The following is a 60948-nucleotide window of genomic DNA, read 5'->3' on the forward strand; positions in this document are numbered from 1 at the left end:
TAAGAAAGTCGTAATAACGAGATAAAAAGTCGTAATAACGAGATAAAAAGTCGTTATTACGAGATAAAAAGTCGTAATAACGAGATAAAAAGTCGTTATTACGACTTAATTTTTTTTCTTCATTTTCTAATTTTACCCTTGTAGGCTTTCGTAAATATTAGATGAAATATCAAATAAAATTTGGACTTAATTGAGATTAAAATTTCCACTTCTTATCTGTCGCACCATAGGCACATCGCCCGCCTTATCCCCCCATCTTCTTTGACATTACTTTTAATTCTCTCTCGTATTAAACTCATTTTCATTGCTAGTATTCCTTTCATCATTTTAGCTACACATACTATTTAAACACTGTAAATGATTTAATTTCCATTGAAAATTGTGTCATCTTTCGAAGCACAGGAGTTATCCTCCTTACCCTAGCATGAGGTTTAAGTTTTTTTTATATATACATGTTCATTTAAGGTATTCCGAACCTCGGGTACTGAAAATCAGGCATTGCAGAATTGAAAAATACCAACAACAAAAAAAATCTCTGAATTTTCAAAGTTAAAAATCATCTTTAAAAATAATTATATTACATATGGAAAATTTTTAAGTTTTTTTTTTTTCAGGAAAAGCGAACAAAAAAAAAACTATGCATTTTCTAATTGAAAATTGATGAATGAAACATATGGAGATAACGAGAAAACACGGAACTCCAAGAAATCAGAGGTTGGATCAGGTGCTAAAGAGGAGTCAACATCCCCTGCCGACCGGTCACACCCGCCGTGTGCTTCTTGTCATCATTAAGAAGTAACGGAAAAATCCGTCGTCAATTCGGTGTATAAATAATGGACTAACAATTCGTATGAAAAACGTCAGTCAGCATTTGACTCAATGATAAATTGTATTTGCTGACAAAGTCATTGTATCGACAATAGAACTTACGAAATGATGACTTTAAACGAGACTGCTGATATTCTTGTTTCATCAACATGTTTGTCAATAATTTACCTCGTTTTAAAATTTGTTCATACGTAGAGCATGCTCTTGCGTATCGAATCAGCTGAGAGATATAAACTCCGTATGCAAAAGATGAAGGTACTAGTATTGCTGCCTAAGAATAAGGGAAGTTGACGATTGAAATTTTAAAGTCATCACGTTTATCATATTAAAATATATTTATGATAAAAAGAAATTAAACTATTGATATTTTGACATTTGTAGAAAAAGGAATGATTTTTATGCCTATGATGTACATCTACTATGTTTTATTTTTTTTTCAATTATTTTATAAATGAATGCATCGTATATAAAGTGTTTAATTCCTATCACGAAAAATCACTTCTGATTTCATATCATGAACATTGACATTAAAGGCTAGATAAAATGAAATTCAATTTCTTGAAATGTTTATAACTCTTAAAATACGTTTATAGGGGTACAAATATCAACATTTAAAAGATCTTTTCTTAGTTTTCAAAGGTCTTTGAATCACACCGAGGTGCATATATAATGAAACTTGTTGCATGAAAAAATTTAAGTGAAAAACTTCATTTTGAGACTTTTTCAATTGAATAATGAATTTAAGAGTTATCTTTCCTTGCTGAGGATCGGACATTCTTAAAACACTATTTATATTGAATAGTTTACGTCTGAAACATTTATTATATGGTTAACAAGCCTCAAAACAGAACCTGGAAATAAATCAACACAAACTATTTGACAACTGTAAGCATGATTCATTCACTGCTATGCAAACGGTACTTTTTAACTTTACCCGAAGTTCGTTGCATTAATTTTATTGTTTAATTAATGTCAAACACAGACATTCCATACTGCTTAGCTCCCACGAGGCTAAATTTGACTGCGGTTGAGATTATCTCGCCAAAATATTGACATGTGTTTTTAATAAATCGACGCGTAAATAGTTGCAATGGATTTTGTTTTTAAAACAATTGCAAAAAGGCAATATAATATCGATATATAGTGATAAGAGGTATTTAGTAATCGATAGACTTTTCACTAAAAATCTTTTCAAAAATAATCATATTTGCAAGAAAATCTATTATGAAGTAAATTACCGGCGTGAGTAACGAAATCGATTACGTGTAACAGGACCAATAGTTCTGACTTAAGCTAATGGAACTCGGACTTTGGTCTTCCTGTCTTTTTGCCGGTGTAATTAATTAAAGGAAGTGAATTCAAGGACACTGTGACATAATTTTGGAACGTTTTGGAGATGAAAAGTGCTTTATTAGGAATATTTCCTAGTCTGGTACCCTGTCATTGGTTAACGGGCGCAAGCGCCCTAAAAAAAACCAACTTGTAATTCCTAGCGGCAGCGACTGGAATCAAGGGCAGAGAACCAGTGCTAGAATATTTCCCATAATCAGACATTTATGGTGATGTAATTTCTGTATCGGCAGGTTTTTTTCTCAAGTGCCAAACATTACACAAAGTTGATTTAAGGATTCACTGTCTAGTTAGTATAGTATGCCAGGGCATCAACGATAGTGGGAAACAAAGAAGAAAAGTAATGTAAGGAAATAGAAGAAAAAAATCTTAAACAACTACCCGACCTTTTTCTCGAAATTTTAAAAATATTTTAACGCCCTTTATTTTGTTCCATTTCTTTTTTTTCTCCTCTACATATGACCCCATTTTTCAATTTACTTCCCATCAGACCCAAATACAGCTGCAAAAATAGAGCGTAAGAATTGGCTTGATTTTCTCTGATTGTGGGCATACAATGTGCATTATAGACATCAGGCTCTTTTAAGGACAGATGATACAAACAAACGTTTGTTTAAAATTTTGAAAATAATTATACTTTGGTCATGTTTTAATGAAAAAGATGAATAAGTTTCTCCGTGTATAGTTTTTCATGTTTTATTCAAAACTGCATAAAAATGGAATTTAAAGTGAAAAATATTTGTATAGAATAGTAAGAATGGTTTCAGAAGGGTAGAATTTTGAACATCACAGAAGGTTTACAATTTCTTTATATTCTAGAAAATTCTTATTTGCAATGAAATTCGGTGAAAAAATATATACCAATCCAGGCATCCATTTTTTGTTTGTATCATGCGTCCTTAAATGGCATTCAAGCTCTGCGTCACGGCATCTGCAAAATCAGAGCGTGTAAGAGAAAGTTCTTTTGCTCTACTTGTAAGCATACAGTACATACATGTATTCCCTACTTTACACCCTCTTCTGAAGCTTTGCATAGGCGTTGGAAGCAAAATGAAGGTTGGGGGGGGGGGGGGGGGGCAAAACCAAGGAAAAAAGGTAAGCCCCAATTTTCATTGCCTATATTATGTCTATCCCCCCCCCCCCCCGGTTCCGACGCCTATGCTCCGAATGCTTCATAGCAGCTACAATAGCAGAACATGTAAATCCTGACTTCCTAAATGATTTTATATTTGTAGCAGAAACTGTGTTATGTTTTTTCCACACTAAGACTTAAAATGATTAGAGATTACAGCCATGGTATACCTCTCTAAAGATTAACGTGTGGTATAAGTCCTCTGAAGATTGCTGTGTTTACCTTCTCGTTCTGCCTGGTAATTACACAGTAGATTATAAATTCATTGTGTTCAGTTCGTGTGTATAGAAAGTCTGAATTAATATCTCAATCCACTTACAGGGGCATTCAATGTTTAACTCTGGCCTGTCTGTAATCAGCTTAAGTCAATTCTTATTTATGTACATGTATGTAGAGCAGAGAGAGAGAGAGAGGGGGGGGGCTCGACCGCTGCTTTGCTCCATGTATATGGCTAAATATGATGAATTGAATTTGTAAATTAAAATAGTGTCTGTAATTTACCGATCAGGATAGGCGTGGATGGACATTATTCTTACCTCTTGTCCATGTTGTCACCTCCATGCATCTTGAAGTCAATTTTATCAACTTCCTTTTTTTGTCAGAACATTTTAATTGGAATATTGGGGATGATCGAGTGGGTATGACCCCCCTCCCCGTCACAAAAAATCCGAGATTCGCCTTAATGGGTGTTCGTGGTGTTATTAGTCTAAAAGTAGCTTTACTAGCAGATTCTTGGCCGAATGAAACGTTAAGAATGGTTGAATTTACTAAAAACTGTATAAAATATTCTGTATTTTTAACCTATGAGGGCAGATCCCTTTAACTGCATAGACTACCACAAAATTAGAACTCTTAAATTGCGTGTTATAGTATAGAAGGGCCTTAATTTTTATGTTTAGTTCTTTTTCCCCAAAAATTCATGCATGCAGTAATTAATGAGTCATATACACTATACACTGTTTTAATAAAATACATGTAGAAGATGGTTACTTCATACAACATACATGGTAAATTGCTACTGAGCGCCTGTCTTTCCCATCTCGGTCGCCAGTCCTTCCTTAATATCGAGGGCTTATTACTTTGATTAACTATCTCAAAAGCCCGTTATCCCTTCTTCCTGCAGATTTTTAATTAAGTTTATGCCATTCAAATTTCCCCCATCAAAGGTAATCAAGTAATAGGTGATAAATTAATTAGCTATAAATCTAGGTTGAAGTAGACGTGCAATCACGTCGATGAAAGGACAACACGTCGACCTTCTTTTTTTCTTCTCGGACTTGTATTCGGGGTAAATTTTTATGCTAGAGAAATACAAGTTTCCTCAAAATGATTAAAATCTCTCTCTCTCTCTCTCTCTCTCTCTCTCTCTCTCTCTCTCTCTCTCTCGGTATTGTGAATTTCTCGGTTGAAAAGTAAATCTAACACATTTTGTGACACTTTAAATTTTTAATAAGTGTTAGTGAATGGATGAACCAAACCGCACGACAAAAAACTAACATGAAATAGATATATTGATCTGTCTGGTTTTATAGGCATTAGGCCATTCCAAGTTTTTTCTCTGTTTAGCGTCCACCCATCTTTCAAAAACCTACCTAGATTCGCAAAAAGCACACAAGCCAAAACATAAAACACAGGCTTAAAAGTGATAAAAATGACGTCCTTCAAATGATTTGATCTAACTAAACTGCTTTAATAGAAGAAATATCTATTCTTAAGCAAAAACAAGGGATTAAATGCTTAAAATACACCCAATATAACTTACTGTATAGAATTATTTGGAGAAATTGACAAAATTTAAAAATTTCGATTAAATTAATCAATTTCAGGACTCCTGAAGTTGTGTGTTTTTTTCTTATATGGGGTGTCAAAAACCAAGGCGCATGCGGACGCTAAACATAGAAAAAAAACTTGGAATGGCCCAAGGGTGTCCCATTTTAAAACATCGGGCCTATTATCATCACGGAATTATGTAAAAGAGAATACGTATACAGAATTAAACCTCAGCTTATTAAATTTTAATCAAATATATATTGAAAATCTCGTCTTTTGCCCCGCCTGAATCTTGAGAGCTATTCTTTGTGATCTTCTGAAGGACCGTGGCACCGTATACTTTAAAGGGAAATCCATACACACGACCCATTGCACAGGTTTAAAAATCCAAATACACAATCAATGAATAGGTAATGTATTCAGACTGACAAAGTTTGTTCAAACATCAACCATTACGTCTTTTACAAACCGTATTGAAGATTTTACCCGTGTTACCAAAACACGGTCTCCTCCTTAGGGAGCAGATATCAAGTATATCAATACATGTACAATGTCATTCTGTTGGTCTTACATATCCAAAAACAATTGTTTTATACCCCCCCGCTTGAAAAGCGGGGGGGGGGGGGGGGGGTATATAGTGATGGGGATGTCTGTCCGTCCGTACGTGCGTCCGTCTGTTACGCTTTGGGGTATCCATGCATCTCTTATCCGCAACTCCTCTTTTACTTCTTTTGATAAATTTTAATGATACTTTCATAGACTCGTGCCATTGTGAACCTCCTATTTAATTTTTGATCTGTTCTCCCATCAGAGCAAAACATGGACTTTGCCATTATAACCATATATATATGGGATGCGGGGTGGGGATGGTATCATTTAGTGAGCTCATCGCTTACAGTACTTATAGTTTTTTTTTTACTGTTCGAAGAGAAATGGATGTTTAGCGTGCAGTTTTCATTTTAAATATATGGCCTAGCTTTGAAAATGATATATCAATATCTGCGCTTTTTGAATATAGGAAATACATGTAATGTAGCCTTGTAATGAAAGTAATAATTTCGGAATGTAAATTTCTAGCCTTAACAACCCCCGCTGTCCATTAAATAAACTCCAAAAAACTTCAGTTTATACATACAGTGGCGGTTTATTTGTTTTCTCTAGATATCGATGACCCACTTTGGATTTAGATATTGACAGTCAACATCAAACTCAATTTTATGAAATAGGTAAGGTCTCGCAGCGAATCTCCCTGCGTTCATTGCAAAGCCGACAAAAATCAATCAAATTTTCTTAGTTTTACTTTTCTTTTTATGGTGGTTTAAAGTCAACATTGTCGTTAAAATTTAGATTCAGTCAACACACACGAAGTTTAACATGTTTAAGAGTTTAAATGGACAGTTTTTCTGCTATTGGATTTTAGATCAAGGATCACAGCTCTGTCCCAACGCACTTCGAAAAATTGTGTCCGAGTGCGTTAACTCTGGGAGCAAGTTAATGCATTTTGTACAAAAAAAAAAAAAATAAATAAATAAAAAAAAAAAAAAATTCAAAGTGCGTTCCCTGCATTAATTGCTTGTCTAACGTGTTCTTTTTTCATGCAACAAATTCCTTTTGTTTTTTAGCAAAAAAAGTTGAAAAACTGCTCGAAAATGCCAACATTTTATTTCGAAGTTTTCAATGGAGAGGAAAAAACAACTGTCCGAATGTTTAAAACAGGCATGTATAAGGTCAGTATTTATGGGGGCCGACTATAGTTTTATTGTGTGAAAACTACAATAGCAAAACTCTTCATTTTTATACCATATATAACTTACAATAACTTCAGTGTACATGCAAAGTTTGGGGGAAATCTACCGTCCAGGTATTTTTGAGGGACCGTCTCAAAATACAGGTATATTTACTGTAGGATTATATAGGAAAATGCCAATTTTTAGCACTTTAAAGCTAATTATACAAATACTACAATAGACATTTTGTTCAAACTATAATATTTGATAAGTAATACTACATTATACAATATATGTAAGAAACACAAAATTCTACCGTCTTGTTACCAGAGGGGGCATCTCAAAATGCAAAAAAATAGCAAATTTTACTATTTTTATAGAGTATTACAAAATATGACGCACACAATGGATTCACATGAAAACATAATAAAAATATTGGAGATATTCTCAAATTTCTATTTTTAAATTTCAAGAGCGTATGTTTATCACTTTTTCTTTAATAATATTTTTATTACCCCTTTCTTTAAGAGCTACAGATTATCATTATGTCAAAATCACACTGCAACGACGGTAACCTACCTATCAATTGCAAAATCGGTTAAAAAATCAGTAATATCAAATTGTAATTACATTCTTATACCTAAAATTTCTTAATTTTGTTTAATTTAAATAATTAAGCGAAAAAAAGTTGCATTAAAACCGTGAATACGCTTCATTTTACTATGCTGCGCGAAATATTGCGCAATGGAAACTACAGCCGGCCCCCTTATATATACACATGCGTCTTTTCTAAAATTGCATGGATACCAGTGCCGAGCTGAAAGGATTTGAATGCCTTTTCATGAAGATAGTGTTGCCTTTGATAATTTTTAAATCTACAGTTTAATGAGCAAGTTGTAGTTTAAATCAGTTAAAGATTCTTAGTATTTAAAGCTGACATGAATTCTTAAAAACGCAACATTTTCATCAATGTACGACTTGTTTCATACCAACTATAGCCGTATTCCGCCATATTTCTTTCAGATACATTGTCTCATTGTAACGATATATACCCCAATGCGCTCGTTACACTTGAATGGTTTTTTGGCTTGGGTATCGACTTGTGCACATCTCCGATGGTAAAGCATATATAAGAACACATGAGGTGATCAAGACATTTCAAAACCAAAATAAACAACATAATAAGCATATTTCTGAATGATTATTGATTTGAATCAAAAGAAAAAAATGCAAGTTTGGAAGAGAAATTTAGATGCATGAGTACGTATTTTTACAGTGCGCCAATTTATGCAGAATAAACTTGAAATAAAAAGCAGCATAATTCGCAAACACTTTTTTGAAATTATTACCATTTGAATGGAACAAAAAAACCAACGTCTTTGATTTGCAGGTCCTATGCAATTGATGCATATCAAGAAAACGCGTCGAACGCTGTAAACGTACCCATACCTGGTAATAAGGTTTCTGCATCGGTTCGAAGATGTGCACAAGTCAAGTGATATACACCCTGAATTCCATTTATTGAAATATGCATCACAAAAAAGAAATAAACTCCATAAAAAGCTCAATAGTAAACACACTGTCATTACTCCGTACAGACTAGCACTTCAAAACACTTAGTCCGTGCTGATCAGATTTTGGTCAGGGAAAATATCACAAGTGGAAAGAGAAGTTATTTGGTATTTGCGCGGCTGAAAGGGGGGGGGGGTGTATCTAAAGTATATTTATAACTGCTTCATAATGCGTAACTGAAAATTGTCTCTCAATAGTTGTAATAAACATTCTATATAGTCTGCAGTTGTTTTGCATCGCAAAATTCCTTTTTCAATTATAACTGATTACTTTAGTACTAATCTCAAATCTAAACCGAGTAGTTTGATATACGGTAATTATTTATTTCAAGAAATAAAGGCATTTAACCAGAATACAAAATTTCATTTGTACATCTGTAGGTTCTTTAACACACAGAAAGAAAGACCATCCCCTGTTTATATTGACATTTAGGCATTTTGTATTTTTAGGGGGGGGGGGGGATAATTGACATGACCGTTACCTAAACATTCTTGGAAGACATACATTTCTGCTAAATCCATTTTGGAGATGTTTTACTGTCTCACTCCGACCACAAAGTAAGTACATTTTGGGGTATGTGACTGTTTTATAATTATGTAGTATAGGAAGTGTTTCATTTCGAGATTTCATTATCCCTGTCTGACAGTCTAGCTTTTTCAAAAATAAAAATAATTCCTGTAGGAATATTTGGGAGATAAATTTTAAAAACTAAGGTAGGGATACTTGAAAGCTGGTTCAATACGGATAATTTTTATTTAGTTTTTTATTTATTGAACCATTAAAATCTCTCTCTCTCTCTCTCTCTCTCTCTCTCTCTCCTGTAACCATTCGTTAGCGCAAAATTAGGTTTAAAATTCTACGCACTTTGTGCTCTACCATTTATTAACCCTAACGACAGATCAAGGATTTTTTTTTCAGGCAGGGATGTCGATTGTCAAAACTTGTTCAAAAATTGAAATGATAATTTACTTTTGACAAAGGCAGAAATTGAAAGGGGGAAAAAGTGAAATCTACATCATAAGAATGGGAACATTGTGAACTTTCTCAATTATCTTCTCAGGCAAGGAATCTGGACAAAAAGTATTTAGACAAGAGGAATAAGTTTAAAAGTTAATTTTAGTAAGAATGTGGCATTCTCATCGGCAGTTCGTTTTCCGTTCCTATATGCATCGACTATTTTTAATCATTAAAATTTTATGTCAAGAAATATAATTCACATTCAATTATAGAGGCGGATCCAGCCAGTTTAGAAAAGCGGGGGTGGGTGTGTTTCAGGTCGGTGCCCCCACCACTCATTAGCATAGAATTAAACCACGGCCACTTCAAGTCCTTATTACTTTATGAGAAAGGGGGCCTCCAAAAGCAGTTGAAAAGCAAAAAAGAAATAAATCAAAACCAAAACCAAAAAAAAAATAAAGCAACAACAACACCAACAAAACCTATTTACCACCCTTAAAATCATTTTTGGGAAGGGATAGATCATGGGGGTGGGGTGTTCCTGTAACTTTTCTGTTCGGTACATTAATGCATATTTTCCGGTAACAAAAAATGTGAAGAGAGCTTTCAAATCAGAATATTATTTAAAACTGCAGCAAAAGCTAGATTATCCTCAGAAAAAGTGAGCCCCCAGGCCTCCATCTGCATACTATGGGAGCATTTTAAACCTTTCTCGATTTAAAATATTTTATGCATATTTCTAGAAGTTCATTACTTCTGGAGAAGGTCCTAAAATGGTATAGCTAAAGTTCGCTGGAATCTTCCTTGCATATTACTTGTGGGTATCCAGAGTCCTTAGGCGGGGTTGTGAAGGTACACAGAGGAAAGCAAATCTGCATACATCTACAGATCTACCGAGCAGAAAGGACAGAATTTTTTTATTACTTCAAATTATTCGACGCATAAATATCTATATTACAGAAAAAATTCTATCTGTGTGTGTACGAAAATAAAGGGGGGGTTCCAACCCCCCAGAACTTGCCCCATCTGGAGCCACTAATTAATTCTATTTTGATCATTCATGTACCACAGAATCAAACTCGTTTATTGTGTAAAAAATTATAAATAACTTTAAATCAAGTTGTATTAGGTCTATATTTTAAAAAATAAAGCCAATACACAGTATGTATTTGAAAATAATTGATCGTAATGATTATCCGATCCTTTTCAGATGTTTGTTTGATTTATTTATTTGAGGAGACTGTTATGCATTTTCCCCACCACCCCCACCCACCCCCTCCTTTCACAAGAAAAATCTCGTCAAAAGACGAAAGATTTAATGATGCATGCTATAAAATAGATTTGATGTAGTTAAGCTGTTTATAAATTTTGACTTATTTTGTTCATATTTATATATACAGACAGTAGTAAATTTATATTTTTTTTGAGAGAGAAAAAAATATTTGCATTTTTTTTTTCAATCAACCAAAATACCAGTGAGATTTCCACCTTTGAAATTTCCCCTGACCAAATAAACTGATCGTCGTGGACCACGTGTGTCCAAGTGCTATGTGGTGACTTTTTTTACTGTAGAGTTAGCAATGGATTACATGACTTCTGAGATGAATATTTCAATAAAAGTAAAATAGGACATTTCTTTCGACATGTGCACATCCCTGTAACGATAGCAGTATTCAGGTAAATGTTTTATCACTGCGTTCGATGCGTATTCTCGACCTGCAGGCGTGGATATTCAAACGGTTTTTGCTGACATGTATACATGAATGTATTCCGTGTTTTTTTTTCTCCTATTTTGCAAATGCACATGCATTCAAAAATAATTTACTTCTCTGCATAGTTCAAGTTTTGTTGGATTTTTACTTTTAAAACATGTAATTGGTCAGTTTATGGATTTATGACTACTATGCTATCGGAGATGTGTACATGTCGACAGTCAAGCTAGAAAATCACTCGAGTGAAACAAATCAGCGAGGCTTTATATAACAGGTACAGGTGGCCCAAATTTTTCGATTTAATATGGCGGAATCGAAGAAATATGGCGGACAAGGGCGTACAGGAACGTAGTAAGTCGTACAAAGATGAAAACTGATGCCTTTTTAAGAGTTCATGTCAGCTTTAACGTAGACTGAGGTGCAATGTAACAAATGAATACTGTGTTTGCATTGGGTATATATTTTCCCCATTCAGGAGAGCAACAATCATTTCTGATCATTAAAACTTTGTTGTTTTGGAACTTAATTTCTTGTAGCAGATACCCTTTGTTGAAAATGAACTACATAAACTCAATATTTTTTTATCTAAAAACTTAAAAGGATATTTTCTTTCCAAAGTCCAGAAAACATTTTTGAATAAATGTTTTTCAAAAGGATAGATTTTAATTTGAATGTATGTTGAATTTTAATATTAAATGTTTGATTCCGGAAAATAAAAAATCTCCAAAACCTCATATCAGTATTAATATTAAAATTGTAATATCATTTTTATATCAACACGTACTGGCCATCATTGTGAATTATTGAAATCTGACTACATGACTATGCCAGGGAAAGATAAATGAATGTGATAACACCAAAAACTGTCATAACAGACAGTGCACATGATGAGTGATTTATGAATCATGTCATTATTGTGGTCGACATTTGATAAGGAGGGTAAGTGCAAACTGGTCAGTTCCACGAAGCTCCACAACATCACAAAAAAGGAAACACAAAGTCATTTTACAATTGTATCAAAATTTCATATGTTGAGTATAATATTGGTTAAAAACTGGACTATATAAACAATAAAGCGTGATTTCAATATTATATAACATATACAAGATACAAGACAGGAATGCATCTGATTTTTTAAATGGGAGACGGTCCCTTACAGTGACACCCTTCACCTTGTCGGTGTGTTTCTCCGTGCCTACCCCAGTCTTATATCCGGTATAAGCGTTTTTTTTTTATTGGGAGACGGTCCCTTACAGTGACACCCTTCACCTTGTCGGTGTGTTTCTCCGTGCCTACCCCAGTCTTATATCCGGCATAAGCGTTTTTTTTTTATTGGGAGACGGTCCCTTACATTGACATTTTTCACCTTGTCGGTGTTTCTCTCCGTGCCTACCCCAGTCTTATATCCGGTATAAGCGTTAAATACACGATCTCCCTGTGTGTCTTGTCAGCTTGTTAGATAGGGGTGATAAGGATTCGGGATTATCAATGTACCCTCTATAAGAACACTGTAGGAGGGGAAGTGGTCTATCAGTTTATCGATCTTAGAGGGGACTTCTTATCTGTCAGGCCTAGCAGTGTCACATACATCGCTTATTGTAAAATAAATAAAAAATATATCTTAAATTTGACATCGTTAATAATTTGAGATCGTTTCATGCTGGGTATGCATAATCAATCAAAATTAATTGCTTATTGACATATAAACCAAAAAATCTCGGATATATTTGAGTAACGCTGTAAAATTATTTAACGCAAGTTTTTTCTGCCATAACACAATGTAATTCAGCGATGAAAGGATCAACTGTATCCCCATTTTCCTTTTCCTTCCAGTACTCAGTATATCGATTATACCTTCAACAAAAATAATTTATAACGATCTATCCTCCTTTCTATATCTACCCTAGCCGCTTGGTAAGAATTCAGGTTGATAATGAAAAAAAATCTAACGATGCGGAGAAGAGAGAGAGAATGAAATCGATTGATACATCGTGTTATGGATTCTTTGAAGAAAGACCAAATCAATGAAATCTACACGATATCAGACTTTTGAAGGACATCATTTGATCCCACTTAAATTAAACCATCACATACTATTCTATAAGGGATAAATACGGAAATATATATCCAAAGTTCTATTGTGATAAAAAAAAAGATCTGCAATTAATTGTCACTGTCTGCATGCATATGATATTTGAAGATTATCATTAAATCCATTATAATGAGACTACCTATATCATATTCCTCTGTGGTATATCTCTGTATCTTGCGTCAACTTCGATGAAAAGCTTATATGAGTTCCTCAGGTAGATTCTCATTTCGCGCATCAATGAAAATCTCTATTTATTATCGATTGCAATAGAATGTACCTTACCAAAATAACCCACAAACAAATCAGAAGTCTACGGTTAATAACTTATTCATGAAGTTTCTTATTAGTCCTAATGTACCGGGTATAATTTATTCATTGTTCCACCTGTCCTTAAAATGTACCCATGGTAAGATGGAGGGGAACGAATGTCGACATATCAACACTGTTGTCTGTTCCTGTCGGTATGCAGTAGTATTTAGGACGCATACAATTCATGCATTGAGTTGTACGGAATGTGCATCGACAATAAACCAATGTCTGTACTTATCGAATTTAAATTACAATCCTTCCATACATATTGAGTAATCTTGGCAGGGGATTCGTTTAAAAACCTAGTTATCGAACGCACTAACCGGATTAAATAAAAAGAAAGAAGAAAACACAATTTTATAGATATCTTAATCAGCATTATTTAGTACATTATACAACTCACGAGGAAAATTTCATGACATCAGCCACATCAGTTTTTTCCTCCTAATGACCACAGAAAACACCTGTCTTGTCATTAGCAGGTGATCACAGGTAAGAGAGGAGGAAGGTAGAAATAAATACAGACATTAGCTGGAATATATTCGTGTTAATTACATTTCAACGCAGTCAAATATCACCTGATAACATATGGTTGTAAGTTATATATATATTATTATGTTTATTCACCAATATGTGTTTGTTACTCGTTATACGAGTTCATCGGAAAAAAGTCAAGTTGTCAAATGATTTAATAACTCAGAATAAACTCATAAAAAGTGATTTTCAGCATCTTTTTTTTTAATTTACAAATAATCTTTTCAAGAGGTACAAAATATTTTGAAGCCGAAACTCATCCATACAAATATATATACACAAGCATTCATATTAAAAATACATTCAATATAATTATACTTAAATAATTTATATTAAACTCTTGCCAATTTGGACGGATGGCACTGATAAAGGGCCCGGAAAAGTAAAAAAGGTGGTTCACTTTTTCCAGTCAAACACTCCACTGTCACAATCATAACACTTTCATCAAACTCTCAATCACACGGGATAAAACGGGTAACAAAATATGCATACAGAGTTATGAGCTAACAGTTTGAGCAATAGCTAAATGCAGGTGCAAAAACAGGTAAGTACTGTTTGTAAAGAAAACACAATAACGTTCTATAAGTGTTAAACAAACGATCACGTTTAGCAGACAACAGTTCATTAATACTTCCACAGTTTTGCATATAAGGTATTTCACAACAAGGCCAATAAAACATTATTTAAATGTCACCATAAATAAATGACTTTAAAAATTCTCTGGAAAAAAGTCAATACTGTTCAAAGAGGATGTCTATTATTTTCCTTTTACAATACTGAAGAATCGGTGGTCATTGTAATAATAGTAAATTAATACTTTGAATTTACAGAGTTTAAACATTTCACAATATATTATGACGTTCCTGAGTTTTATACACTGACGGAGGGGTTATCTGGAATTCCAGTGCGCGTGTAGAAAGTGTCCGCTACAATGCGGGTACGACCGTATGGAGGCTTTTTAATTTCTTCTTTCTTTATCACATCTCCAAGTCTCCATCCGTATTCCCAAGAACTCAGTAAAGGAAAAGCGAATTTCTCCTCCGGGCCCTTCCTATTTCTCTCACACAGATACTGATATCTACCCTTGCCCTCCTTCGTAAAACCATCGTATAACTTTTCCCGGGTGCCAGCGGAGGGGGGTCGCATCTCTGCAACCAGCTGCTGGAGCTTTCCTTCTGCTTTGGACATATCAGGGAAAGCATTAAAGTCCGATTTCACTTTGTTGAATTTCGGAGGGGTATAATCCTCTGGAAGCTTTTTGAAAATGTCCTCTGCGGGTTTTGGAGCATTTTGAATTTTCCTTCTCGCAACTTCGGACTGTTTGGAAGTGGCAAGTTGTCCATTGGAATCTTTTAGTTTGTAAAACCACTGCAAACGCGTGTCTCGTTCTTTATTGTATGATTCCTCTAAAAATTTCTGAATCTGCGTGTTTGCCGGATAATTCCGAGCCATTCTCAGCAGTCAGTCAATTATCTTTGAGTGAAAATTATCGAGTAGTATCAATAAATACCTGCCTTACGATAGTCCGCTATTACTTGACGGGACACCGCACGAGCTTATTGACATTTCCCATAGCAACTCGTGTCGTCACGATCTCACGAGATTTTACGAGACGAAACCATTTCCGATCAAAACAAAAATGGCGCCCAACTGTCCAGAAGAAGTCGACGTTTTTACAGTGCCCCATTCTCGAATGAAGGAGCTTGTACACAAGTATTTGGCCATGGTAAATTGGAATTCCTTCAAATATCAATATACTTTTCATTTCATACTTACAATTTATGCTGTTGATGCAACTATGACTATTTTTAGAATGAAAATTTAACAGCTCATAATTTATAGCCTAACTTTAAATGGCTTAAATGAAAAAAAATATCTACTGACACAATAAATATATCAATTGACACTCAAAGATTTGTTGCTGATATATTGTGCTTTATGTTGTCAAATGCTTTAACTTATTTTAAAGCTTTAGTTGATTTGTTTTGTTACTGTTAGTCCGGCTCGTGACTAAGAAGTAAATTTTCCGGGTTTATTTTAAAGTTGTGTAAGTAAATCTACTGGAAATTGCATTTAAATATATCAGAAAGCAGAGGAACTTTGCAAAGTTGCAGGAAAGACAATTTCGTTTTAATGTTTCTCAATTTTTTGATTGAATGTATGCCAAGGGGACATTTTTTTCATGAAATATACAGTTGTGTGCCAAAAGTGAAGATAATTTTATTTTTTCTTTATATATTTCATTGAAAACAATATTTTGTAAAATCGCTGGTATGACAACATTTCTTGACAGATTTTATCAAAACTTTCTTGATAATCCAAGAAATTGCCGTAGTTAAAAAAAGCAATAGTTTTTATCTGATAAGCATTGATAATTTAAAAATATTGTAATTTAAGTGTGACATGATTCTTTAAGTCATATACTCACAATGAATTATATAATCAACATAGATCTTGAAGTTTAGAACTGATGTTTAGTGATGAACTATATTTTACTACATATTAAACGTGTAATGATCTTTTGAAAAAAAGATAACTACACATTTTCTAGTTTAAGTACTGAAATAAATAATCAAATTGGACAAAAATTGACCATTTACCTATGATTTTACAAAATGTTGTTTTCAATGAAATATATAGAGAAAAAATAAAATTATCTTCACTTTTGGCACGCCACTGTATATGTTTTAAATATGGACTTGCAAGAAACACTACTTATTAATAATATTTTAAATGATAATATTGACCAATGACATGTTTAATTTGGTTTTGTAATAGTTCATATCCAACAAATACCATTGGAAAAAAATAAAATAATATAAAAAAATAAAATAATTTTCCGACCTACCTACCCTATTTTTTTCAGGCTGGTAGCAGGAGACAAGACTATTATTTTTCTGGCCTTACCATGTTCATCTTCTTTGGAAAAATTGATTCATGACATGGACAGTTGTTAATTTTATTCTATTGTTAATAGGGGGAGGGGAGAATCAGAAAAGAAGGCGTCATGAGTTTCCAGCTTTACTAGAGGGATACGCTTGTACTTTACGATCATTGAGAATATGATGCTTTAAAATATTATGTTGTATGTTTACAGATGACGGACACAAATTTCGCAGATGTCCATCACATGACAAACCTCCTAGAAAATCTCGTCAATGCCTTTCATGAGTTCAGAGCCCACGAACAAATTGAAAATAAATACATTATGAAAAAACTCAAAGCAAAACTAAATGCGCTTTCGATTCGGAGCTCAGCTGTGTGTAACTGTCACTCGGACAATAAACTGACGGAGATGTTGATGCTGCTGCAGGACGGGTACCACTGTCGTGAGAAGGGGGAGGTGGACCGACAGAACTATGGGAAAAAGCTACGCTCAGCGCTGGAGGATTTCACTCAGAAGTTCATCCCACACATGGAGGAAGAAGAAGAGGTTTGTGTCAATTTTATCATATCTTTTTTTAATCAAATTTAGAAGCAAATACTATACAGGGAAATTTTCGCCCCAGTTTTATTTTCGCCCCTTTTGCCCTTCTCACAAGTGGGCGAATTTAAAAGGGGGCGAATTAAAAAAACACAGTATAATTTCTTGAACAGAACTGTGACTGGGCGAATTTAAAACGGGGTAAAATTGTTAGCAAGTGTAAAAGGGCGAAAATAACCCTGTATACAGTACTGTGTAACACTACAGTAACAGGTTATTTGTGTTTTAAATCATAACTTATTTATTGTTGAATTTTCATACTCTTGTGCACAAGAGTAAACTGAATTTTTTTGTCGAAAAATCCTGATGAGATTTACCATAAAAAATAGTAAAAATTCAAAATATCTTGTACATTTCATATTAATAAATGTGAGTGATAGGTCTATTCAGATATTATGGTTGTACTTGTGTATTTTAAGTTACTATAATCAAATGTTCCTTTTGCAGATTTTTCAACCAATGCTGATGAAGTATTTTTCGTTTGAAGAGTTAAGGTCCCTGAAATCTAAAGTGATTAGAAAACATCAACAAACCATAGAGGATGAATATGTCGAAAATGAAGAATGTGTTTGTAAGAACAATTTTCATCAACATGATCAAAATGGTTCAAAAAATATTCTTATTATGTAATCTTGATCTAAGGAATGATTGGTTATTACAAACAGAACAAAAATGGGCTTTGATTTAAAAAGGCAAAAAAAAAAAAAAAAAAAAAAAAATTGAGCCAATCATTGAAAAATTAAGAAAAATATTTGATTGATGTATTCTGATTTCAATAACCCTGTAAGAATTGTGAAAATGCTCTATATTGTATTTTAATAAAGTTTAAGATTATTTAATAACACAATCAATGCCTTAATTCCAGCCTCGTCTTCTGATGAAGAGGAAAAATGTATGAGATCAGAATCCCATCGTGAGCCCAGTGGGACTGAGTGTTTACCTGATGAAGTCCTAATGGCTGTCTTCTCCTACCTGAATCCCAGGGAGTTATGTGTCTCAGCCCAGGTGTCAAAAAGATGGAACAGCCTGGCTATGGATGGGTCTAACTGGAGAATCCTTAGGCCTGTCCAGTGGTTCAAGGGTAAGGTAGCAGGAGGAAATAGTAATCCAATAGAAACAAGAGTATACATGTGTATATATTTCCAACTAACTTTCCAATTAAATATTAAGGTTAATTTGGTTTTTTTTTAATGGAGAGCTAGTTCACAGTACCACTAGTTGACATGGTCAGAGATAATATCAATATATTTCTTGTAGGACTTTGGTCTCGCCAGGAGAAGATGGACATTGAGTTGGAAGAGAGGGACGTCGAGACGGCCGAGTTCTATCCAGTCGATGTCAAATACGACGAGGATGCTGATGTAGATGAGTCAGAGGAAAGTGATGATTTGGATGAGATGTCTCCTGAATGGATGCTGGTAAATAACAAAATAATAAGCCAGCATTGTCAGTCTGTCAGAACCACTGGGTGTACATATCAGCAATAGAAGGGCAATATACATTAATTATATGATAAGAATTCTTGCTTTGTGAAGGGTTATTAATGTAACTTTTCTACACTTTTGTGTCTAGTTCACTACATCTTGCATTAAGATATCTTTTTATGTGATTTATTGGTTTCTTGCTTATTCACAGTGTCCTGTTTAATTGTATAGTTACTGAATTGTATATACATAAATGAGATAATAATAAAAGAGGACTTTGAATCAGGTACAGAAGGAGTCCAGGATGCTGACTTGTATGGTGAAGCACCTTTTCCCCAGGGTGGGGGCCAGTGTGGTGGAGTTACACCTGGGCTACAGTAGGGGATTAACTAATGGAGTGGTATGTCTTAGAAATCTAATTAAAGGGACATGGACACAGTTTCAGCTAAAATTTTTCAAAATTCATTTTTCCATTTTTTTTTATGTTTACAAATACTTAACTAAGGTATTTTTAATAATCATCAAAACACAAGACAGATTTAGAGGTCCAAATCTTTGTTATGGAAACAAGGCTCGTGCCATAAATTTGTTTACATTGGTTAAAAATTTAATACTGTAAAACGAGAAAATTTGGCGCATACGTATTTTAGCGCAAACGCAAGAGGGAATGCCTTGGCGCAAATAAATTTTAGCGCTTTCACTCGTCGTTGAAAGTTATAAATGTATTGTTTTTATTTATCCACTCCCGTATTTGACTTTTTGGTTAATCAAGCATGGAAACACAATAGCACTCCCGTATATAAGTAAACATTTGTCAACTTTACCGTGGTGTTTCAATCACATGAACGTGGCACAATGTTAATATTTATTTAAAATTTATTTTATTTTTATTTTAAATAAAAGAAATGGAATATTTACACATTTTATCCATATTAAAACAATGCATGCATCGACAGGTAATAACTTGGATAAACGGTAATCATAATCAGGTTTTTTCTGCAAGCTCAATATCCATGTTTGATTGCATTGTTTACCTCGAGACAATAGATGGTTGACATGCCGAGAAGCCAAACTTTGAAGGTGCTAATGACAAGAATCGGGTAACAATTACCGGGGTAACAATAGTTTAATTAAATTATAATTTGGCAGAGCTTTCTCGATCGATCCTACCATGTGCAGTGCTAGTGTGTATAAAAAATCCAACGACCCTTCGACATTACGTAATCGCGCGTTCCTGTTTACATGTTCTTAATATGTAAAAGCTTTGAACACACACAAATAATAATTTTTAGAAATCCGTTAGCGCACAGTAAATTTTAGCGTACATGGGCTCTTGCGCCAAAGGCGCTAAAATAAGTAGTGTGCCAAATATTCTCGTTTTACAGTATATGTTTGTTCAAAACAGATTTTTTTAAAAAAGAAGTTAATTCTAGATACGATTAGACAGTTTGTAGTGATTTGCTGAATCCTATTCTGTTATAGTTATGATATTATTTATATTTAAACAAAAACAAAGCACAAGCCTTGTTTACATTATGAACGAATTTTAAGTTCTGTATCTACTTTGTAAATCAACAAATAATGTTCAAATTTTTGCTGATCATTTGAATTGCTTTAATTAGGAAACATTAAAATTGGTTTTTAAAACATCAGTTGAAACTTTTTTCATGTCCATTTTAATATAAAGCTAGTCGGGGTCTAACTAACATGCAGTAAGTTTTACAGTTTACAAGTAATTTCAGAAAGTGGGAATTTCACAGAAGATTTAACTACATATTTCTATGATTTTTTTTTTGAATAAAAGTGATCTTCTGACACTGTGTGAAAGGGTGCCTTTGACTACTGGTATATTGATTCAATATCAAATACATAGGAGTTATGTCCCTTTGAATGCTCTGAATTTTATTGTGGAACTATAAGAACTTATTGATTATTAACAGCTGTACAGAATGCTGAGCTGCTGTAACAATCTGGAAGTTTTAGACCTTACCCAGACCAGAGTGTCAGACATAGGATTTAAGAGGTCAGTATACAGATTAATCAGTCACCTTTATTACTTCACCTGATCTCATCTTTGAGCTTTTCTAATTAAAGTCTGTCTGTCATTGGTCTGGTGTAATTTTTGTATTCACTGAGTGAATTTCAACCAAAATGGCTACAAAAAAGTTTTGTTCAAGTGAAGGACAGACCCTATTTTCAAGAGATAATATTAAAAATAAGTTTGAATTCACTTTAAATTTCTCCTCCGAAAAACCACTGAACTAAAAAGACACAAGACACATATGGGTGTCTTGATGAACAATGAAATATATAAATGTCTTGATGAACAATATATGAAAGTGTAATAAATGTATAATTGTCTTCATGAAAACTCACTATATAAATTTCTTCTTGAAAACCGTTAGTGACACATATGAAAGTCTTCAGAAACATTGAAATATATAAATTTCTTCTTGAAAACTGAAATATATAAATTTCTTCGTGAACCTCTAAGCCAAAATTTATAATTTTAACTTCTTCCATGAGTCAAAGTAATGAAAATCATTTGAACTTTAGAAGATAATGGTTACAATACAGGTGTGGTTTATGTACGTATTGGTAAGACTAGGTGACTCAGGTGAGTGTTGTGGCCCATGGTCCTATTATTGTTATTGTTTGGAGGTTATTTAATAGAGGGAACAGATGTTGTATTTACAAAATGTGAATTAATAAAACACTTTATCGTTTCCAGTTTGGGCAAGAACAGGAATGGCAGAAAACTGAAGCATATAAATCTCTCAGGCTGTGTAAACATTACTGATGTGACGATACAGAAAATATCCTCAGCACTGGGATGTATCAAAGACACCAGATCGGAAAAAGTTAGTGATAATTCGAATACCTGTACTGTCAGAGGAAGGACCTGCTGTCATGAAAGAGAGGCTCACGGAAGACAACAGGAGGAGTCGGGAAATGGACTCGATTTTGATTCAGTGGATGTAGCATTGCGTAATGCTTGTGATTTTGTGGAAAGTGAGGCTATGGCTAGACATTTGATTGATTTTCTGGAGGGAGAGACTATGTTTTCTTCCTTCATGCACCAATCCTTTCTGCCACCCTTACTAAGGGATCAACAACAAAGGACATTGGAATTGAATAATTTCCTAAAAGACAGTTCGGGCTTGGGCACCAAGAAAGAAACTTATCTTGCAAGGAATGATTGGAATTCCTCGTCATATCCTACAAATATTTTCTCAGACAATTTCTCCTGGAGGATGAACCCCTCTGTAGAGAGGGATCTAGGGAGTTCCCCTCGAAGGACTAATTCCTCCCCCGAGAGGATTCGCGGGAATTCCCCGTACAGGACTAGCACCTCCATGGGGGGTAATGGTGGGGCTTGTTATGTCTGTGATAATAGTGACAATGACACTCCCCAGAGGGCGCTGCGGTTCCTCTCTCTGTCCGGCTGCTCTTTGGTGACAGATGAAGGAATCAGGTATTGGAAGAGCTGAAACTTGAAATTATCTTTATAGGGTTATGCTGAATATGTTCTTTCGATTCTGATTTCTCTCATATTGTACAAATATACTGCAATAAGTTAAGCAAAGTTACACAAACATGCAGTTATTATCAATATCATAAACTATATTTATTAACAAAGTCACATCATACTTGCCAACCTCCAGCATGTAAAAATCTGGTCATGACCAGATTTGGAAAGTAAAAAATCTGGTCATAACGCGTAACGACATTCACGACATATTTACCATGATTAAATTTTATACATATATACCAAGTATTTGTGTATTGAGAATTAATTTATTGAAAAAGGATTTAATTTTCTATGACAAAAAATTCATACATAGAGAATCTAATTTGCTTTAATTTACATGTTAAAAATGAAAATTGAAGGTTTCATATTTCAGTATTGACCTGAAGTAAATGTGCATTTTTTTTAAAAAAGCCTTTCAGTTTCTGCTAAATATGAAAGCATACCCATTTCAAAGTTGTTTTTCCTTTCTCTTAATTAATTAACTACTGCAACATGTCTTAAATTTGAAGTTAGGCCTACACTGTCTTTGATCACTTTATTTTATCTAGAATGAAAGTTTTTTCCCCCAAGATTCCTTGATATGTACATAAATATCGTTTCTCTTGTTCTTGGTTCAATCAGAGACATGTGTTTGGTTCAATTTGTTCCTGTTGGCCCTGATAACGATCTAGTTCTATCGGAGGCCATTTTAATTGACTTCTAACATTGATTTGTAAAAACAACACCCAGTTAATTGTTTACACCTGCACTGATAATTAATCCAACGGCATTGTTTACGTAGATCTATGCTTGGGTTGTAGCTGGAAGTAAAAGTGCAACCTAATTTACGAACCAAATCCGGAAATCGGGAGATTTTCGGGTTGTTCGGCAAAAATCGGGTGATAAGCGTGACCCGCCGGCTCATAAAAAATAATCGGGTTACGGGTTGAAAAATCGGGTGTGACCCGACGAAATCGGGTGAGTTGGCAACTATGGTCACAATATGGGAATTTTAGGAAAAATAAAGTTATTTTTGGGACAGGGGTCTTTTACCATGTTGACTGAACCTGTATGCAACATAGAACGATGCCTGAGTTTTGTGTAGGGAAGTTTCAAGATATTTTAATTAGTTTACATTGCTAGTAAATATTGGTTGGGGTTATTCAACTGAATCAAAATTTTTTTTTACTGTGACCTTTCTGACTTTTTTTCTTCACTTAGACTCTATAATTTTTGTTAAAGTAAGTTACAGAAATAAAAAACCTTTCAGTTACTTTATTTTTATCAAACCTTGCTGATAGTGATACATATAATTTGTGAGAGAGCTATTCAACATCTTTTTTTTTTTTGCCTTTTCGTTGATTGACCTTACTGTTCTTAAATTTCAAAGAAATATTTATCTAAAAATATACATGTATTTTATCAAATTTTATAATCTTATATAATTTATGAAAGCTATTGAATTAAATCAAAATTTTTTTTTACCTTGACATTACTTTGACTTCACTTTTTCTCAATTATTGGTGAGAATTCATCAACTGTGTTCAGTTGTTTTTACCTCGACTTTCCCAATGACTTTACTATTCATTCTATGTAAGAATTAGTTTTAAAGACACTATTTGGACAATATGTTTTTATCAAACTTCATACACCAGTTAACAATTGATTTTAAAATTCAAAAAAATTATGAAGATTTTACAGTTGGCAGGGACACTGAGGGCTGAATGAGACTTACTGGAGAAACAGCTATTTTGATTTATTACATGTATCAGAATTTTTTTCAAAACAAAATGTATATCCTTTTATTGAGTTTTGAATTTTTGATAAGACATACATGTACATCCAGGTATGATAATGGGAATTATTGATCTGTTTTTGTGACCAATGTCCGTAATTAGGGCCCCGCAAGGATTTGCGGGTGCCCTATAGTAATCACTATGTCTGTCCGTCTGTCACTCTTCCGTCCACAAATTTTCTGTTTTTTTCTAATAACTTTTTTTATGGTTGCCCAATCAAGTTCAAATTTGGTATGGTAGTTCACTAGGCAGAAATACATATTTTGATGCTAAGTTTGGTTCTCTTGTCTTCTGGTTTGGAGCTGGGGTGGTGAGGATTCCTTAACCATGCATAAGAATGAATTCTTTTTATTGCCCAATAACAAATACATGGTAGTTCAGTAGGCAGAAATGCATATTTTGGAGCTAAGTTTGTTTCTCTATTAGAGCTGGGGTGGTGGGGTAGATTCCTTAACTTTATATAAGAATGCATTCAATTGGCAAAGAGAGATTTGAAGATGTTCCCATTGTAAACTGAATGCTGCTATGAGTCCCATAGCTTTCCCTGAAGAAAATCCAGAGCATTATCTTTATTGTCACATTGAGATGAATTGCCACCTCTGTCTGCAAATGAAGTTTGTTTTGAAGTTAGGTCAATTTGGAATGCTATGAACACTCTGAAATGTGGAATTAATTATAAATTTTCATAATTTATTTTTGTTTAATAGTTATGATTTCATTGTCTAAACACAAAAAATAGATTAAAGAAGATTTTTTGATTTATTTTTTTTCACTTTATGTTAATTCAAGAATATTATTAATTTTTAAGGTAGTTGTATAAAAACACCATTCTATCATTAATACTGAAAAAGTTCTTATTGTAACTTTAGAAGAAAATGATGAGAGAGGTACAATTAATCCCTTGGGATTAATTATCTAGCCTGCTGCAGAAAATTTAGTAGGCTTTTCTTTATCTGTCACTTTAAGATTAATGAAAACCTTTGTCTGCAAAAATAAGGTCTAGCCTTCATGATATTGGCATTCATTGAAGGCTGGATTTAATATAACACAAGCTTCATAATTGTTTAAATATACATTCAATGTTAAGTCGTTCTTTACTGCCTAATGTAAATACAAAGAATTATTTTCAGGTTTTTGAATGTTCAGAATTATCTTGAAATTTAAGAATACATTTGCTGTTGCTTATTCTTCGTACATTTTTTAATCATTCCATAAGCTGCACCCTTTTAATTCTACCCCATGGCGGGGCCCTTGCTGACTGGTCAGTTTTCTAGTTCTTTTTATTATAACACATTCATATTGTCAGGTATTACACAGTCATATAATTATTTGTTAAACGTCGTGTAGACATTCCTACCCAGTGATTTGTTAAACTTTCTGTACAAGAAGTCACAGCAGAGGATGTGTCACCGATTACTGCTTTAATGAATATTAAATTAGGTCACCATAAACTACTTTAACACCCATACAAGACTAAAACAAATTGTAGGAAAATAAGATTCTTATTCTGTGAATGTATTCAGAATTTTATACTTATCATTGTTTTGATTTAGAGATGAATTATATGTTATCAGTCTTGTATATTTTCTGTAGAGTTATATATTTTGGCCTGGATTATGAATGCTCACACAACCCACTGCATAATAATATAAACTCTGCTAATAGACATAAGAAAGTGGTATTTTTTATGAGCAATTTAAAACTTTTTTTTTCCAAACTGCAGGAAATCAGATGAAATCAAAATCAGGTTATATTACTTTGGGTTCTGTCCGTATCAGTGAAAGAATGCTTTAATTTAATCTGGAAACTTCAGCCCAATAAAATTTGTCAGGGACAAAGATTTGAATGTCCTTATATACAAGAAGTTTTGAATCGGATGTGATGGTAAAAAGTTGCAAGTAATGCCCCCTTTCAAATTATACTGTGTATTTAAAGTGCACCGTGCCTTTCATAGTGTGTTTCACTTCAGGTTTTGGGGGAGTAGGGGATATGTGAGCTTGCTCACTTTTTCTTCTAGTATGATTTAGTTTTTCAGTATCAAACCACACATTAAAAACACTGAATTTATACTGTAAATTAAAATTTTTTATCATGTACCGGTACTTAGTAGTAAATATACCGATTCCGCGAGATATGATACGAGTGACGTCACAATACCCTGAATTTATACTGTAAAATAAAATTTCATATCAAAAGAGATTGAAAAACATTAATTTTATTATAATTGAACAGTTCCTTGGCCAGGGATGGTGGGCTTCCTGAGTTGGAGTACCTGGATTTATCCGGCTGTATGCAGGTAACTGGAGCTGGACTGTCAGAGCTGGTCAGCACCTGTCCACAGCTGGACCATGCCCAGCTGTTCTACTGTGATAATATCCCGGATGATCCGTACGCCTCAACAGCCAGCGGATGTCAGAACCTGGAGATATCCACCAGGAGGTGCTGCCGGTCTGGATATTAACAGGTAAATAAAATTCCATTTATCCAGGTTAACAGAATTCTACAGGTAACTCTTGATGGCTCGAACTTCGATCTCTCGAAGTTCTTGATCGCTCGAAGTGAGTCTCTGGTCGATTTTTTCCCCTATATAACTAAGCAAATTTACTCTTGATTTCTCGAACTCTTGATCTCTCGAAACCCTTGATCCCTCGAAGTCAAAATGCAGTCCCGCTATGCATATTCTATTGAAATTTACCCTTGATACCTCGAAGTGGCTATGTGTATAGTAGTTACATAATTAGCCACTTTACCTGGACATTTAATGGCCCCAGGCAGAAGACGCGGGTCTCGTGAAACGGGATGTTTATTAAGGTGACACTTATACTGCAAGGTGATAATTGATTTATAATTAATCTTATGTTGCCTATATGCTATTAAAATAATTATCATCGACTGTATTACGATAATTTAGAAATGCAGTGTCACTGAGAAATTGTAATTGCAGATAACAAGATGAAAGACTTATTAAATTTAGTTTTTATTTCGAGTCAGTGTCAAAGTTAATTAATGAAATATGAAAATCCAGAAACAGCCTCGGTGTCAATATGATGACTATTGTTGGACAAATCTTACAGAACTTTGTTCAATGCACGTGTTTGGAAAAATCTCAATGCTATGTACCGCGCGGCGCTGTAAATTGTCGTTTTCATATAACGAATGCGTATTATGATGTCCGTATTATAAAGAATAAAAAAATGATGATGTGCATTTTTAGCTTTACTCAGATTAATAGATATTCATATAAAATACGAATTCATATCGCTGTTTTATAAAAACCACGTGTGAAAAGTAAGTACTGCATGAAAATCATTACATCCGGTAAGACTAATTTTAAAACCTGCCAAACAAACCCGGAAAATTCCGGACTCCTGAAAACTCGACCTCTTGATCTCTCGAAGTTTTTCCTCGGTCCCGCGGACTTCGAGGTATCGAGAGTTACCTGTATATATTTAGGTAAGCAGAACTTTATTTATCTAGGACATGTAGGCTATGTAGGACATATAATCTGGAGTACTGTCAATCAGAGGATGCTGTTTTTAAGCATATTTATGTGCTGACCCAGAAATCCTGAGTTCTAAATATTCTTTTTTATGCCATAACAAATATTAGGTTCTGACAAATTCCACTGCCCTGGGCTAATGAATTTTATACGCAGATAAGTGTGTTTTTGAAGGCAGTTTTCCATGGAGAAGAGACTTAAATTATTTTGTTGTAAGAGTTATCTTCCTTTCCTTATCAAAGTTTGTATGTGAACCAGTTTAATTGTGCCATCCTTTATTTTAATTCATAACGATTCTATCCAAAAGTTTTATGCCTTTTTTTTGGCCATGGAGAAATGAAGAAAGATTAAACAGTTACAAGGGCAGTTAAAAATTTAAAATAGATGGACTCCTTACACAGAAAAAATATTCAACAGCATAAACAGACAAAAAGTCATACATAATATAAAAGATTCTGTACATACATGGTCTAAATTTCATATCAAAATATGGAAAATTTATATGAGATAAGATATCATGAAGTCACAGTGTAGTAAAATATTTTGTTTGACATCACAGGTAAATAAAAAATGTGAGCTTCCATTTTCTAAACATTTTCTCTTGATATTGACACTACATAGTTTGCATTATATTATCTACTCAGCATAAACATTCATATTATATCATATCTGGTCCAGTTGAAGACTTTAGCAAGAGATGTTTGTAAAACATTTAAGGCTATCTAAATTTAATTCTCTGGTTCTCAGGCCAATATTCTCCAAAACAAATGCAGGAGGGAGGCAATTTATTTATCATTTTATTGGCAATAAAGTAGATGAGGGAGGTATTTTTTTTAATTTTAATTTTCGAATTTTCTTTAAAATAAAGATAATTTTTTTAAATCACAGATATACTTTCCATGTCTGATCAAAAGGTTTGCTTTATCCATCGCTTATCAGCATGTGAATCGTAGGCAATGTCTTCGAATGTATTTTCAAACGAAGTAGCCAAAATCTCTTTGAAAATGGCTACTGGAAGTGATATTTGAATACTAAACTACGAAAAAATAAAGACGGAACTTTTTTTTCCGGATTGGTCTCCGCAATACCAACTTTTTATTTTATTAAAAATACAATAAAATTGGCAATGTGGCTACCTCAAAACGGATGCGCGCGGGCCTGAGAACCAGAATTTCAATTTTATGTAGCCTAATATGCCCCCTAACCCAAATAGGAATTTTTCTAAGTCCAAAGGACATAACTCTGTATAAAAATGGCTAGATTGTACCCAATACAGAACTAGACCTAAATGTTTTTTATGAGAAATCTGTATGCTGAATTTAATTTCAATATATGCAAATTCTGCAAAGGAAATGAATGGAAATGATGGTGAACATACAGATGGACTGACAGACAGCAGCAAAGCAGTACTGTATACAAGAAAATTTTGGCCCTTTTTGCCCGATTCACTAATGGGTGAATTTAAAATAGGGCCAATTCAAAGAACACAGTATAAATTCTTAAACAGAAGTATGACTCGGCGAATTTAAAACAGGGAAAAATTGTAAGCAAGTGTAAAAGGGCGAAGATAACATGGCGAAAATAACCCTGTATACAGTATGCCCTTTATTCTTCGAAGAGGGGCATAAATATAGTATGATATATTCTAGTTTGTTGTAACCACCCACCTGATTTTCCACATTTCTGAAATATTCTGTGACGCTGTAACTCTCAATCACGTTCATAACAGTCACAATCAAGTTTTTTGTGGATGTTCTTCTTCTGTCCCCACACGTATTGCCTTTTACTGAGGTCTTGCTGTCTAAAATTATCTGTTGCTATTTGTAGACAGATGTCATAATTGCCAACAGTTTCCAATCATTTACTATACAGAGGTTGTGCATACTGAAATGAAATTTAGGTATACAGATTTATCATAACTAGGTCAAGTTCCGTTTTGGTTATGATAGAGCAGTTTTTGACAGAGTTTTGCCCCTTAGACTTAGAAAAAATCCAGTTATATGGGGGAGGGAGAGCATAAGTGTTTCACAAGCATGTTTTGTTAATTTGTATTTATGTGAACTGAGTGTATTCTTTAAATAGAAATGAATGTTCTTCTGTCTGAAGGGCCAACTATACAAACAGTCATTACAGCTTATGCCATCCTCAATGAATATAATTTTTTGAAAGTATAAAATTAAATTTTAATGGTGCAGCAAATCATTTCACTGTGTCAGCTAGCTTAATACTTATTCAATGAATAATTAAAATCCCTATTTTACCTTGTCTGTTGCACCACTAGTAATGAATTTTACCTCTCTTTGATCTAGGTTTAAATTAAGGAATCACTGTCTAGTTCGTATAGTATGCCAGGGCATCAACGATAGTGGGAAACATGGGATAATTTGCATAACGGGCGAAGCCCATTATTAGGGGGTGTAACAATATGGCTTAATATGTGTATCACTGTATACCATTGTACGCCATGTGCACTGGGACTGACTATCACAAAATATGTCATGATATTTCACAAGTAATTGCTCGTTGCTCGTTGCACCGTGGTTCAGTACAATTTTATTCATAATAATGCATTATTTTATGTGACATACTAGAACGTGTATCAGATATCATTACATCCCCTTATGAATAGTACATTTTGAAAAGCAAGTTAAAATTATTTATTGGGAATTTTATTTCTGAGCTTGACTTGAATGAGAGTGTCTGGCTCTTAGTGTTAGTTAATTTATAGCATATACTGAATAGCTATTGTCAGTGATATTAATGGAAGTGATTTTGTAAATTATTGTAAATCAGTTATTCCTTGGTGTTTGGTATAAACAGAATGGCGTCAGTACTTTGTAGACTGCTTTCAGCTTCCGTCATAATTACGTTTTGTTGCTGGAAGCCTTACTTCATATAGCTGTATTGGAATAATCAATTCGTATGTTCTGTACTCAGTCCAAATATTTATAGTGCCATTATCTAACTATAGGCATGTCATGATCAGCTCCATGCATATTGGTATGGCTGTTAATGTTCTGTTAATGATGTGTCAATCAATGACTGTATATAAGAGGGAAGGTTTATTGTTTAGGCTCTGTGGGTATATCAACATTAATACCGAGTAATGGGGAATTTCTCTGGAGGATGATTCTCAATCATTTTCTTCTATGTATTTAGTAAATGAAGTAAACTTTTCATTGCTGTTTTATTAATGTGACGAATATGATATTCATTTTGTAAACAGAAGAAAGGGTTGTAGGGGGAATTCATTATTGTCTGGCTGGAGGCTGTTGAGGTGTTATTGCAGTGCTTTGCTGGTCCTCATTGTATAAATGTGATAATGGCATAGAAGAACTGAGTAGAGAAGTCATTCCAGTACATAATCCTAAAAAGTTGGAAAATCCAAGATAAATTTTGGAATCACCAAATTAAAAAGTAAAAAAAATCATGATTAGTGTCAAACCACAATGACAACATGCAAAAAATGTGTGAATCTGAGGAAATAATCAATTTGTGAAAGATTGAAATTACAAAGAATTTCACTCTGTTTTCTTAGTAACTTATTTGCTTTTTAGCTCACTTGAGCCAAAGGCTCAAGTGAACTTTTCTGATCAAAAGAACGAGGGCGCCTTTGATTGGCATTCGGCAGGAATCTGGGCGTAATTGAAAAGTGAAAATTTTACCGACATGTCACATGAAATTTTAACATTTTTTTAATTTATCGGGTTCCTGTGCAACAGGAAAGGAAAATATTTTCCCGAAACTGAGCTCTGATTTGCTAAAAAATAACTTGGAAAATTGGCCAGATCAGACATTTGGTACAAAATGGTACATTTTTAAACACGTTTTTCTAAAAATTTTCTATCTCTGGGTCTTCTCTCCATGATTTTGAAACGTTATTTGTGTGTATTTCAATTAAAAGAAATGAATACACATTTTTAAAAAATGGAGAGAAGACCCAGAGACCACTAAAAATGAACTTTTTCCAAAAAAAATCCAAATGTATTAATGTGGTGCTTCTTTGTCCTTTTTAAATCATCTTTACATGCATAGCGATGATAGCTCAGGAAGATGGGCTACCTGTTCAGTGCGCTCGAAGCGAAAAGTTTTTGGTTCGAGTCTGGCATGGGGCGTTAATTTTTTTCGCAAACAACCATTTATTTTGATAGTTTTGTTTTATGTATTGATGTTTGATGTATTAAGATTTTGAATTAGATAAATTTTGGTTCAGTTTGGTTCTCGAGTGAAATCAATTCCAATCTTCTATTCTATAATGTAAATATACACGTATGATGCAACTATGAGTTAAATATTTTAGGTTTTTATTTTTTTATGACAGATTACTATGTTAAAGTACCCCCTAGGAAAAACGGACATAAATGTTACAATCTGACAAGGTATTTCAAACTAAATGGAAAAAAAACCCTATGGACGTGTCTGTAAAATCTGACCAGGTATGTTCAGCCAACCAAATCATGGACATTTAAACCAGATATGTTTCGTACAAATGATTCCTGCAGATTACACGCCAAATGTGCCCATCTTCTTTGTCCGTTGTCTGTCGTTGTCGTTGTTGTCGTTGTCGTAAACTTTTCACATTTTCATCTTCTTCTCAAGAACCACTGGGCCAATTTCAACCAAACTTGCTACAAAGTATCCTTGGGTAAAGCGGATTCAAGTTTGTTCAAATGAAGGGCCACACCCTTTTCCAAGGGGAGATAATTATGAATTAGAAAAAAATTAAGGGCATTTTTAAAAAATCTTCTTCTCAAGAACCACTGGGCCAGGAAAGATGAAACTCATGTGGAATCATCCTCAGGTAGTGTAGATTCAAGTTTGTTCAAATCATGACCCCCGGGGGTAGGGTGGGGCCAAAATGGCGATCAAAGTTTTACATAGGAAGATATAGGAAAAATCTTTAAAAATCTTCTTCTCAAGAACCACTTGGCCAGGAAAGATGAAACTCATGTGGAATCATCTTCAGGTAGTGTAAATTCAAGTTTGTTCAAATCATGACCCCCGGGGGTAGGGTGGGGCCAAAATGGCCGATCAAAGTTTTATATAGGAATATATATAGGAAAAATCTTTAAAAATCTTCTTCTCAAGAACCACTTGGCCAGGAAAGATGAAACTCATGTGGAATCATCCTCAGGTAGTGTAAATTCAAGTTTGTTCAAATCATGACCCCCCAGGGGTAGGGTGGGGCCAATATGGCCGATCAAATTTTTACATAGGAAGATATAGGAAAAATCTTTAAAAATCTTCTTCTCAAGAACCACTTGGCCAGGAAAGATGAAACTCATATGGAATCATCCTCAGGTAGTGTAGATTCAAGTTTGTTCAAATCATGACCCCCGGGGGTAGGGTGGGGCCAAAATGGCCGATCAAATTTTTACATAGGAATATATAGGAAAAATCTTCTTTTCAAGAACCATTGAGACAGGAAAGATGAAACTCATGTAGAATCATCCCCAGGTAGTGTAGATTCAAGTTTCTTCAAATCATGACCCCCGGGGGTAGGGTGGGGCCAAATGGCCGATAAAAGTTTTAAATAGGAATATATAGGGAAACCTTTTAAAATCTTCTTTTCAAGTACTTCAAAGCCCCCCCCCCACCCCCCCCCCCCCCCCCCCCCCCCCCCCCCCCCCCCCCCCCCCCCCCCCCCCCCCCCGGCCCTTAGTAAATTTTCAGTTCTGGTCTGATATGTGCTTTTTTTCTAGCCAATTGCTCAGGTGAGCGATGTGGCCCCTGGGCCTCTTGTTTCAACACTTATTCAGCTTTCTTAAACATGAGAAAAGTGTGATTCGACAAAATACTTGCAATCCTAAAAATAAATATAGTATGAAATTTTGTTGGCAGTTTGCTTCAGGAGAATTTGAGGCAACTTCTTTCAAAACAATGACATCAAGGGATTCCCGTGGATTGAAATTAATCTTAAGCTTCTTGATATAGAAAATTTAGAGCTTGGGTTGTGGTGCATTTATGATATCTTCTTAATATTAAGACAAACTAGCAGTTAAGACTTTGATTTATTTCAATGTTTAGGGTACATTGGTAAATATAGAGCATTTTATTCTAACTCCAAACCAATTTGTAAAACAGTTTTGGACTACGGTACTTTTTTTATACATGGGTTATAATCAATTATTGACGTTGACTAAGGGCAGCCAGGTTTAATTGGGGTGACCCATGTGCATTCTTTTTAAGACTGTATTCTACATATTGATAGAATATTTGGGAGGGAAAGGGGTTTATTCACAGTTGTTTTCAAATGTGCAGCTCTGCCAAAGAACATTATCATGATTTCCAGTTTACTAAGTTATGTACTGTAAACCAACTATTATTTGCGTCATCTTTTATTCGCGATTCGTCAGTTTGAAATCAATCCGCGGCGATTAAATTTCACAAATAAGGAAACATTTTCTACAAAAACAAAGCAAAATAAATGGTTCACAGCGATTAATATTCGCAACTTAAAGTAGATCGCAAATATATCGCTAATATTTCTCACACGCGAATAAAAGTTGGTTTACAGTATTTGTATAACTAGGGGGAGGGGGGATGATTCTTTTTCCTTCTTTGTTCCTTTATTCACAAGACATTCTGGAAATCTTGTCACAATTATGTATTTATATTGTCAGCCCCACCTTAGGTCACTTGATTGAGATCATGCGTTTTATATGTGTAGGCTGTTATCAAATGTTGCAATTCATTTAATAATTTGAAAAAAAGGGTTTTGGGGAGTTGGGAAGTATGACATTTATTAACTATTTATTGAATGGTTGTGTCATACATAGCAGGCTGACAAATATATCTGATGATATGGTCTGGTAAATGATTATATCACTACTTTAAACAAGGACTTCACAGATGTATGCTACCATTATGTTTTAAATATAGACAATCTCAGTTCCTGGCGACGGAATGTTTATAAGACAAAGTAGTCCCAAATATAGCACCACACTGAGAAATCAATGTAACAGTTATAAAACATTGATCGGTAAAAACAAGAAAACTGACAGACTATTTATTTTAGTTAATGGCCCATGTACTTTTAATGAATGTGTGCATTGAAAAAAAAATTTTTTTTTTGGTTTCTTTATTGCTTTGTTTTTGAAGAGCACATTACTATTTTAGTTATATTTTATCACATTGGAGCCATCATTTTTTCCCTTTAAGTATGTGTAAAAGTATAATTTTCTTTAAAACTGAATAAGAATTAGATGAATTTTACATCAATGTTTGTTATTTTTGTTTTTGACAAAAAAGGCCCCAGGATCATCTTTTTGAAAGTTCTGCGTCATGAGGTTTGAATCACCAGACACTAATGCAATAATCTCCCGTAATTATTTCAGAAAATTCACCACATAGTTGAATGAGCATCTCATAAAAAAATCTTACTTCAGATACATGTAATATATAGCTGTTTCATTTCTTGGATTTTTGAGATTTTTTTTTTTGTAATGTTGAACAACTTTCATTGGAAACTTTCAATGGTATTGGAGTTTCCATGCTATGTTCTTGTCCACTTAGTATTAAACTCAATCACATCTGTTTCAATGAAACTTTAATAATCTAATTTGAATAAGCACTTCTATGATGGGCAGAAATTACACTTCCACTTGCATAATCTGGTCAAAACAGATATGGATGAAAAAGATAGCATATTTATCAAATAAATTTGACTCTACTAAATGAATGTGTTACACAATTTATGTTTTGATAGTGTTAGCAAGGATTTGAAAATAAGCCTGTCTTTATAAAAAAGAATTACCCAATTTCATAATTATTAAAACGAAGTAAGGTTCAGCTTATTTCAAGGTTTCAGGTTTATAAGCTGATTGCAATTACCTGGTTCATTGAAGGGTTTTAAAATTGTAATATACTTTTAAAAAAACCACATGCTTTAAGATTTTTGTAGTCTCATAATCTGAAGTATCAAAGACCTTTAATTTGATGCATTTTAATTGCATATTGTCAGTTATAAAACCAGATATGCAGAGATATTTGCTTTCATTGCAGACCATTAAAGAATTAAAAGCATTAAGCTACTAATGCGACAATGTGTATCGCTTCATTTTGTTGACATTAGCGACCACCGATCAACCTTGAAAAAGTTTCACAATAAGTACAATTGCCTTAATCTGGTAAAATCCTTCAGTAATCCAGTCATTAGTGTGCTGTGCCAATCATATCTTGGACTGAGATTCCCATTACCTTCTAAGGCCTTGTTTTTGAGGCCTGGAGATTTAATTTAACATGAGGTGGTACTGTGCACTGAAGGAGAAAGTCGCGGGTTGAAGAAGTGCAGTGTGCACATGATCCTGAAGTCCGCCTTTCCCCTGCACAGTAATGACATCATAATCTTCTAAAACTGGCAATGGCCTTCTAATGTTATAAGTTTAAAAATTTGAATTTTATCCAAGAATTATCCCAGAATTTGTTATCAAATTTAACCATCAAATCATCTGTTTGCATCTCATTTTGGAAAAAAAATTGAAGATCCGATTGAATTTTTTTTTTTAATTCTTGTGACTGATGTTTTTCAGTAAAAGATACTCATGTTTAATTGTCTTTGAACTAAAGCTTTATTTAGAATAAAACTATTGAATTTTTAAGCAGTACATCTTTGAATTAAGACAAAAAATGTTATTTGAAATAGCACATTTCTAAAATACTTCCAGAAATGAAATTATATGATTGTGCATTTAGCTAACTAGTATGTGCTTTAGAATTACTGTAAACCAACTTATATTGGCATGCAAGAAATATCCACGAGTTTCACAACCAACTTTAACTTGTGAATAATACTTGTAATTGCCATGAACCATTAATTTTGCTCTGTATTTGTAGAGATTTTTTTCTTCAGATGCAAAAATTAATTGTCGTCGATTGATTTCAAACTGAATAATTGCATCTAAAAGATGACGCAAATAAAAGTTGGTTTACAGTATGAAATTTTTTCTTTTCAATATGAAATAATCTCATACAAAGTTTTAAATTATATCATTGCATATGTGGTTTATTTTACTCAAACTTTTTAAAATTTATGTTTTAGTGAAAGATGTATTCACTAAAATTTTATATTTCTATCAAGAAAGTTCTCTAATGATTGATTAATCAGTGGTTTACACTGTATTCTTAGTATGAACTTCAAAATTGATTTTCAAGCAGAAAAATTAGATGAATTATCTCTTGAGTGGTCCTCTGTATAAAGAACAAAAAAAATTGATTTCATGACTTGAAATCTTCTCAACCTTCATATTTATTGAGAACAAAGCTTTAACTGCACTTCTCTATTGTATATAGTTTGAGGTTTTAATCAGTAAAACTGTTGATTTTTCCTAGTAAATAGTTATTAACAACAAGTACTTAACAAATGAATTGTTTTGTTGCATCTCGGAAATTTCCTAAAATTAACTAATATAGTGCAATTTTGGCTGCATTAAAACATAATGTCCTAGTTATGCTCAGTCAATATTGTGAAAAGGTTACTTAGATTCTGATAAAAAATATTTACCCTTTATTAAACCTCTGGTAAATGTCTTTAGAAAAAATTGCATTAATATCGTTCGGATTTCCATTCCTACATTGATTGTTTTTCGTTTGCAGAGAGGGCAATTGATCATGTTGAATGAATTGATCCAGAAAAGATAAAATACTAAACAAAAGATTAAACACAATAAAAAAAAAAAAAAAACAATACATCAAATAAAAGCATTATACAAAAGACACCAAACAAAAGATAAAACCCAAAACTCAAACACTAACAAAAGGAAAATACTAAACAAACAAAAAAAACTAAACGGAAGATAAAACACTAAACCCTAAAAAAGACACCCAACAAAAGAAAAAACTATAAAAAAAAAAAAAAAGACACCCAACAAAAGAAAAAACGATTAAAAAAAAAAAGACACCCAACAAAAGAAAAAAGACACCCAACAAAAGAAAAAATGATAAAAAAAAAAAAGACACCCAACAAAAGAAAAAACGATAAAAAAAAAAAACCAATAAAAGATGAAACGCAAAAAAGGCACCCAACAAAAGATAAAACTAGAGGTACTGTGAGCAATGAGCTCACTAAATGATACCCCCACCTCCCATATGAATATAATGGCAGTGTCCATGTTTTGCTCTTGAAAATCCAAAATATATGTCAGATCAAAAAGTAAAATATGAGGTCACAATGGCAATATGTAATGAATATTCTGTGAAAGTTTCATTAAATTTCCTTCAGCGGTATGAGAGGAGTTGCGGATAAGAGATGGGTACCCCAAAGCGTAACAGACGGACGGACGGACAAAAGGAACATTAAAAAAATACCAAAGGAAATTAAAACCCTATATACCCTCCCACTTTTCAAGCGGGGGGTATAACTAAGAAAGACACAAACAAAAGATAAAACACAAAACAAAAGATAGCATTAAAGACAACATAGAACACGAAACAAATGATAAAACACCAAACAAAAGATAAATCATTAAACAAAAACACTAAAAAAAAAGATGGAACACTAAAAGAACTAAACAGAAATTACTATGAATAAGAAAAACACTAAACAAAGGATAAAACACTAAATAATATACTATAGCAAAAGATAGAAAACTAATAGGAAAAAACTAAACAGAAATTTTTAAAATAAAAATAGAATTCTTAACAAAAGATAAACACTAAATAAACATAAACAAAAAAGATGAAACACTAAATAATATACACTAGCAAAAGATAGAACACTAAACAAGAAAACATTAACTACCACAAACGATAAAAATTTTTTAAAGGATAAAATACTAAACAAAAACACAAAACAAAAGTTAAATCATTATTCAAAAGATAGAACACTATAAACATGATAAACTAAAACACTAAGAAAAGATAATTAAAACATGAAACAAAAACTATTTTAAAAATTCCTCTTAACAATAAGATAAAATATTTTGTTTTAAAATACTAGACAAAAACATTAAACGAAAGATAAAACACTTAAAATAAAAGATAAAATACTTTAGAAAATATAAAACTAAATATAAATACTATTGTTCTGAAAAATTTCTCAGATTATTCAAAAAATATTTTCTTTTCAGATTTTGATGTCTCAAAAAATATTTACATATTGATCTAAGGTATTATGTTTAATATATATCAGGGTGGAAAACAGTGCAATGATTTGGATTCCATGATCTTTAGAAATAACTTAATCAGAAATTTACTTTATAAATACATTGTAAATAATTCTGATAGAAATTTTTTTTTATACTTATACATGTACCCCCTGCTTAAAAAGCGGGAGGGTATATAGTATTTGGTATGTCAGTATGTTCGTCTGTCCATCCATGTGTTACGCTTTGGGGCACCCATATCTTATCCGCAACTCCTCTCATACCACTGAATGAAATTTGATAAAACTTTCATGGAATCTTTATTACATATTGCCATTGTGCACCTCCAATTTTACTTTTTGATCCAACATATATCTGGGTTTCCCATAGCAAAACATGGACACTGCCATTGTATTCATATGGCAGGTGGGGGATATCATTTTAGTGAGCTCATTGCTCACAGTACCTCTAGTTTTTCTTTGGGGGTGAGAGATTCTGACCTAAATAAAGAGTCTAAATAGAGGATTGAAATATTGGCCATGTTGTTGTTTAAAAATATAAATGGAGAGTGAAAAAACAAGGCAGTTAAAAAGCATGTCAAATTTACTCATCATATTTAAAACTGTTTACAGTACTACAAGAGTAAGTGGGTGTTTGATTTGAATCATTTTTAAAGACCCAATGTTCCACTTTAAAGTGCAAATTGATCAACTTCAAAAATTTCCATCAGGGCACTAAGTGTAGAATGGACAAAATCACTCGATATTGCATTTAAATGTATGGGATGTTAACAGCAGGGGTAGTGATACACATCCAAGTTTTATTGATTTAACCAATGTAGGCTGCTGGGGAAGAACAATTAGGGATTTTTTAAGGTTCTAGATCTCAAAATGATGTAGTCCTTTTGCATCATGTAGCTTTTTCGTCTTTCAGGCATGTAAATATCAGGATTACAAGTTCTGCGGAGATTGTCCTTTACATGAGGTGATGTTTACCTCATCTTGTTGCTTAAATTAATGCAAACCCAAAAAGTCCAGTTCAAGCTGCAGTGATCAAGATTCAGTATATTTGTATATTATAGTATAGTAAACTATCAATCGAACTGGATACATTTTTTGGTCACCTGAGGCCAAAGGTCAGTTAGGGTTTTCAGATCAAAATCTGTCCATTGTCTGTCATTGTTGTCTTTAGGGATGTGCGATTTTATCGGTATACCGGTATATCGCGATTTTTTGTTGCGTGATACATATCGTGATACGGAGACCTAAGTACCGTTCTTTAGGTACATATTATAAAGTCCAGATATTATTCATTTATCTGTTCAGTCTTTCAAATTACAATTACAGAAAGTATAAAAGATGTTGTAAAAAGTGAAAAGAACGGCATCTTACCGTCCAAACATAATTGATTTTATATACATAAAAATTTCAAGAAAGTAAAATTTTGTTTTTCTAGCATATTTTTTAGAAAAATAATGACTTTTCATATAAAATCATTGTAAAAACTGCTTTTAAAAATATCATGATATTATCGCGATATTGTGGGAAAAAATCGTGATATATCGCGATACGAAATTTTTGGCGATACCCATCCCTAGTTGTCTTCAGCATTGTTGTTGTTATCTTTTCACATTTTCACCTCCATTTCCAGAATCATTAGTCCTTTCAAATTGCAACCAAATGTATAGGAAAAATTCTCGAAAAATCTACTTAAATCATATGATAAGTCAGAGAACTATGGAAGCATACTCAGTTTAGATTCAAGTTTGTTCAAATCATCTCCCCTTTATTATACTGAACTGATTTCTGTTTCTTTCTTAGCCAATGTGTTCAGGTCAACACTCACCTGAACATGGGTCTCTGGTTAGCTCACCTGAGCTGAAAGCTCAAGTGAGCTTTTCTGATCACATTTTGTCCGGCGTCTGTCTGTCTGTCCGTCTGTCTGTCTGTCTGTAAACTTTTCACATTTTCGACTTCTTCTCAAGAACCGCTGGGCCAATTTCAACCAAACTTGCCACAAAGTATCCTTGGGTGAAGGGGATTCAAGTTTGTTGAAGGGCAACGCCCTCATTCAAGGGGAGATAATTGGGAATTAATGAAAATTTGGTGGCATATTTTAAAAATCTTCTTCTCAAGAACCACAGTGCCAGGAAAGATGAAAATATATATATATATAAATCATTACCTTCGGGGGTGCCAAAATGGCCGACCAAAGTTTTACATAGAAATATATAGGAAAATTTTTTGATCAAGAATGACAAAGCCATAATTCATCATATTTATATGAAAGCATGTTCAGGTAGTGTAGATTCAAGTTTGTTCAAATCATGACCCCCGGCCAAAGTTTTACATAGAAATGTATAGGAAAATTCTTTAAAAATCTTCTTCTCAAGAATGACAAAGCCATAATTCATCATATTTGTATGAAAGCATGTTCAGATAGTGTAGATTCAAGTTTGTTCAAATCATGACCCCCCGGGGTAGGGCGGGGCCAAAATGGCCGACCAAAGTTTTACATAGAAATATATAGGAAAATTCTTTAAAAATCTTCTTCTCAAGAATGACAAAGCCATAATTCATCATATTTATATGAAAGCATGTTCAGGTAGTGTAGATTCAAGTTTGTTCAAATCATGACCCCCGGCCAAAGTTTTACATAGAAATGTATAGGAAAATTCTTTAAAAATCTTCTTCTCAAGAATGACAAAGCCATAATTCATCATATTTGTATGAAAGCATGTTCAGATAGTGTAGATTCAAGTTTGTTCAAATCATGACCCCCCGGGGTAGGGCGGGGCCAAAATGGCCGACCAAAGTTTTACATAGAAATATATAGGAAAATTCTTTAAAAATCTTCTTCTCAAGAATGACAAAGCCATAATTCATCATATTTAAATGAAAGCATGCTCAGGTAGTGTAGTTTTAAGTTTGTTCAAATGATGACCCCCGGGGTAGGGCGGGGCCAAAATGGCCGACCAAAGTTTTACATAGAAATATATAGGAAAATTCTTTAAAAATCTTCTTCTCAAGAATGACAAAGCCATAATTCTTCATATTTAAATGGAAGCATGCTCAGTTAGTGTAGATTCAAATTTGTTCAAATCATGACCCCCGGGGGTAGGGCGGGGCCAAAATGGCCGACCAAAGTTTAAAGATATATATTGGAAAATTCTTTAAAAATCATTTTCTAAAAAATAGCAAATCCATGATAGGTCATGGGAATACTTTTGGATTTAAACTTTACAATAAAAAGCCATTTTCTTCTTTTTCCTACCCTTAGTGCTCAGGTGAGCGATGTGGCCCATGGGCCTCTTGTTTTATCTGAAAATGAAAAAGTTGAAAATAATTAACTGATTGATTTTGAAAAATATATATATATATAAAAATGATACAAATATGTGATCAGGGCATAAAACACAGAGATGGGAGCAGGTGCCTAGGAGGAGTAAGCATCTCCTGTAAACCAGGGACTGCTTTGTATTGCTGTTGGAATATAGTCCTGGGGATTGATTAGTAACAACTTTTTTGCAGTGTTCATTGTTTTGCCTAAAATTTTTAAATAGCTCTTTTATACAATGATTATCATTGTAGCATTTATGAGGCCATTTGACTGTCATATATAAACAAAGTACAGTGGAGCCTCATTTATCTGGACGCTTTGGTTCCTGGTCAGTTTGTCTGGATATGTGAAGCATCGGGATATCTGATTTACCAGTTAAACAAGACAAAATAACATTAAAAAATTTTGTTCCCAAGAAAAGTTGTCCGGATACTGAAGCATCCAGATATCTGGCATCTGGATATCTGAAGGTCCACTGTACTGCTGCCTTCCCCTTTGTCGATATAATTATCTTTTGGTTTATTTTCATGCCCCCGGATGAAAAGGTTCCGGGAGTGTATTGTTTCTGTCTTGTCTGTCTGTTTGTCTGTCTGTTGTCAACTTTAACTTTGCCCATAACTATTGCACTGTCAAGGGTAAGTGTATACCACTTCAGTCTACATCCTTCTCCAGAATTGTCGGGGCATAGTGTTTTACAAACGCATCTTGTCTTAAGTAACTATTTTGAATATAGTCCTAGTTATTTGACTTCATACTCTTTCTGACAGCCGCTTCTCTGTAAATTGTAGTGGATGATTGATTTCATGACCACTCCATTTTAACATTTTAAATATTACTTACTCTCGAATTGCCTTATCAGCTGTCACCATGGACCATAAAATTTTAAAATCTGAAGTACTGAAATCCACTCTTACTCAACCTTTAATAAAATGGTTATTGACTCTTGATGAATTTAGTCTACTCTTAACTATATGAACTACTTCAGGCATTGGTCAACCTCACCCTTTGGCCTCAGTCAACAATAATGCCTGACCAGGTCTGTATAGTCACATGTGTACCTCATTAAAAGTCAATAATTGTATATAGTAAGAGATCAACTTACAAGTTGCATGTACATAATTTTTTTAAGGAGTTAGTGACAGTCTAATATAAATGATTCAAGGAGGATACTCATACAAAGATGTCATGCAATAAAATAGGTCATTAGATAAGACCACTGCAAAGGAAGCATGAACAAAACATATTGAGCTGTATAAGGAAATAAAGTTTTATCTGTTTGATAACAGTTAAAACAACTCAAAAAAGGTCAATGTATGCATGAACCTTCAGCTATAAGATTTTAAATCGTCTCTAATCGTTGCATTTGTTATTTGAATTGTTATGATTCTAAACTAGAGAGCTCCCCTAAAGTGCTTATTTCTCCATGTGGGGTAAAAAAGTTCTTCCAACCTAGCAGGCCCTGGGTAGATCCATGTTTAAATGTTGCACAAATGTGATCAGATTTATCTGAACCGTATCAAATCCTGACACCTTTTAAGGATTAGAATTTTGAATTCCAGTTGTAAGATAAGTTGTGGGGATAAGGTTTAATATAAACTTAAACTTGCAGGTATTCAAACTTTTAAGGGAGACATATTTCTTTATAACTTTATTGACAGCTACAACTTGATGTAAAGAATATTTTGTAGCACTTAATTTGTTTTCCTAATTAAAGAGGACCATTCTAAAGGCTGTTCTTAATAAAATGTACTTAAGGATGTAGATTTTTATAAAAGGGACTTTTTTGGATATGCATCACAGAATTACTGTGGTTGATACAAAGCATGCTCTTTTTGATGTTGATGTTTCTTTTAGTTAAAATGTTGATTAAAATAATCCTGACACATAATTGCACCAACAAAAGCTCGGTTCAGCACTACCTTGACATATACATGTATCTTCACCCATAGAACAATTAAAAGCTCTCAGTCCATTAGTTGCCATGTAACTGCATCTACAAAACCTCTTTCCACCTGAGTTAACTGAGGACTACACTCACAAAACCTTTGTCCACCTGATTTAACTAGTAACTACAGCCATAAAACCTTTGTCCACCTGAGTTAATTAGTAGCTACACCTACAAAACCTTTGTCCACCAGAGTTAACTAGTAACTACACCCACAAATCCTTTGTCCACCAGAGTTAACTAGTGACTACACCCACAAAACCTTTGTCCACCTGAGTTAACTATTAACTACACACACAAAACCTTTGTCCACCTGAGTTAACAAGTAACTACACCTACAAAACCTTTGTCCACCAGAGTTAACTAGTAATTACACCTACAAAACCTTTGTCCACTAGAGTTAACTAGTAATTACACCTACAAAACCTTTGTCCACCAGAGTTAACTAGTAGCTACACCCACAACCTCCACAAAACCTTTGTCCACCAGAGTTAACTAGTAATTACACCTACAAAACCTTTGTCCACCTGAGTTAACTAGTGACTACACCCACAAAACCTCCACAAAACCTTTGTCCACCAGAGTTAACTAGTAATTACACCTACAAAACCTTTGTCCACCAGAGTTAACTAGTAACTACACCTACAAAACCTTTGTCCACCAGAGTTAACTAGTAATTACACCTACAAAACCTTTGTCCACCAGAGTTAACAAGTAACTACACCTACAAAACCTTTGTCCACCAGAGTTAACAAGTAACTACACCTACAAAACCTTTGTCCACCTGAGTTAACTAGTAATTACACCTACAAAACCTTTGTCCACCAGAGTTAACTAGTAGCTACACCTACAAAACCTTTGTCCACCAGAGTTAACTAGTAATTACACCTACAAAACCTTTGTCCACCAGAGTTAACAAGTAACTACACCCACAAAACCTTTGTCCACCTGAGTTAACTAGTAATTACACCTACAAAACCTTTGTCCACCAGAGTTAACTAGTAATTACACCTACAAAACCTTTGTCCACCAGAGTTAACTAGTAACTACACCTACAAAACCTTTGTCCACCAGAGTTAACTAGTAATTACACCTACAAAACCTTTGTCCACCAGAGTTAACAAGTAACTACACCCACAAAACCTTTGTCCACCTGAGTTAACAAGTAACTACACCTACAAAACCTTTGTCCACCTGAGTTAACTAGTAACTACACCCACAAAACCTTTGTCCACCTGAGTTAACAAGTAACTACACCTACAAAACCTTTGTCCACCTGAGTTAACTAGTAACTACACACACAAAACCTTTGTCCACCTGAGTTAACAAGTAACTACACCTACAAAACCTTTGTTCACCTGAGTTAACTAGTGACTACACCCACAAAACCTTTGTTCACCTGAGTTAACTAGTAACTACACACACAAAACCTTTGTCCACCTGAGTTAACTAGTAATTACACCTACAAAACCTTTGTCCACCTGAGTTAACTAGTGACTACACCCACAAAACCTCCACAGAACCTTTGTCCACCAGAGTTAACTAGTAATTACACCTACAAAACCTTTGTCCACCAGAGTTAACTAGTAACTACACCTACATATCCTTTGTTCACCTGAGTTTACAAGTTACTACACCCACAAAACCTTTGTTCACCTGAGTTAACTAGTAACTACACACACAAAACCTTTGTCCACTAGTAATTACCTTTAACTATGTTGGCTACTAAACTACACCCACACAAATCCTTTGTCCACCTGAGTTCTTAATTTCAAACTAAAAAGATTGAAAATTAAACACATATACAAAACCTTTGTCCACCAGAGTTAACTCAATGACGTACAATCACCCACAAAACCTCCACAAAACCTTTGTCCACCAGAGTTAACAAGTAACTACACCTACAAAACCTTTGTCCACCTGAGTTAACAAGTAACTACACCTACAAAACCTTTGTCCACCTGAGTTAACTAGTAATTACACCTACAAAACCTTTGTCCACCAGAGTTAACACACCTACAAAACCTTTGTCCACCAGAGTTAACAAGTAACTACACACACAAAACCTTTGTCCACCTGAGTTAACAAGTAACTACACCTACAAAACCTTTGTCCACCTGAGTTAACTAGTAACTACACACACAAAACCTTTGTCCACCTGTGATAATGTAAGTATACCTACAAAACCTTTGTCCACCTGTGATAAATTACCACATTGTACATCTAAGTACACCTACCCACCAGATTAAAATTTTATCCACAGCAACAAAAGTTATATCCAACAGTTGCACTCATATGTCATAAGAGAGTCTTGATTTCTGTTATTTAGTCAAAATAAGGTTTGCTTGATGAAATTGAATGTTTTCTGTAATGACTTATTTGCTTAAATGGAGCTTTCCTGGGCCTTGCCTTGGAAATGTGCTTTAGGCACTAATGTTATTCAACAAGACTGCCCCTTCAGCCCCATTGATTCTTTCGTTAGTTTTATAAGTAATCGATGATATGCAATAGATAAGATGCATGTACTTTATTGTAAATTGTAAATTCTATATGAAATCTGTGTTCATACTGCGTAGACAATAAATATGCTTAAACTTTACTTTCAGGAGTCTGTTACCATGATTTGATAACATCTTGGAAATGGATACAACCCTGACCTTTGACATTTCCTGGACCAATTGAAGTGCTCCTTCTACAATGATATATCCATCATGAGTGGTGATTAGTTTTCCCAGTGAATCACTCATCCATCTGCTTTACACATCCCAATGGAAACTCCTGCTTTTACAAATATACCTGATCTCATTCAGCTGTTTTGCTTAGTGATTGTAATGGACTTCATTGTAGAGAGCTTTAACTTGTAAACAAATTTGGACAGAATTTTTACTCTCTTCTCTTTCTCCCATATAAAATGCTAAAAATTCATGTTGGCATATATAATGAAATAATTAATTTTGCAATCATTTGAAACATTTATTTCTAGCACTTAATCCAATATTCCTAAATCATCATTGTAAGTATAATATGTGATATGTTGTACAATACTGGTAAGTAATATTTCCAGGCTTTTGAATGTACAATCATATATAATTATATGATGATCAAGATGTTTTTGTGCAATGGAATTGGCCAGGGTTTTTTTTTAATGTGTTTGTTTGTTTTATAATTTTGAGATCCAGTCAAGCTCAGATAAGGAATTGAAAAAAAAATACAATAAGAGAAGCTTTCTAAATTTCCATGAATGCAAAATTTACAGTGTGAAATGTTTTACTGTTCCTGATCAAGTTTGCTTATCCTAAGCTCACCATTACTCTGGAGTAAAAAACTGTATGCTTAAATAAATGTGAAAATTTCTTTGTTTAATGCCAAGCATGTAAAACATTGTTTTGAGACCTCTTGTTAAAGAACTCCATAAAATAATGGATGTGATTGTAAAAGAAATTTAAAAAAATAAGGAATACAAGGAAGGAACTGGTATTTTATACTTTTCCTGCTCAACATTCATTCATGATGTTTGTTTTTTTTTTTTACTTTCTGATCATTATTTACACCACCCCCCAGTTTTATTTTGCTTGGTATAGGACAGTAGAACATTTCAAATGTGAAGATTTTTTCTGAATTTATTTTTTTACATTAAAACAAATGGATTGGGCAGCAGACAATGCCCCTATAAGCCCTCTCCTTAAGTACAAGATTTATATAAATTATACATTATACTCCATGTAGTTAACAAGAATTTATCTTCAATATGTTGCATTTAAATAATGACTGAGAATTAAGCAGGAAAAAGAGTGTATATGATTATCAATTATTTGAGGGGAAAAGGAAGGGAAAAGTAGTAAGTTGGATAGACAGGAAAAAATAAATTGTAAAATCCAAGGTACGTTTGATCCATAAGACTATACATGGAATTAAATTATTGACACTGAACTGGCATTTTGTGCATAAAAAACACACACAAACACACCCTCACAAAAAAACAGACAACTGTATTGTTTGATACTGTAAATACTGCTTTAAAGAACCCTGTAAATTGATTTTCACTAAATTATTTCAAAATATGTAGTTTGAAATTAAAAAAAAAATAATTTTTTTTTCGGGGGGGGGGGGGGGGGGGGTATGTTGTTGCACACAGAGAAAGAAGGGGAAGCTGATAATTACACACTAGGCCTAGGATGTATTGTGGTCAAGCTTTTGTTTTTCAGTATAATTTACATGTATACTGTGGCCAAATTTTTGTTGACTTAGTTTTGTTAGATGTGAAAGGAACTACAAGTTTTTATGGTGCCAAAGTACATTTTGTAGAACGTTTGTTTAATATCCCTTTATTTGACAATTGAAATGTATATCAATTGTAGAATATGTAAATTAATTTTTGATTTTCTCCCCTTTATTCAAGGGACACCCGTTGATTTTTTTTACCTTTTTCCCAGTTAATTAGTGTTCATCGTTGTTTCGTCAGAGACGTAAGTTTAGAATTCATCAATATTTTGACTGCACATTTTAAACATAATTTATTGCGCATAAAAACCTCATTACATTACTGCAACATTTTCAAAATAACGTTTTCTGTTTACCATTAGAAAACGGTGCATGAACTATCTTTACAATGTCTCTACCTGAAGCCACTTATAAAGTACAATATGTACATGCATAGGACCTGTTTCCAATGCTCACAAGTCACAACACGGATGTAAGTTAAGAACTCCTTAGACTTTGAGCAAGATTTTTTTTTTTCACTTTAATTAATTAAAATCCTATCCTAAGCCATTTTACTTCTGAAATAGGCGTGTTTTTCAATTTATGAAAATTATAAAATCGAGAATTGTTCGTAGATAAGACACATTTTCACAGAATTTGTAGCACTATGATTGGGAGACTCAGATTTATATGTTTTGGTGAAAAAGGAACATTTTTTTGTTTTTCGTTTTCTTTATGTCTTTGTTTCATGTGATTTCTTCAGCTGTTTGCAATGAGCGCTTCTATTAAATCACAAACTTTGTAATGGATTTTGTTTTTGTTTTGGAGGTGACAGACATGTCAAAAAATTATATTGTTCAATACAGGACAAGGAGTCTGACACTGTGCAATAACTAGGGCTGTGTATTGAGCAAAAAAATTCGATACGATACGATACAATATTTTTTAAAGCGATATGCGATATATTGGATTCTAAAACAAGTCCATCAAAAAAGGCTTATTAATCATTTAATGCATGGATTTCATAAAAAAAAAAAAAAAAAAAATTAGTGTTTTATTACCTGTTTCAAAGTTCTTATCCCATAGTCAGTAAATAAAACACAATCTAAACTTTTAATGGCTGTAAAATCAACATGTTAAAATAAAATTGTTAAATGCATTTTATAACAACTATAAAAACTGTGTTATTTCTTTTATAAATCTATCATTAATGATCAGTTTTAATTCAAACAAGTGAAATATAATCTTTGCTGATTAAAATTCCCATATTTTTAGCAGAATAAGAAGAAAAACTGCTTGTCCGATACGTATTGGAAGTAATTTTTCGATACGATATTTTTCTTGAATATCGATACGTATCGATATATTGATACAGCCCTAGCAATAACCATCCATATATTGCACAGCCCAGAGATTATTGCACAGACATGCCCAGATGAAAGGGAGTGTAAAGCACAACGTTCCCCTTTTGTTTTATTTATAGTTATGGAAGGCAAGCTAGGGAGATATTTTTCTTGAACAATTCTTTCGTAAATTAAATTCATGCTTATGATTTAACGATCGGATGTCAAACTGGCATTTCATTGAAGTGGAATCGTTACGAAAATGAGCAATGTAAATATCTACATAACGCATAGACGCATAGAATCGTACACCATGCTAATCCATTTGTTAAATAGTTTCAGTCTTGAATCAGCGCACGTTGAACGTGGGTAGATTTAAGAATATTAGTCCTTTTATCGGATAAGCTAGTACGAAGCATTGTATGGCTTTGAATTATTGCCTGATTATTGGCGAATTCAAGAATTGTGCAGAATTTCCGATTTTGTAGCGTACTCACATTTATATATTTCTTTCCTACATCAAATATAATTAAAAATGAATTTTAAAAAAAATGAAAAACTTCAACACCACTAACAATATATAAAATTTTTTGAAGAATTATGCGAATATTTGACAGTACATTATTACTATTGACTTGGTGTTCGTTAAAAGCTTTTCTATGTTGTTACGTCATTGCGCCTCGGCTTCCTGAAAGAAGAAAGTCCGACTCTCAATGAATTAATGATGAAAAGAAAAACGCCAGCTCTCGTCGGGAAAATGCACAAGACGGGCTTTTTCTACCAATGTTAAAGAAATGATCAATAATTGATCAACAAAACTTTTAATATAGTTAGTGTAGAGAAAATTATACAATTTACGTCAAACAAGTTAAACAAGACAACAACCAATGTAAAAGACAGCACCCTCGACATATTTTATCTTATTTATTGAAAATATTGTTTTCCCATAAAAGGCATAAAAACTAAAAAAATTATCTTAATTGATATGTATATGCTTTAAAAATAAAAAGAAACTATTTAATATTCAGGGCATTTTTAACATATAAAATTAATTTTCTGATAATGATTTTTATTTGATATCCACGGATTTGATTTTTCATACTGTCTTTCCTGATATACTTTATTTTATCAAATAAAATATACAACATGACTATCTTTTCATCTTCTTTTACCTAGTGTCAAAGTCAAGATATACTCAGGTGTCAGTAGATTTTTCTTTGTTAGGGGATTACCCGTGTTAGAGTCAATTAATGGATAATGGTCAGTGTCCGGAGATCACGGTCATGCTATTTAATAGCGATTTCAATTAACGAAACTATTTGAGAACAAAGAAACTAAATTTTGATTAATTGTTTTTATTGCGTACCCTTTTTCGTCATTTTATGGTGAATAAAGCAGTATATTTTACTTAGCACTTCCCTGTGTCTAATTTCAGGTAAAATAGTTTATATATCTTTTTTTTCTTTTAAAAGTAATTGCAAGTTATTATTCTGTTTTGTAAAAGTTACTAAAGTATTTGATTTTGTTTTATGGAAATTTGAGCTTTCATTTAAAGTAAAATTCTGTTTTAAATAATTAATTACACAAAAACCAGTTATGCAGTTTTAAGGTTTTTATTGTTTAAACTTTTTATGAAACTAGTTCTCAGTCAATATTCGTCATTATACATGGCTTATTATTATTTGTTTCAATTATTTTGGTTCAAACCAGCAAAGTTCGGAAATAATTTGTTCAGTTTAGGTTTTGGGTTTTACTATTTATTAAACTGGTTTTCACTTTTCACAATGTTGAACAAACAAACCATGCGGCGAGTAAATTTTATATTGTAAGTTCTTAAGAAGTATTTCTTTGATTGATCAAGTAGTAGGATGTTTTTGATAAAATAATGGTTTTTATAATTCTTCTTATTTTGGGTTAAAGTTATTTATTTTGATAATGTTAGCTTAAACTTGTTTACATTTTGTCAGTTCGAATTTCCTTAGCCAATGTTTACCTTCACTACTTATTTAGTTAAATGACTTTGTTTTGATTTTTTTATATAGAGTGAGTATTTTCATATTGTTTGATCACTCTATTAGTCACCAGAGTTAAGTAAGTTAGGGCACCAACCTTTGTAATGCGTTATGCAGATAGAAATATAATTTTTATTGTGTGACTATATATATGTTGTTCATTCTTAGGAGACCTGAATAAAGCAGTATATTTTACTTAGCACTTCCCTGTGTCTAATTTCAGAGTAAGTCCCAAACCTATTTGGACTGGACATTACGTCATTAAGGGTTACAATGTTCCCCAACTATTCAAATCGTACAAAAACACGACACGATAATACCCCATCTTATACCACGTATCAATAATACGTACGTGATCAAAATAAAAGTATCCACAATGCACTTTAGATTGTAAGTATTTAGTTGTTTGTATTGACGTATTTTGGTGTGGTATTTATTTGAAAGATATTTTATTGGTTGCCTGCCTCTTGGTTATTGTCTTGTAAGATAATTTTAAAATTGAGTTTATCTTTATGATACAAAATCTTCAACTGGCTAATTGACCAACACGCCGATGCTATATATTTGTACACAAAACTACAGACACTAAATAAGTAGCTAGAGACTCTTTAAAAAATGCTTCGACGGGCGGTGTTCGTCGTCCGGTATTGTCCAAAACGCCAGAAGAAATGTGTGCGTTTTACAGGAAGTGGCCGAAAACCCTCTCAAACTTAAGTTATTAGACTTCGTGAACTTCAGGAAGTTTTGTCAGATGTTAATATCGATTTGTGAGATGTTAATGTCAACTTAAAATAGTATTTATGTCAGCTTGTTAGATGTTAATGTCAACATGCTACACTGTAGTTGTTTACGTTGACTTGTAAGATGTTTATGTTGACTTGTGAGATGTTAATGTTGACTTGCCAGATGTTTATGATAACTTGTCAGATATAGAACCTCAGTTGTTTGTTGCGTTAGTACCCCAAACTGAAATTTGTCATCAAACTGTCTTAAAAGTCGAAAAATGTGTCTAAGAAGGTAATACAATTATCTGACAAAGTATGTATATTGTTTGACAAGTCATTTTTTCTGCCATTAGACATATATTCTGAAAGGTCGTCATATTGATATATAATACTTTCATGTAAATTAGTTGAATCTGATTGGTCGAGAAACATTTGTTAAAAAACACTATTACCCGCTGAATAATGAAGCCACGCCCTCCAGCGTAGCAACAGTCAACAGTGCTTGACGACGGGTGATATTCCAAAAAATAGCGACTGCGCAGAATTTATGCGCGCACGGTTCACTGTTATATGTATTTGTATAAAAAATTCAGTATAATGTATTAAATATTGCATGTAGTTGAGTGTAACATTGAAAATTTTCACCCCTCGAAAACCATTGTCAACATCTGCGCCTCGGTAGACAATGGTTTTCTTGGGGTGAAAATTTTCAATGTTACACTCAACTATATGCAATATTTATAAAATAAGGACCTTTCAGAATTTATGTCTTGTTGTCAGTTGCTACGCTGGAGGGCGTGGCTTCATTATTCAGCGGGTAATAGTGTTTTTTAGCTCTACTGGTCAGAGACCAGAAGAGCTTATGCGATGGTAAGGTGTCCGTCGTCCGTCCGTCTGTCTAGCTGTATGTCCGTCTGTCTGTCTGTCCGTCTGTCTGTAAACAATTTTTCAAAATGCTACTCCTCCTACAGTTTTGGTCTGATTTCAGTATAACTTGGCACACAAGTAGACTACACTAAGAAACATAAACTAGTGCATCAATTTTTGATTTCGTTGAACGATATTGCCATGGTTACTAAAAATAGAAATTTCTGTGAAATTCCTTTAAAACGCTACCCCTCCTACAATTTTTTTGTCTGATTTCAATAAAATTTGGCACACAAGTGGACTACACTAAGATACATTATTCTATTTATTGCTGCCTGTTGCTAAGTTTCAAATCCAAGTGCTTCTTTTCATTTGTTACAAGTACAGACCAGTAGAGCTACAGTCTCATCAGAGACTTCTGGTTAGCAAGTGTTTCTCGACCAATCAGATTCAACTAATTTACATGAAAGTATAATATATTTATCTAACAACTGAATATGAATTATGATACGTAGTCATTTATCCAACAACTAAACATAAATTCTGACAGATTGACATGATTATCTGCCAACTAGACATATTTTCTGACAAGTCGTCATATTTATCTGACAACTAGACATAAATTCTGAAAGGTCGTCATATTTATCTAACTAGACATACACAAATTCTGATGTTATAATTAGCTGACATGTCGACATAATTATTTGAAGTTGACATGTCAAATGTTAAATTGTATATCGACTTGTCAGAAAAATGACATCGACTAATGAGATTATATGTGAACCTGTCATGCAGACAATTATTTTGACTTTTCAGGTGATATATCAGAAGTTAATATTGGTAACACGTAATGATGTTAATCACACACACTCTTGTTCACCTGAAATGAATTGCCTTTAAACCTTGACACGAGCCCTGAGCTATTCTCATAGTATCCTTAGTGAAGTGTACACAGTTTTCTGTCGCATTGACACGTTCCTATGTTGCAGTGGATTCTTACGGAATCATGGATTACACATTTTGTATTTTACAGATTTAATTTGTCAGTAAATAAGCAGCATTATCCCTTGGTATATAAGGTGTCAGGTTCCTGCATGAATGTGGTTACCCAATATTTCTCCCTTAACACTTGAAGATAGCATCCGATATGATCTTTTATTCGGGGCTGGGGAAAGGAGAGTTTCTATGAAGACATAAAATATGACTTTTACCCAGATCGATGTAAAACAAATTACAAACCCCCAGCATGCCAGCTTTGGAGATTATCGTTAAACACGTATCTGTGCCATTTTCAACAATACTTCATGAGTGAAAATGGTATCCGATTATTAAACTTGTTTATGATTTAATTTCCATAACATTTGAGTCAATAAATATAGAGATCAAAGGCTAAAAATTTTGAAGGGAACTTCGAAAGCAACGGGTCCAAAATACTTTTGAGAATTTCAGAATTGCATTAAACATTGTCGTTTGAGAACAATAGAGGAGACATCGTCATGCATTTAAATATGCTTAAAGATTGAAAACGTGTGATGAGACATTCTGTTTGAACATTCAGACAGAGATTTATAAATAATATAACTATATTTCTTGAAAGCGGATCAAGGATTTCCAAAAGCGTTTCAACGATTCGGGTCTTTTTAAAACAAAATTACCAACGGAAGTTTGATATAGCATGTATACATTATATATAATGAAAACTTTTTAAACCTTACTCTTTTTAAAATTTTCTATCTGGACCGATAATTCTTTTGAAGAAAGTTCGATTGCCATATTTTGATACACTCATTGATTCGAAACCTTTTCCTGCTATTTTGACTTTCCAAATTAAAAAAAAAAACTAAAGAAGAAATTAAAAACCATTCTAACTCCTTCAGACCATAACTAATCCTTGTCTACCAGTCAGCTTTTGATACTGAAATCTGATACATGTACCTTGTTTTTAAGGTAGATAGGAAAATAGATAGTGACGCTTTACTGCAAATCTGTATGGTTCTAAATTTAAGATCAACTAAAGGGGATTCAAAGTTGTTCAATGGCCACATCCCCTTTCGAGGGGAGATAATTGAGATATATTGAAAATTTAGCGAGTAGATCAACTCTTCTTCTCAAGAACCATTGAGCCAGAAAAATGTGTTACTCAAGATTGGCCACCCCATCCCCCAACCCCAGTACAACCGGCAATACAAGTGTAAAAAATTGAATCACAGAGGAAGAAATGATCATAATAATCTTGGCACAAGTGTTCACATTTTACATTTGCATTGCTATTTACATATAAAAGCAGATCAAAACCTTTTTTCGTTGGGTGTTGTGTAGGGGGTGGGGCTCGGGTGAAAATTTTTTGAAGGTGAGTGCTCCATTTTGTTGTCCATGTCTTGCCTTCTAACAAGGATTGATCGATAAATGTTGTTTTTTTTTTTTTTTGGTAAAACTTTCACATGATTTAAGCAAATTTTGCTAAGTACCATAGTCATCCTCACCACTTAATTTGTTCAGAAGCCGAAAGTAAATGGGTTTCTATGACCGGCTTATATTAGACAACGCAATGAAGTCTTCCTAAAAGCACCACACCTCCAGAAAATCAATTCAGTCATCAATAAATTTCTAAGATGCAAGGGTTCCTCTTCCATGAATGATTTAAAGCTATTTCCTACAATTACCCTCAGACCAATTAATGCAGATTTTCTCATCACATTTCTGTTTAAATTATAACTAACAGATACCACTAAGGTCTACATTTCCCTTCATTCAGGTCAGGACATCAAATAGCAATAACTTCTATCAGGACAATAGATCCCAATTTGTTGTATGGTCTAGTGATGGAAAACAGCAGTCCTAATACTCTAAACACCCATTTACACTGTTGACATCTGAGTCTAGTTTCAACCACTTGGTAACAAAACAACTTAATTTCTTTGAACCTGCCAATATTCCTTGCCCCATTAAATGACCCTGAAGCATTTTAAATCTAGTCTTTGATTACACGGTCCTTAATAATCATATTATTCATGAATAAAGAATATGTTTTCTGTCCGTTTAAATAATCCTTGGAATAACTTGAGGATATGGCAGGCAAGTACTTAGTTCCATCACTTTCCTCCAAAACACAAACAATAGCATTACCGAAACATTACATTATACCATTCACTTTAACCAAATGGCCGTAGTCAACAAAATCATAATAAACACCTTGGTAATATTTCCTGTGTGTTTTAATATACATAATTGTCAAGTACAGTTTTAAAAAAGACATTTCAACAGAAGTGAGGGAATTTTTGAATTAAGAACAAACAAAGGGGCATATTATGCATTTTTCAAACACAAAATACACCACTTTCGTAGAGGAGTGAAGAACAAAATTCCCTGTACGGGAAAAAAAATTGCTAAGTTTTATGAAGTTTGCTTGGTAATAACTACAGACAGACAAACAGGCACTCCACAGTGATTTAAAAAGAAAAAAGAAAAAGATGAAGTCAAAGAAGTTGTAGAAAACCATCAACACAAGACTCGGACTGTCGGAGGGTATGATAATTATAATGTTAGTTCTATATATATAAATATATATATACAGCGTTGTATGGACAAACAGAACAAAAATCTCAGACCAATTATTGGTCAATTTTTCCACTATTTACAGAATTCATAAAAATGATATAAAACTATATATATATATAAACAGTGGAAATATATAGAAAGCACATTTTAAAATAAAACAGTTTCGGGAGATTTTAACAGATCACACTTCAAAAATAAAAACGAAATATAATTTTACTATGCACAGAAAAATATGAAATATTTGTTAAAAAAAAAATTAATTAAAAATCATCTTTCTTCCAATCACAACTCAGACCTTATAAACACACAACATGCATCAATCATGAGAATGTAAAACCTTCGGATGTAAACTGTATGATGATTCTTAGAGTAAGACATGGCAGTAAAAAGATAAACATTGTGTTCACACGGTACATAGAAATACATGAATGGGGTTTCATAAGTGTACATTATTCTGAGAGGCTTGGCTAATTTGGCACTTAGTCTCTGATCTGACACCTTCCATTATTTTATAAAATATAACCTGTCAAATGGCATTTCTCCTTATAAAACTGTAATTAAACAAAACCATTCATGACTGAAATATGACTTAAAAAATATCAAGAATATGTCTTTTGTAAAAATCAATATCATAATAATTTAAAAAAAAAAAATAAATGGCATACATGCAGCAATAGGAACAAAAGAAGTCTTGGGATTAAGAAATTGATTTGTGCTTTAAAAATTTCAAGATTTCTTGAATTAATTCAGGATGTCATCTAAGTAAAACTGTACAGGCTGTTTTAAAACAGAATATCTAACAACAATTCCTCTGTCAAATAACAAAAAAAATCTTCTTTCCTTAACAAAGATTAACAAAATTTGATTTAAAACTCCTGAGGTGAAATCGATACTACCTTGTTACACAGGGTTACGCTAGTAATGAAAAATCAATATCGACTTGTGAGGCACCGGACTAGGTGTCGATACATAGGTGTATTGCATATTTAATTATTTCACGATTACGGACAAAGTCTGTATCAATAATTTAGTCTCCTATTTCAGTCAGGTGAACAGTAAATGGATCTTTTATACAATTATTTAACATTAGAGGCCAGAAAATAAAAAAAAAGAATCAGTTTAACTTTATGTGTTTAAAAAAAATAAAAATAATAAACTTCATTGAAAATTCAGGATTTTAACTTTCTCTGATTTGTGAATATTTTTCCTTTATCTTAAATAAGATATTTTTCTGGAATGTTTTTAGTCAATACAAGTTATAATTGACTTCCTCTAATTATCACAATGAGGGCATGATTCTCTGTTTTCACAACAATCAATGCATTACATGACTAATGCATATATTCCATTCACATGTACAAGAAAATACTGATAAATTGGATTGCAATACACATTACACTTAAACATTTTTCTCCACTTAAGGTAAACATTTTTCTCCACTTAAGGTTTTGTGATATATGTTTTGTCACAATTCATAATTATACCACACAATCCAACACAAGACACCTCCTAGTACTCAGATTTAAAAAAAAAAGGCCAGACATTTTTCTTCACACCAAACAGTTTTGTCGTACATTATCTTAGTTTAACCATACACATTTATTGACTAAAAAATCAAATTAATAGTGGACGGCATAAAAATATCACAAGAACACTATATCACAAGCACTGGCTCCTATAAGGTGGAGCCAATTTGTGGCAGTCGGGTTCGATTGTGCATCTGTGCAGACATTTCGTCTGTTATGATGTTATTTCTCCCCTTTCCACTCGATGTTCCACTTGTAAGTTTAGGTATCACTGCACTAGCGGTGTTGGCGGTAGATTTTCGGCGGGATGCGGAGTCTGCTCTATTATCTACCGTGGGCGGTTTTGGCAATCGACGTCGGAGCCAGGGGTGACGTAATGCTTGTCCAGGTGTCATCCGCGTTGATGGATCCCAGTCTAAGCAACGCTTCATGAAATCAAGGAAAAGTGGATCTTCGCATCCTTTTAGGGCTGTGACCATTTCTTTGCTACTCGGGGGACCTCTGGGCTTTCCTCGCCTGGAACGACAGCCGTTTAGCACAGTGCTGCCATCTGGTAGAGTGGTGACAGTGCAGTATCTAGGGTAGCCTTTGGAACTGATAAAATTCCTGGCTCGTTTGGACTGATCTAACAGCTTCTGAGGTGGCATACCTTGTAATTCTATAATACAGGCTAACTGGTCCCCTTCATCTTCTCCCGGGAACAAGGGATACCCTGTTAAAAGTTCAGCTAAAATGCATCCTAAACTCCACATGTCAATTGGCATTCCATACTTGGCTCCTAAAATGACTTCTGGTGCTCTGTAGAAGCGAGACTGAATGTATGTGTATATACGCTGATGTTCGTAACAACTGGAGCCAAAATCAATGACTTTGATGCCACTTCTTCCCTGCTGTTTAAGGAGAATGTTTTCAGGTTTGAGATCACAATGAATGATCCTATTTTTGTACAAAGCATCTAAACATTGCAATATGGAATGTGCAAATTTCCTCACAAGCTGCAAGCTAAATCCCTGGAATTTGTTTTTCTTGATCAGTTCATACAAATTCATGCTCAGAAGTTCAAAGGTAATACATATATGGTTACGGAATGTAAAATGTTCACTCATGTGAACAATGTTCATAGCGTTGTCCTTATCTTGTTTCTTGAGATGTTCTAAGATACGAATCTCCTCTTGAGCCTGACGATGAAATCGCTTCTCATTTCTCACCATTTTTAATGCTACATGTGAATTAATTTTATGATCATAAGCTTTAACAACCTGTCCAAAACTTCCTTTTCCAATGACTTTGAGCACTTCATAACGATATCCTATATGATCATGAGGTACATGTATATACGAGCCATTTTCATCGTCATAGCCATTATTATTAGCTCCCCCTACAACACCTTGGCGTTTTTTTGCATTTTGTCCCACAAAAAAGATAGAAGGATAGTTAAAAATTTCATGATGTTCAAAAGAAGTCAGCTTATGCATGAACTGTTTCATGGCAGACTCTGGACTCATTGAATTGTTACGACGAGCTGCAGCTGATCCTGTCTTGCTTCCTTGACTTCCAGCGCTAGAACTGGGCCGGATATTGGGCTGTGGCGCCTCTGACTCGGTCCCACCATGCTGAATGGTTACATGCTTATCGTGGTGGTGTTTATGGTCCTCATAAAGCTGCTGTACCTTGACTCCGTGTCCGGAATGGGCTGCAGTCGTGGTGACATGGGCGCTATGAGCTCCCCCGACAGTCTGGCTAGCAATCGGAGGAAGGTGGTGACTTGTGCCATCTAGAGTATTGTGTGTATACATATCTCCGGTGGTTAGCATTGATCGTGTTCTCTGCACTTGAACTGGCAGAGGTTTCACCCGGGTGGTCATGTTCCCCGGTTTTCGCTATTGATTTCACAAAATTCAGTTTTTAGAGTCCACATTTGATTTCCACAAATAGATCACATTATTTCCTTTTAATCCATAATTGTAAAAATCTACCTGATTTGTGGTTAACTTCTATCTAAATAGCGTTATTTCCACCACAGTCTGTTGCTATTTTCCACCATAAGTATGGAGGACTGGTTGCCAAGCACGACCTCTGTCGGTGAACGTCACAGTTGTTCTTTGTGTGTGACGTCATGGATACTGTGGTCACATGACAGATTTGTTAAAAACGTGAAGTAGTAGGGCCTACATCATTTTAGGGACAGGATTTAAATCGTATGAGAATGCGATTTTAATTGAAAATATATAATTGTTTACATTAAAACTCAGACAGAGACATTAATAACATTTATGTCCCTGGCGATTATGCAAATTATCACTTGAGAAAACGTGTTTCATCACATCATCATGATCATATCACCCACAAATAAATAAATAAATAAATTTATAAATACTTGTAAATAAATAATAAATAAATACATATAAATAAATAAATAAATAAATAAATAAATAAATAAATAAATAAAGACATTAAATTTATTGCTTAGAAGTACTGCTTTTTGCTTACCAAATATTCATTTTCCCCCCCTCTCTCTCTTTTGTTTTGATTATATTCGATAGGTTATTTGGGATTTAACTAATTATATCAAGAGGCTAAACAGATTAATATTAGCTTTTTAACTCGTGTCAAAATCTTTCTTGATGATTTTCTTCCATTGTGTGTCTGTACCTC

The 60948-nt window shown here is 33.6% G+C and overlaps 3 protein-coding genes across 3 annotated transcripts; 1 reads left to right on the top strand and 2 right to left on the bottom strand.

The window, feature by feature from the left end:
• Positions 1-13800: 13800 nt before the first annotated feature.
• Positions 13801-15512, bottom strand: LOC134245819 (protein SPMIP1-like). The gene has a single exon (XM_062728065.1). It carries the CDS (start codon positions 15433-15435, stop codon positions 14854-14856), a length of 582 nt encoding a protein of 193 aa, XP_062584049.1. The 5' UTR covers positions 15436-15512; the 3' UTR covers positions 13801-14853.
• Positions 15513-15608: 96 nt separating this feature from the next.
• Positions 15609-47466, top strand: LOC134245825 (F-box/LRR-repeat protein 5-like). Its single transcript, XM_062728081.1, has 10 exons — positions 15609-15709; positions 17081-17416; positions 17915-18038; positions 18333-18548; positions 18725-18885; positions 19178-19291; positions 20832-20914; positions 21623-22366; positions 26431-26662; positions 46669-47466. Exons 1-9 carry the CDS (start codon positions 15623-15625, stop codon positions 26657-26659), a joined length of 2094 nt encoding a protein of 697 aa, XP_062584065.1. The 5' UTR covers positions 15609-15622; the 3' UTR covers positions 26660-26662; positions 46669-47466.
• Positions 47467-56406: 8940 nt separating this feature from the next.
• On the bottom strand, positions 56407-60404 carry LOC134245820 (dual specificity tyrosine-phosphorylation-regulated kinase 2-like). The gene has a single exon (XM_062728066.1). It carries the CDS (start codon positions 60156-60158, stop codon positions 58443-58445), a length of 1716 nt encoding a protein of 571 aa, XP_062584050.1. The 5' UTR covers positions 60159-60404; the 3' UTR covers positions 56407-58442.
• Positions 60405-60948: the final 544 nt, after the last annotated feature.

The sequence above is a fragment of the Saccostrea cucullata genome, unplaced genomic scaffold, assembly GCF_032062105.1.
Source record: "Saccostrea cucullata isolate Sc308-1 unplaced genomic scaffold, CSIRO_AGI_Scuc_v1 ctg555, whole genome shotgun sequence".
NCBI classification, from domain to species: domain Eukaryota; kingdom Metazoa; phylum Mollusca; class Bivalvia; order Ostreida; family Ostreidae; genus Saccostrea; species Saccostrea cuccullata.

What these genes read in the sequence shown, in the direction of transcription:
- LOC134245819 (XM_062728065.1), bottom strand. Translation starts at nt 15,435, where the DNA reads ATGGCTCGGAATTATCCGGCAAACACGCAGATTCAGAAATTTTTAGAG.
- LOC134245820 (XM_062728066.1), bottom strand. Translation starts at nt 60,158, where the DNA reads ATGACCACCCGGGTGAAACCTCTGCCAGTTCAAGTGCAGAGAACACGA.
- LOC134245825 (XM_062728081.1), top strand. Translation starts at nt 15,623, where the DNA reads ATGGCGCCCAACTGTCCAGAAGAAGTCGACGTTTTTACAGTGCCCCAT. An exon ending in TACACAAGTATTTGGCCATG is followed by an intron (nt 15,710 to 17,080) that starts GTAAATTGGAAT and finishes GTATGTTTACAG; the next exon opens with ATGACGGACACAAATTTCGC. An exon ending in GCCTGTCCAGTGGTTCAAGG is followed by an intron (nt 18,549 to 18,724) that starts GTAAGGTAGCAG and finishes TATTTCTTGTAG; the next exon opens with GACTTTGGTCTCGCCAGGAG.